Source organism: Zingiber officinale, chromosome 1A (genome assembly GCF_018446385.1).
Source record: "Zingiber officinale cultivar Zhangliang chromosome 1A, Zo_v1.1, whole genome shotgun sequence".
NCBI classification, from domain to species: domain Eukaryota; kingdom Viridiplantae; phylum Streptophyta; class Magnoliopsida; order Zingiberales; family Zingiberaceae; genus Zingiber; species Zingiber officinale.
In genome coordinates this window covers 138,903,549-138,964,496 of record NC_055987.1, presented here as the reverse complement: position 1 = coordinate 138,964,496, position 60,948 = coordinate 138,903,549, and the positions used below count along the sequence as shown (strand labels likewise).

Below are 60,948 nucleotides of genomic sequence, written 5' to 3'. Positions count from 1 at the left end.
AAATTATACCCTGTAAAATAAAGTTAGTACAATTAAATATAAGGGATTATTAATTATATCATGCCTTTTCAAGACTAGGATCTAGTCATGGTCTTAGTTTAGACTTCCAAAATGGACCTAAACTGGACCAACGACTATAGTCCTGTCGGGAATTATTCTCACTGGATCACTCTCCTCCAGTGACTCACTTCACTTACCATTTGCAGTCGTTTAACTTATCTTTTACCTAACTAGACTTCGTCCAGCTATTAGGTCCCGCAGACCCAACTAGACTTCCTGCCAGATATCATATCCTCCAGATTTATCTGGGCTTCCCACCAGCAGTCAGGTCCAATAGACCTAGCTGGATTTCAACTTGGTGTCAGGTTCTCCAGACCTGTCAAGTCCTGCACACTTGGTAAGAACATTAGATCACATAAAACCTAACTTTAACCATTTATCACTTATCAAAATATAAGTTTGACTATTGGTGTCAACTACACCAACAGTTCACTCTCGAGATCATGGTTTGTTCTTAAATCAACATAAATATATCCAAGATCTTATTGAGCTAGGCGGTTTAAAGGCTGCGAATGTTGTTGATATGCTATGGAGGTGAATGTGAAATAATGAAAAGATGAAGATGAGCTTTTGTCTAATCCTTTTTTATATAGACAACTTGTTGGTAGTCTTATCTACCTAATAATCATAAGGTTTAATATCTCATATGCTATCCATATAGTTAGCAAATTTATACAATCACCTTGACATCTTCATCTTACTGTAGTTCGTCACATTATTCGATACTTAATTGGGTCATCTACTCGTATGTTGTATTTTTCTACAAAATCTGCTCTTCATTTGACTATGTACAATAATGCAGATTGGGCTCGCTGCACGGATTCTAGGAAATCTACAATAGGCTGGTGCATTTTTCTTAGAGATGCTTTGATTTTCTGAAAGTGTAAGGAGCAAAATTGTGTTTCTAAATCTTAAAGTCATATATGCTGCTTGTTCTGAAATTGTATGGTTACGTGGTCTTCTTTCCAAACTTGGATTTCTTCCATCGAATTCTACTCCACTTCATGATGATAATCCTAGTGTCATTCAAATAGCTACAAACCCAATATATCCTGAACCCTCAAAACACATCGAGGTGGACAATCATTACATTAGGAAGGCCTTTATTTAAGCTATTATCACTTTTTCTTATTTGACTATTGATCTTCAAATAGTTAATGTCTTTACGAACCCTTTGAAAAGTCAATGATACAAATTTCTCAGTAATAAATTGATACTGATAGACTTATCCACATCAATTTTACAAAGAATGTCAATATATTTTTCAATTTCACAATATTATCAAATATATATATTTTATTGTTCTTTCGTTATTTTAGCTTTTTATAATTAAAAATCTTTTGATTATCTCTCTCATTATTGTATTTATTGTTATAATTTTTCATCAGATTTGATAATCCTTTGTGTCTATATATTATATTATAATTCTCTTAGTGAATGAGAGAGAATATTTTTTAAATATTCACTTCTATTTCTTTGTCATTTTCTTTGTCAATAGTCGACCATCATACTAGCATGAGAAGATTTGGGGAAGAGCTATCAATGTGTGATTTCATTAAAGAATTCCATGATTGCAACAATGAAATCTGCCCTAATTACATCCAAACATGTTTGAAAAACGTCCATCTGAACCGGACGCCTTTAGATCACCAAACAATGCCGTCTTGATTTCGTCAGAGGATTGGTAAACGGACGAGCCGAGCAGCCGGCCAAACTGGGTGATCTGCTGTGGTAGTGTTGTTCGGCTTGATGGGGTGCCCAACCGATCATGAAAATGCATGATGGTCTGTGCTACCTCCTCAAACGATGTCGTTAGACTCCCATCAGCCCTTTCTACAGCTGTGATTTCATTCCGCCGGTTGTTCCTCTTGACAAATGCATGAAAGAAGGAAGAATTTCTGTCAACTTGTTGTTTGAAGTAACCCACTTTTGCTCGGTGCAAAAGGAAGCTGTGTTCATGTGTTCAGCAGGCATTTAACCGGGCATGATTGGTTGGTTTTCCTGTTTGGTGACACAGCGTGCCGCTTCAAGCACACAAAATTAGGCAAGGCATCGAGTGAGCTGGTGGATCCAAGCCGGAACAGATCCGAATTCATCGTTAGGATCCGAGTTAAGAAAATGGATCGGTAGCTCTGCCGCTACACACATACATCCATACATATCCAAGTGGTAAACTTGCATCAATACATACATATGGAGATTTTAATGCTAAAAATGAAACTCTAAACTCTAAACCTCAAACCTTTGTGGGAATAAAAGCTAAGGTGATATATGTTGAATTCAGTATGGTTGTAGCAAGTGTTCCTTTATTTCATTCCTCATTGGATTGTGGACTGAATGCAGCAGCATGATCTGAATACCTGCCCATACAATCAGACCAAGTGCTTTGCCAATCTACCAATTCTTTCACCACTGATGCCGCCTCGTCGATGCTCACACAGATCTGCTCCTTGCTGTCCCCTTTCCTGGATCATCACACTATCGGCTGAATCAACAGTCACTGCAAATGGCACTCCAATCTCATCAGTCCAGGCATATCGCTTTCCAATAGATGTGCATGTAAAAGGAAGTTCAGAAACATGTAACGAACTCCACACTTCAAATAAAAGCACACACTCTAAAAGAAACCATCCATCTATAGAATTAATCAATACTAAAGGAACAGACATGGAGAAACATACCTGTGGTGTCAATATGAAAAATCCCAGCTGCAGTCAAAGATTTCGCTATGATTTGAGCCACATCATCGAATTCCTGGGTTTTAATTAAAGGGAAAATTGTGCACTTGATAGGAGCCACGAGAGGAGGAAAGCGGAAAACATTCAGCTGTACATCCTCTGATTTGCTCGGCTGTGTGTAGAAAGAATGCTCAAAAAGGCAATAGATTATTCGTCCAATGCCAAAAGATGGCTCATTAACAGAGGGAGGGAAAACCCTTTGGAGTTCCTTCTTTTCGGTGATGATTGCGGTCATTTTCTTCATTATGACAACAGTTTTCCCCAGTATGGACACATAGAATTCTACCTCACCTTTAGACTCCAAAGAAGCTTTCATTTCCGGTGCTTCCTTTTCACGCATGGCCTATCAAAGTGTAGCATGGAGAAACAACAAGATCAATAGGTGTCTAAGGACATTTTTAGTGGACAAGTTTACCTCCAATGCTTCAACCACCATCTTTTAATTGCCCTTAAACGAAGGACCAAGTTCTTTTTTTGATGGCACAATAACAAGTTTCTAAAATTAAAAGTAATCAGAAACAGACGATATCATTGAAAAGAAAAAGACAGGAAGCAAGAATAGATAAATAATAACAAATCATTCGTGGGCAAACGAAAAAATAAATAGGTGCTTACCTCTATCTCTCTAGGTTCTAATTTCACATGGGCAACCAAAGGGATGCCACTTTTTTCCTGTTAACCAACCACAGTCAATAAAGCTTTTAGACAAATGAGTACAAACTAGAGAAAACCAAAATATGGCTTGAAACAGTTTGAATAGATGCTTGCAAAACGGGGCACAAGCTGAAGGAAGAATAAGATAATTTACTTAGTTCTGCACAGATGAGTTAGGAAAACTAAATGTAAAAAAAAAACTTCTAAATAGTACAGGAAAGGTGTTTCTCTCATGGTTGATTGGAGAAGTTTTGCATCTTTAGTTACTTCCAGTGCCCTGCCTCTGAAATGCTTTTAGAGAACGTGAAGGATTTACAATAAAAGTACAGTATCTGAAAATGCAATTGGGATGATAAAAATTCCACATCTCAGTGAATGAGCCCATAAATCATATGGAGATCTATCAGTAATTCCAACACATTCAATCCAGCCATACGAACATTCAATCTCTGCATCCCAACAGTCAGCTGCATAGTGAGCCATCTCATTTGGCAAATGCTGCCTGAAACGTAAACGTTCTTTATCAATTACAAGGTGTGTCAAAAAGAGGTACACCATTCCAATAAAATAACCAAGTGTTTCATTGTTGACAATTTCCTAACAAGTATAACAATTTCCAAACAGATTCAATAGGCATAGCAGCAAAAGCGTAGAGAAGAACATTGGAGAGAAAATTGGCAAAGAACCAACCTTGGAAACTGTCTCACCAAGTATCACAGGTTTTGCCGATTCGCCTGTCATTTGCTCATTTCTAGGGAATGATCCTGTCTGGAAGCTGAGAAGACGAACCTGCCGGAATGACGTGTCTGGAGGGTTGACCGCATCCTCTTGACCCGGTGGTGATCTGTCCGCTGCGTTGACCAGATCGTCAGAAGTCCTCCTCCGGTCAACTGTACTATCCAGCGACCGGGTTCCCCCGGTCTCTGGTACCTCGGTGCTCGAGGCGAATCCCACAGACATATAAGTAACCGCATAATAGTATAGCAATAAAATGAACAGATACCGAGTACGAGAACTTACCCTGGCCGGGGGGCGCCCTTGGATGGATAGATAAGCTGATCGGGATACTGACCGAGTCGTCGCGACCCTGAATAGTAGGCGAATGTCCGCCTGGTGAGTAGCTAGCTCCAGTGGCTCGGAGTCGAACACGATATGGACCCGTAGGATGATGCACTATCCGACTACAACCTCGGCTCGCAGGCCGAAATACAACAACGGCACGAAAGGCCGGGCACTCTCTCGGCTCGCAGGCGGAATATAAGCATGATACGATACCTGAACCCTCGGACGGTGGCTGCTCGGAGGGCGATGACGGTTGCCCGGGTATGCTGGCCATCAAAGGCGGCTGCGACAGTGACTGCCCGAGGTGGTGGCGGTGAACGCCGGAGGCAGCGTCAGGAGGCGCTGGTTGTCGAAGGCAGCAGCGGTAGGCTCTGGTGACCGCTGTAGGGAGGTGACGACATCCACCGGAGACGGCGACTGCCAGCGGTGAACATGGTCGCAGGAGGGGGCAGCAGTGACTGCCAGCGCAAGAAAGTGGCTGCCGCATGCGGAGGCGGCTGGACGCAGCGACGGAGGCTGCTGGACGCGGTGGTGAGGGCGGCTGGATGCAGAGTCAGCGCACGCGGCGACGATGGAGGTGTGCGACCATCGCCGGCGACGTCGCTGGTCTCTCCATGGCGGCAGATCAGAGTTCGCCCGATGATGGCTTCGGCCGGAGGAGAAAAGAGAGCCCTAGCGGGGGGCCTCTGCCGGCGAGAGGAGAGGGGGAGAGGAGGGAGGCGGCTCGCCAGTAGCGAGGGAGAAGCAGTGCAGATCTGCTGGTGGTGGCTGCGTGGAGCCAAGGTCATGGCGGCGACCACGCCCACCTCCCAGACGAAGCCCCCTTGATTCCCATGAGCAGTGCCCACTATAAAGTCAAAAACCCTAACCATGAAAAGACCCTCTTGCCCCTCTCTTTTTCTCTAATTACCTCTTGAGCCTTCCAAACATATCCGTATCACAAGCCTTCCCTTCAAGTCTAGTCGAAGGAGGCGTGAGCCCGACTGACTGGACAGTCTATTGCAAAGAATTGAACCGCTCTCGATGTCAAAGCTAAATCACTGAACCAATAATATAATGTCGCTCGAGCGGTCGCTATAATAGTGGTGTCGTAGGAGATGGTAACGGTACCGAGCGGACCAAGTCTGTAATCGGACCAATGCCGAGTGCGCAGCCGCGAAAATACCGACCGGATGATCGAAGTGCTGTCGATCGGATGGATAGATGCTAGAGGGACGCTGTCGTGCGAGCGATCGAAATGATGCCGATCGGATGAATAGATGTTAGACGGACGCTGTCGTGCGAGCGATCGAAATGATGCCGATCGGATGAATAGATGTCGGGCGGATGATGCCGCGCGATACCGGTCGGACGGCTATGAAAGTGCTGACTGCGTAGCCCCAAAAATAGTCAACGGGCGATCGTAAGGTGCCACCCAGCAATCGAGTGAACTAAATGGAATGATGCCGAGTGACCGCATCACTCGTGAGTCGATCGGAAGTGTAACCCGTGAATCGAAGGCTCGTGGAGGTGAAAGTCACGAGCCGAACGGGCGCATAACCTATATTCTGGTTTGAAACCAGTGGAGATACTCCTTGTTCGCGACCATCGGAGATAGCTCGACCCCGATCGGGGGAGATAAGAAATATGATATGCTGATAAGCTGGCTCGAGGCCAGTGATAATCGCTCGACCCCGAACGGGGGAGATAGAATATCTGAAGCTGGTCCGAGACCAGTACCGACCGCTCGACCCCGAACGGGGGAGATAGAATATCTGAAGCTGGTCCGAGACCAGTGCCGACCGCTCGACCCCGAACGGGAGAGATAGAATATCTGAAGCTGGTCCTCGACCCCGAACGGGGGAGATGAAATAACTGATGCGCTCAACCCCGAACGGGGGAGATAGAATATCTGATAAACTAGTCCATGTAGCGGTCTTCAAGCCGGGGTTTTATAGTCGCCGGTTCGACTCTACGGTTTAACGTCTGGGCTAGACGGTCTTCAAGCCGGGGTTTTTATAGTCGCCGGTTCGACTCTACGGTTTAACGTCTGGGCTAGACCGTCTTCAAGCCGGGGTTTTTATAGTCGCCGGTTCGACTCTACGATTTAACGTCTGGGCTAGATGGTCTTCAAGCCGGGATTTTTATAGTCGCCGGTTCGACTCTACGGTTTAACGTCTGGGCTAGACGGTCTTCAAGCCGGGGTTTTTATAGTCGCCGGTTCGACTCTACGGTTTAACGTCTGGGCTAGACGGTCTTCAAGCCGGGGTTTTTATAGTCGCCGGTTCGACTCTACAGTTTAACATCTGGGCTAGACGACCCTGAGGGCTAATTCAAACCCGGCCGATCGGCTCGGGGGTCTTCGCCATCGAGCCCGTGGCAGCCACGGGCTCGTATATAATCCTCCCGGCCGATCGGCTCGGGGGTCTTCCCCATCGAGTCCGTGGCAGCCACGGGCTCGTATATAATCCTCCCGGCCGATTGGCTCGGGGGGTCTTCTCCATCGAGCGTGTGGCTCGTATATAATCCGCCCGGCCGATCGGCTCGGGGATCTTTGCCATCGAACGTGTGGCTCGTATATAATCCGCCCGGCCGATCGGCTCGGGGGTCTTCGCCATCGAGCCTGCAGCTCGGATATAATCCTCCCGGCCGATCGGCTCGGGGGTCTTCGTCATCGAGCCTGCAGCTCGGATATAATCCTCCCGGCCGATCGGCTCGGGGGTCTTCGTCATCGAGCCTGCAGCTCGGATATAATCCTCCCGGCCGATCGGCTCGGGGGTCTTCATCATCAAGCCTGCAGCTCGGATATAATCCTCCCGGCCGATCGGCTCAGGGGTCTTCATCATCGAGCCTGCAGCTCGGATATAATCCTCCCGGCCGATCGGCTCTGGGGTCTTCTACATCGAGCGTGTGGCTCGGATATAATCCTCTAGGCAGATCGGCTCGGGGGTCTTCTACATCGAGCGTGTGGCTCGTATATAATCCGCCCGGCCGATCGGCTCGGGGGTCTTCTACACCGAGCCTGTGGCTCGTATATAATCCGCCCGGCCGATCGGCTCGGGGGTCTTCGCCCGAGGAACTAATGCAAATCATATAACTGACAGAATAAATAACGGGAAAACTGACCGGGGTCATGAGAATGGCAGAACTCTCCGGCATCGTCCATCTTCACGTTCCAGATCAGGCGCGTTCCCACAGACGGCGCCAATTTGATCCTGTCTGGAAGCTGAGAAGACGAACCTGCCGGAATGACGTGTCTGGAGGGTTGACCGCATCCTCTTGACCCGGTGGTGATCTGTCCGCTGCGTTGACCAGATCGTCAGAAGTCCTCCTCCGGTCAACTGTACCTGTATCCAGCGACCGGGTTCCCCCGGTCTCTGGTACCTCGGTGCTCGAGGCGAATCCCACAGACATATAAGTAACCGCATAATAGTATAACAATAAAATGAACAGATACCGAGTACGAGAACTTACCCTGGCCCAGGGGGCGCCCTCGGATGGATAGATAAGCTGATCGGGATACTGACCGAGTCGTCGCGACCCTGAATAGTAGGCGAACGTCCTCCTGGTGAGTAGCTAGCTCCAGTGGCTCGGAGCCGAACACGATATGGACCCGTAGGATGATGCACTATCCGACTACAACCTCGGCTCGCAGGCCGAAATACAACAACGGCACGAAAGGCGAACACTCTACCGGCTCGCAGACCGGGATACAACAACGGCACGAAGGCCGGGCACTCTCTCGGCTCGCAGGCCGGAATATAAGCATGATACGATACCTGAACCCTCGGACGGTGGCTGCTCGGAGGGCGATGACGGTTGCCCAGAGGTGTCGACGGCGCTGGCCACCAAAGGCGGCTGTGGCAGTCGAAGGTGACGGCGCTAGATACCGGGTATGCTGGCCATCGAAGGCGGCTGTGACAGTGACTGCCCGAGGTGGTGGCGGTGAACGCCGGAGGCAGTGTCAGGAGGCGCTGGCTGTCGAAGGCAGCAGCGGGAGGCTCTGGTGACCGCTATAGGGAGGTGACGACATCCACCGGAGACGGCGACTGCCAGCGGTGAACATGGCCGCAGAAGGGGGCAGCAGTGACTGCCAGCGCAAGAAAGTGGCTGCCGCATGCGGAGGCGGCTGGACGCGGCGACGGAGGCTGCTGGACGCGGTGGTGAGGGCGGCTGGATGCAGAGCCAGCGCACGAGGCGACGATGGAGGTGTGCGACCATCGCCGGCGACGTCGCTGGTCTCTCCATGGCGGCAGATCAGAGTTCGCCCGATGATGGCTTCGGCCGGAGGAGAAAAGAGAGCCCTAGCGGGGGGCCTCTGCCGGTGAGAGGAGAGGGGGAGAGGAGGGAGGCGGCTCGCCAGTAGCGAGGGAAAAGCAGTGCAGATCTGTTGGTGGCGGCTGCGTGGAGCCAAGGTCATGGCGGCGACCACGCCCACCTCCCAGACGAAGCCCCTTGATTCCCATAAGCAGTGCCCACTATAAAGTCAAAAACCCTAACCATGAAAAGACCCTCTTGCCCCTCTCTTTTTCTCTAATTACCTCTTGAGCCTTCCAAACATACCCGTATCAGGGAACATCAAAAACTCCAAGTTGGCAACATCAATGAATTTTGGATGACAAGTGTCTTCAGGATCCACAAAGTGCTCAATCTCTGCTAATGTAAATTTGCGGACCTTAAGAATACCTTGCTGAGGTGAAATCTGCAATGTGGAAAAATGGTTCACGGTGGTACTTTTTAATGGAAACACCTTGCTGTAAAATTGACAATCAATGTATTAGTTTTTCCCACTAGCTTTCAGAATAACATTTTGTGCTTGCCTTTTCATTCTCTTTCTTGAGTATCTTATTAGACTCATTTTTCTATTTATCAGATTTTTCTATATTGTGGAGCATGTTGGACAAGCAATTTCTATGATCAACTTTAGAGGAGTATTAGAATATAGAGGTTGGTCATTTAATCAATAGTTATTATGTTGGAGTCAAATAATTTCTCACTTTTTCATTGAATGATATGATTATATTCTTCTTAACTGCCTCATTATGAAGGATTTAAAAACTATTATACAGAAAAAGCAACATATATCCAGTCATGATCCTCATTTTCATTTATGATTTCATTTAATGCTTATAAAGTCTCTCCATTATCCTTGTTTCCCCAAGTGTCATGTGACAATTATAATCTGATTGAACAGTATCATGAATCTACATGGGAAATGTTGGATTACATTAAAGCAACATGCATTTTAAAAGAAATCTAAAGAATGGTTCATCCGGATCATCATTTTCTAGACTTACTCTTCTTAATGATGATATTTTCATTGGGGGTCAGAAAGTAGCTTGCATTCCTGATCGTAGTTAGTCGAACCGGGTGTCAATGTCTCAATTTTCAGATTAGTTCTTCTATAATGAGGAAAACAACTATATGATTGAAGCAAACAAGGCTATATTTCCAACATCAATCATTTCAACTGTGGATAAAGCCAGAATCTCTAACACTAAAATTAACAGAACCTATATGAAAACCCAGTTCGCAATTCATTTCAAAATTCCAGATGTTGATCTAAACTATCACAAATTGTTGCCTTCAACAAGACCATAATCAGTAATAAGTTAATATTTTGAATAAACTTCCTATATCCAGACTGAAAGGAAAACAATGTAATAATATCAAACCTCATTTCTAAATGCTTGTCCAATCTGTGCTTCTGAAAATGGGAGTTTCCTACCATTATAATAGTACAAGTCCTTGAAGTTCACAAAGATCCCTTGAGCAGTTGGTGGCCTCATATATCTATAAGATCCGAATATGCATTAGTACAATACTAAAAAGTACTAACCTTAATCAAATATTAATAGATAAAGATTTTTGACTCATCTAACCCAGGCAATAGGTCAGATGGGCCAATTGAAGTCTGAACATGAGATTGAAGAGGTAAAGATCAGACAGTGTGTTTTTTGTGGTAGGAGCTGTGATCCCATAATCTTTAATCTTCGCACCTATTTCCTTTCAGGAGAAATCATCTAACATCACTAGAACATGCTTGAGCTATGCAGCCTTCTCAGCTGATAATGTGAGATCCTTCTGAAGCTTCACTTTGCAGTAGTCCTTGAGCAAGTGATCCTGTTTTCTCGTCGTTTACCATCAGATCAGTGAACTTATCGATATGTCATGATGCCTTGAGAACAACTTTGGGCGTGACACAGGAGCAGTCGACATCCAGCATATTCTCCTCTAAAACAAAATGCTGCAATGAAAATAATAAAGAAACAAGGTAAATTTAGAGAATGCTGAAGCATGAACTTATAAAGATCGAATAGAACAGCAGTTCTACTAAGATTCCTTTTGAAATTTCAGCCGTACGACCATAATTCTACATGTTAGATACTCGATCAACGTATATTTGCCTAAAGATAGGCAGATAACGTATGTAACTACGTGTAATAGAACTAATTACGCTAATACAGTAATCTATAATTGCACCAATAAATGACGAGCATGCAATAAACGTTAATAACAGTAAGGGTTAAGAAATTGTGTATCTCCGGTCGAAGCGTCGGACGTGCCAACTGTCTTTAGAGAATTTATTGCCGCCCACGGTGCAGAGGCTCTCCGGCAAAATCCTCCCAAAATCCGACAACCGCTCGCGTCGCTCGTAGGTGCACTCCAAAACGAGCACCGCACTCGGACTCAACCTCAGATCGCGAACCAAGCCTCAGAACAACTCGAAAAGAAGGAAGAAGAAGTAGAAAGCAAGGAAGAAGGAATGTTTTGCTTTCTGGAGTGAGTTGAGAAGTGTATTTATACACTTGAAGCAGTGCAGAGAAAGAGACGCACACTTTGCTTATGCTTCCTCTTCTCATGCGTGGATGCGCTGCTTCGCATCCTCACGCGGACCAAACCTGGTGTGAACCAAACCGACTAACAAAAACGAACCAGGTGAACCAAATCGGGCCGCCCGTAAGCGCGAGGCCCACGAGCACGAGCTGGGGATTTGCACCCCCCTTGCGCGCGATGATCGCATGAGTTGCGCCCACTTTATGGATTTCCGATTCGAACCCCTTAAAATCACCTGATTTAGGCTTAGTCCGCGCATGCATATAGGTCCTCCTTAACTTGACTAAGTTAGCATGGAAGCCTTCCATATATAAAGGCTTCTAAGCTTCTTTAGTTTAGCAATGTGGGACTAAAGGGAATTGAATTAAAAATCCCAATAAGTACGAACGATTGTTTACCAGCCGCCAGAAGGCGAACACGTTAGACTTGACGGCGCAGCCAGGACGGTCATAGTCATAAAGCCCAGCGACGCCTCCATAGATCTTAAAGGAAGGGATGTAAAAGAGGCGCCTTTTGAGCGTGTTGACAACAGCCGGGCGGAACGCCTCCCTGCTACCTTCGGCGGACCCATTGCCGCTGCTGCTAACAGCGGCCTGGAGGCATCAGGCGGCGCCGCCGGCCTCCACCTTGAGGGCTTTGAGGGTCTCGACGGCGGCGTCAATTTCGGGCTTGGCAGCGCCAGGGCGGCCCTTGAGGACCCGTACGGCCTCGGCCTGGGCATCGACGGCGGCCTGCTTCTCAGCGAGGACTCGTCGGAGCGATTCTTCGGGGAAAGCCATGGGCGAGGAAGATGCGTCGGAAAGGTGATTGGAGCGGCCGAGGGTTTTGAATGGGCTGACGGATTTAGGCGACGATGGAGAGGCGACTAATGCGAAACGCACGGAGAAGGGAAGCAGAAACAGCAAATGAAGCTCACTGTCGGTTCGAGGCATCTGCCTAGGGCCCAGTTGATTGGGGCGCTAATCTTTTTTATATATATATTATTTATATTTATTTTTTTTAAAAAAATATTATATTCACTTTAATTTTAGATTAATTTTTAAAACGATCTATTTTAATTTTATTTGTTAATTATATATTTTATTTTAAAATTTAGTGTACCGTGTCTGCTGTATTGATCTGTTTCAGTAATTCACTTGTCTAAGTGCCCCCACTAATTTATTCCTAAGCCAATATAAAGAAGGTTGATTCTGTTTGAAAATCAAGAAGATGGCTGGTTGGGTATGTGATTACTATGTTGACGAGATGTAAACTCCGCTTCATTGTACAATACAAGAAACGTCAATGTCGAGTCAGGGAAGGGGTCCTTGGTGTTGACCATCTGACATTCACGTCAGTCATCAGAAAGAGGAAAAAGACGAAGCAATAATAGACACAGGTATAAATAGTGAATAACGTGTACCTCTATCAGTACATGGACCCCCTTTATATAGCGCCCGAGCGGGCGACGTACATACTCCTCGAGGCAATCAGCATGTTCTCAAATTTATCCTACGAAAGGACTTGTCAGGAAAATACTTCTGACATCATATCTTAACAGGGCATGTATATCCCTAACAGGACAGTAGAAGCTTTCGTCGTATGATCCGTCTGTTGACCATACTTTATGTCAACAACACTATCTCCCAGAAGGATATTAAGAGATATGTCAATGATCCCTCTACTCAGCCGAGTGAGATAGTCGCTCGGCTGGGACTCCTCCACCCGGTCGGCCTCGACTGTTCTTCCTTATGATAACTGGGTATAGTAGCTTGTCTCCTTCCGCTCGTACAAGCACTTTGATGACCTTAGCATTCTGCCGATCCGCACTGAGCGTCTGGTAATTTTACCCTATTGTTCTGAGCTGGATGGGGGTCAACTCGGACAAGCCTCTTGCCGATTAGACATTGCCTGCACCGATCGACCATTGTAGTCGATCTCCACTCAGCTATCATGGGTGAGCCCTTTGACATCATGACGTTGACCACCTTGACTTTGACCTCCACGTCGCCTGCTATCTCCGTCCTTTAACCCGCACTTAGTGGGCCCTCCTTTATCACCGCATCATAGGTAAATTATGGATAATTACTTATCATTAGCACATAAAAAAAGATATATTCAAACATATCAAATTTTAACTTTAAAATCTCATATGACAATATCTCATATTTTAATCACCACATCACTTTGAGAGGATAATTATTTCGTTAAAAGTGTCTCATGCATATTAGAAGAGAGGTAACTTAGCAAGGAGAGACAAATTAGGAAAGAAACAATATGTTGATAATTTAAACATCAAATTATTTTTTTATTTTATATATATATATATATATATATTTAGCCTGTTTGAATCACATTTTTTAATATAAAATATTATTTAATATTAATGATTTAGATTTATTTTTAAAATTATTTTAAAATAATAATAAATTCAAAATTAAATAATTTTATAAAAAATAATTTTTAATTAAAATTAATACAGTTTTTAATAATGTTTAAATATTAAATAATTTATATTTTATTAATTTAAAAAAATTATTATTAAAACTTGAATATATAACTTTGTTGGTAATTTTACTTCAAAAAATAGAAAATCTTTTTTTTTAAATAAATAATATTTATTTAAAAATAAATAAATAGTTTTTTTTTTAAACAAAATAAGAGTTTAGACGGCCTGGTGAAGACGAAAAGTCAAACTGCGGTAAAATTTCAGACCCCAACAGCAAAAACAGAGTCACTTACATAATTTACTATTTAAATGATAGAGTTTATTAAAATAGACCCATTCATAAAATGAATGATTCTCTATCCGCAGATATGTGCTCAGATCTTCTGACAAAAAGTCAAACTACGGTGCGTTGGCTGGCAAACTAAAATCTCACACACGAGTAAATTTAGACTCCTCAAGTCTCCAATTTGTCTCAGAATGAGCCTGTAATCTAAAATATGTGGTGAAGGCTTAGTTCTTGCCGATTTGCAGTCATTAATCCCAGAATCAGTGAAATGAAATAAACTTCGGTCGCATTGGAACAATAGCTTGTACTCGTGTGACTAGGAATATTTGTTACTAGAAGTGAAAATTAATTCCTATCACTGTTCCGAGATTTAGATTGTTGAATAATCTAAACATAACATTATAAAACTACTCTATATTAATTTTAATGTGATCAACTAATTTAAATTAAATCATGTTGTGTTTAATTCTTATGTCTAAATGTATAAAAACTTAGAAAAAAAAATCGAACAAAAAACACAGCTAACAAGAAAAATAGCACGGGAATAGAGTAGACAAGCTCGGTGTATCCGAAGGACGAGGTACTGCAGAAGAGTACATTGATGGATAAAAAGAAAATGCATGACACATCCGAGGTACGACAAATCGAGGAGGAAATCTGCTTGAGGAGAAAGTCAAAATTAAATTCGGATGAGTTCAACTCTAAACGACATAATGATCACCCAAGCGAGCGTAAGGAAGAGATAACCTTTTAAAGATTAACTAGATGGACTTAGAGGCGCCCTCTCGCATGACTGAGGACGCCCTCGTGCCTCTTGTTGGAGGTGCCTTCGACAAAGCTGAAGGCACCCTAGAGCGAATAGTAGTCATTGGCTACCGTTGAGAAGAGGATAAACTTTCTCCTATTGAAGGCACCTCTAAGCAACAAAAACCAACGGTAACATACAGAAGGCTATAAAAAATCCCCTACAACTAGGAATTAGAATAAGAGAGCATTGTATTTCCTTACTCATATGTAAACTTTTCAAGTATAAGAAAAAACTTCTCAACCTTTCAGGAAAGAGATTATTAAGAGCTTTCACTCGTCTTAAATTAACAATCATCTAATTGTTTCTTTTATGTTGTCGATTAATTTACTTATAAATATTTAATTATTTATCCTTGCTAAAGATCGAAAAAAAAAAAAAATTAACTCTAATTTAAGACTATTCACCCCCTCCTCCCGCTAGTCGGACACACACGGACCAACACTATACAAATTATTGTGACAAAAAACGATTTGCTCACCCTCAATGCCTCCGCCAACCCACCCCTAGGCCAACACGAAGGAGGTAAATCACAGGAGCTACTAGCCCAGACAATGACTAGTGCATAGGAGAGGGCAGGAACCTGACTACTAGTCAGGATTTGACCCCCAAATTTCATTGTGACAACACCCCATACACTAACCACTAGTCCATCCCGAGGGGACAACACTATGCAGATTATGATGATACAGATGTGAATTAACATAATTGCATACGATAGACAAGGAATCAACACCAGTTAATTATATTCGAGCACGTTACAATGAACTATTACATTTCAACTCTACCGTTAATAATACTCAAATTACTATTTTACTCAAACGTCCAATCATGCTCGAGTTTTACTAAGTCTCAAATTCTAAGCATAAAAATGCCAAAAGTCACTGGTGCCGAAGGACTAAACTCCTACCATTGTTCATTCATAACAAACTATTCAAATACCTGCAGAAGATATTAGGTCTCCCTTCCAATGTTTGCAATTTCAAACATATTTTGGAACCTTGCTAGTGTTCGAACAAGAACTTTTCATGGAGGGCGAACTTACTGGGTTGGTTCCTTGTGAATTTAACTGATAACATTGCCTCCTAATCGTCATCTGTTCCAAAGTACCTATCTCCAAATTCTCCCATTCCCGGAATGACACGGAAGTCTTCGTTTAAACCAAAATCTATCTCAGATGTTACTATCTTGATTCTTGGAAATTTTTTGCAGACAACATGCACTCCTTGAGGAGCCTAGCAACATCAATGAAATTATAACGATAACGATAGATTTTCTTATCAGCATCATACCAGTCTTTTAAGGGATAAAAGGAATGTGGGCAATATGCAATAGGAATAAGTAGGATTTAGAAGAATAGCCGAGACTTACAGAAATGAGATTGAGGAATATTATGTTGCTTTCTTGTACTCCGTTCTTTAACAACAAGGAAATAGCTTGGACAGCCGAGTTCCCTGTAAAGGAAAATAATCATTTTGAAACACAGTCTTATTTATTTGTACCGGAGAAATGAAGAATAAATCATTCTCACAGAATGTGAAAAGTTAGCAAAGATGCCCTAAGATTAGTGTCAATGTATATTTGGAGCTATTCCAGCCTAGACAACAGTGAGCAGCATAAAAGGTGTTGGATATTCCAAATCCCTCTTGTTTTATACCACAAAGGCACATGGATAGTTATTATCCACCTAAATCAATCCAGCTTACACTGATCAGTCTATAAATTGTTTGATATGGCATGTCCCTCTTGTTTCACTTGTTTTATACCGAGAGGACATATAGGGTAGATATTTTATCAGTGCTGACCTATTCCAGCCAACACTTGTCAGTATAATTTGTGAACCAAAAACAGACCAAACAAACCATGGACTTGAAAATTACAAATGAAAAATTGGTCAACTCAACTAAGCTAATAGGGATTTGTGTAACTGAAAATTAGAAATAATATTAATTTATATATGCAATATATCATATCTATATCATATCTACATCACATAAACCAACCTGTGCCTAGTATGGGATCAAGAAGAAGCACATTCCTATCTGCAACATCTTTTGGGAGATTGTGATAAATTAACTAAAAAAAGGCACATAGTTAAAACATCAGTCAGAAAATAACCACTAGAGGATAGAGAAGTTCTGTGCAAACCTGCTGACCATTATCACCTTCCCTGGGAATAAGGATTTTTCCGATCTTGATCCCTTTACAACAAGCCCGCAGTGCATTCTCCATGCTTTCACCACTGAAAATGATTATCAATCAGCATTTTTACCATCTATGTAGCAACAAAGAAACAAGCAATTCAAACACTAGTGGGGATTGGTTGGGTTTGAAGGCAATCATTTTGACCAAGGTTTAAAATTCTCATTCTCAGTTAAAGTTTGGATACCACTACAGAACAAGCCAATTGCAATGTCATACTGGCATGTTGAGACATGGTGCCGATGGCACCACTCACATGTCACTGGAACAAAGAGGAGAGATTATCTCATCGATCAGAATAGAAACCACGTTCAGGAATAATGATAGGGACAAGAAAATTAAGGCTTCATTGGTTCATGCCTCGCAGGTTCACAGGTTGACTAGCAACAATGAGCAGCAGCATGGTTGAGGATCTGAGGTAAGACTCACCCATGTCGATTCTATTTTGGTTTCACTCTACATGTAGCACAATGTGTTTTGGCCGTGCCATACTAAAAGGAACAGTAGTTAAATCCTGGACATCCACACATAACTAAAACAACAAAGAAGCAGAACTCTTATATATTGTTTGGTTCGGGTAAATTTCAATTTTTCATATTTTTCAAAAATAGGCTTTAAAAATAAAAAATTAGAAATAATATCTATAATTAACTTTTTGAGACTTGAATTTATTATTAATGATCAATATTTTTTTCAATATTCAAATTTTATTTGGTGAAAAATGAAAAGTAAAAATGGACAATTTTCAAGAACCAAACACATGTTGTATAACAGCATGCTAACTAAAATTTAAACATAAAATACAACCATTTAGAACAATTAGCATGTTATTGTCTGTAGCAACAAATTATGTAAGCTTTGAAGAGGAAAGACAACTGTTGAGGACTATATGTATGTTATTGTCAAAAGCAATAAAAGAAAATGTTGAAAAGCAGTATGTTGAACTATGATTTTGATTCTAGTAAAATGATCCTAGCATGTGGATGGACATGTGTCCAAGATCACATGAAAAAAAAAGGACAACAAAAACACCAAAAATAAATTTTTAGAACAACAAAAGGTCATGATTATGTTTGCCAGACAGACAAATTCACAAAAATATAAAATATTATTTTCAATCTATGCACTAAAAAAACTAAAAAGCCTTCCTACGCTTTTGATTGGAAATTGTACCAAAATACTTTTGTATTTTATATTGCTAGATTCTTTTAAAAAGAACAGTCCTCTGGACTGACGTATACACCTCTTTACACATCGTGGAGCTCTATTCAATGGCAAGGCTAAATCATTATTTTCCCTCTCCCCATTTCGTATCAAAGCAACCTAATCCCACCTATTTCACTGGCTCACCACCCCTTTTCATGTGTTGCATAACCATAGTAGTGGATTCCACAACCTAACTTTGTAATGAAGACCATGCTGCTCGATGTCAGCCCCCTCAAATGTGAACTTGAGAGGGAGCTTCTGAATGTGGAGGTCCTTGGACTGAGATATCTCATGCATCTTTTCGTATTTGATACATTCATTCATTCATGTGTTCCTGTCTTATTGATATACTCCACTATTCATATGCTTCTGATTTGCAGTGTATTCAATATGCTTGATTATTTGTAAGTTTCCAGTTTACCGTGTGATTTGATGTATGTTTGATTCTATGCTTCCTTTGCAGTTCAGAAATATGATTATACATTGTGAAATAAAGCAACAATCTGCACTTGTAGCAACCTTGTCTTTCATCAGTGCATTAGCGTATAGAGATTTGATTATCATATACCAATGTGTTGATAGCCATAGTAAGCCTCTACTTGGTGCATAAAGTTACATAATAAGTTGAAAATAATTGATATCTTCACTCTGTAACTTTAGGAAAATGTTAGACTAGTTTTACACTTATGCTGATATAGCCTAAAAAGGCAGCCTGGTACACGAAGCTCCCACCACTGCGGGTCCCGGAGAAGAGCGGTCCACATTGGATTTATTATATGCAGCATTATCCTCCGTGACTCAAACCCGTTACACTTATAATGATAGACTATTTTAAATAAATTATTGATGTGATGTGCACTATACCTCCACTTAATAAGGTCTTTATGTGATAGGGGCTAAGCCATTATTCCCTCTCCTATCTCAAATACTATCCACAACAATGATTAGATAATTAAAACATAGAAGCAACAAACTATGTTGTGAACAAAATGTTTATAGCAATTTGTTACAGGCAGAAGAGAAATTATACCTTCTCACAATGGAAATACCACATAATCTTTTACAGAATTCAACCCCTGTATAAACAGATCCTGCAGAAACAGCATTATGAGCCAATTGTTCCACACAGGCACACAAGATAAAAATAAAAAATAAAATAAAATTTTGAAAAAAAAAACTATTTGTAAAGACATTGATTCAATCTATCACTGAGTAACCAGTGCAAGGATTAAGGCATCTATTATTCATCAATGTTTCCATGAGAAGAAAACCAGAAATGAAATGAAAGGATTTCCTCCAGAAAAGAGTGGAAATAAAAAAGGCATATCCAAACATTCAAAAAGCTATAGATTTTACAGTTAATGCCTTTGTCAATCAACACCAGTTGATCGAAAGAGATTGAATGATGCATTATGCTTTGGCAATTAGTACAAGTATATATCAAAATCATTCATGAGTGAATCAAAGTGTCGTCACAAACATATGCTTATGCAAGATTGTGCAGTAAATTTGACCTAAAGTGATCTATAAGCACCGTATATGGTCCAAATATGGAAAGATTCCAGAAGTATTGCGGAGTAAAGTGGGAGGTGAATTAGTAACACCTTCTTCTATATTCCCACAGACCTACAATAAGAAATCACAAGTTTGTCCAATATCATTACTTTGTATTGATGCGCCTAGGAGGGTATAAAATCATTATTTTACATTTTTTTACATACACAAGGATTTGCTCATATATTTCTTAAAGAAACGCCAAAGTATTTCAGTCTAACCACAGTTATCATTGGGGCTTCAGAAGAAAATATATTGATCCAGTAATAAAGTTATCAAGATCTAGTTCACTTGAGGATACAAAACGTAATTGCAGAGAACAAGAGAATGGCTACGATTAGGAATTCAGTCGAACCATTTTGATATTAGATGCATCCAACAATAACTCTTTAAAAAAAAATCAAATAAAATAGAACAGCAATCATATAGCATTCCAAGTAATGTCTCAAGGTCATTTAGATCCTAAACTAAAAATGTTCATGCTAGGCTCCTAACACCTGAAGAAAACAGTTACCTGTTGGTGTAATCACTTGCTTTTCTTTAAATGGGAGATGGCCTAAACCATATTCAACAACCTAATGCAATGGAAGAATAGACTATTCAGAATAGATGAAGGAAAAATGAACAGATAACCGAGATATTCTTTACCTACCAAGCGAATCAGCCGATCAGAATAAAATATGAAGTCATGTGTGGTTGTTTTGGCATCACGAATGAGCGTATGCATACCTCGGATCTGCAGAGTATTTGCAGAATTGCTTTTCATGTGTATAACTATTTAGAACTTGGAAGGGTCGAATCTGACCAATTCAAGAGAAAATTGGTGGATGACATAACTAAACTTTATTTGAATTACCTGGAATGTTGACTGGATGACATCCAGGTTTGGATATATTTTACAGAGATTATGTTGACCGAGTTTTGTACGGATATGCTCCACAATTAAGTCAATTGCGACATGATTATCTCCACCACGAGGAATGATAATATCAGCGTACTTTTTTGTGGGGAGTATGAAGTCATCGAATGCAGGTTTAACAAATTTTGAGTACTGCATCAATGAACTACAAATTTAGCTGATATAAGATAGGTAAAAAACAATAACTACTATGCAGAAAAATTATCCATATACTGAATCTTACAAAAACATACTATACAGATATAGATATTTATTATTTTCAAATACAATAGTTATCATTTTTTCTTCAATATTTTGTTTTTCAATATAATAAAAACTATTTTAATTATTAAATGTATTATTATTATTTAGTATGATGTTAATATCAAATTATTTTATTTTATTATAATTATATTATATCCACTTGGCTCAAGAATATTTCTTCAAAAGGGAAACTCATTTCACCTAAGATATGTTTTTAACTCTGACAAAAACTATTTGTTCCCCAAAACTGGATGCACTTTCAGTCTTCCACTGAAACAAAGGAATACATTGAGACAGATGAAGTTTGAATAAGAATTCATACGAGGGTGTTCATGTATTAGCCAGTATCTAGACGGTAACTAGGCACTCAGTCTTAGAAAAACTCAGATATAATTCATGATTGTCATTGCAACTCATTACCATTTTCCAAAGTATCTGTGCAGTAGGACAAAGCTTTAGAAATTTCTAACCTGATCCAAAACTGTCTTGAGATCTCTTCCATTCTCAACAGTATCACGTCCTATCCTCCTTGCTAACCTTACGTCGGCATCTAAAATAGATTTTCCACATGTAAGGATGGTCAAGATGCATAGAAACACATTAAATGAACAAATATATAAGCTATTGCCACTTTAAAGATTTTAATCTATTTATAGAAAGAATTTAACCTGTATCAACAAATATCTTCATGTTCAGCATTTTTCGAACTCGTGGATCATGGAATATTAAAATTCCTTCCAAAATTATAACAACAGAAGGATTAACCTGAAAAAGATTTATTTAAGGCCGGGTTTAATGTGCTAATAAGTGTAACCTTCTTTGTAAAAAAAAATAGAAAAAAAAAGAAGCAAAGATATCGTCATATAAAAATGAAAAGGAAGAGTAGGTAAAGAAAACTAGACTGCATCAATATTATAACTACATTTAAATTACAAGATATCAGATCTTATAGCATCATAATTAAATGTATTATACTTCAGGAAATAAAACTAATGAAAGTAATTTAAAGGGCTCTTATATAGCTCAATTTTTTTAACTGCATGAAAATTCTGGCAATGATTCAAGCTTCTTGGAATTTTGAATTGCAATTACTTTACCTGCGATATATATATATATATATATATATATATAGGAATGCCATTATACATGTTCACTACATTATTTGTACCTTTCTTGCTGGCAATTTTCTTTTATGAGATTTGAAATCATAGTTTGGGACATCAACAGAAAGCCCTTGCCTTAACTTCTCCATACAGCAAAGTAGATTTTCAGTATCAAAGGCATCTGAACCAAGAAGAAATAAATTAATAGAACATAAGGAATAGTATTGAGGAGAAATAGGAAGTTCCTTAGCATGCAAAACTATACTAGCTCTCAAAGAGTATTCTTCTATGCATGGATCTTAGAGGTAAAACCTTATGAGGGAAGAAACATGCTTATCTATGAAACATTCACAATAAAAACTAATAATATGGCTCAAAATCTTCTGCCAGGCTCATGTTAAACTGTAACAGCAATTAACCTGCTGCCTGCATATTTTACAGTTAAAAAGAAAAACAAATTGCTGCACTGTTGATGTTGCAAATCTTCTTAGCCTATTGATATGTGGTTTATTTTTACAGCTAAACCAATGTGATGCTCAATAACATATTATTTTGTCAGTTCTAAAAAGTAGAAGTCATACAACTCTGAATAAGCTTAATTCTGTCATACAACTCTGAATGAGCTTAATTCTCTATCCTCAATGACATAATCTGGAAACAAATAATTGAAGCTCCAAAATGGTGCTATAAAATCTAAGAAGTGAGTCGTAATAATAGAGAACTTCAAGGATTTTATGTGATCATCATTTACTAATGTAACACTAGGTTAAAACAAATTTTGCATAAAACAATTGTATAACTATGTGTGTTATTGTCCAATTACTTTTGTCCCCTCGGGATGGACAGTTGGCTAATGTATGGAATGTTATCACCATGAGGTATGGAGGTCAATTCCTGGCTAGTAGTCAGGTTCCTGCCCTCCCCCATACACCAGTCATTGCCTGGGCTAGTAGCCAACCATGATTTACCTCCCGTCACATAACCTGGGGATGGGCTGTGAGGAGTGTCTGGGGTGAGAGTTATCACCTTAATGTCACCATGTGTGTTATTGTCCAACCAATGTTGATATCATATTAAAAGTATAATTAGATGAAATAAATCAGTTGAAATTAATCCGAAGATTCAAAGAAAATTGAATTAAAAAACTAATAACCTTGGTATTATTAAAATATAGCTAAATGATGAAAGAAGGTCAAAAGGGTTGGAATTTATTTGCGGTTGTTCTTTGGTGTAGTTGCATTATATAATGTTTTGTTTTTTTTAGTTTGGCAGAAAAAAAACACCATGAATAACTATCGTGCTGTATCCATTTCAGGTATCTATAAGCCTAAAGTCATCATATTCAAGACTAGCAACCAATATGTATCTAATACTAATATGGGCTGATACCAAATAAAGAATAATTAATAGTACCATAAGTACTTAACAAATTCATAGAAGGATAAAACAATGATTTATATCAAACATGCAAACTAGAATACTGGAATAGAACCAATGACAACAAAACAAATTTAATTGTGGTTAGCTACAGACCTATCAGGTACTAAATCTTGCCAGATATATAGTTTATTGTTGCTAAAAACATATCTAAATAGAATATGATAGCAAAAACTTGTTCAACATCAAACTCGGAGTTTATTACATCAGTTCACAGATAAAAGAACATAAGAAATTCAAAACAAGTAGAGGCCAGAAGACGTTAATTAAAGCATCAGCTTGAGGAGCTGTAATACTAAGTAATCTATTGCAGTGAATCCATGTTCAAGTAAAAAGGATGATAAAAGTGACTGACTACAAGAATGTAATGGGCATGGAACTAATGTTTACAAGACAAGAAGTTCGAAGAATTCTTCCTCCAAATTCCAAAATTCACAAACTAAAAAAAGTCTCTTTGCATTCATGAGATGAAATTTTGGTAGAAAAAAATAAAATCTATAATCATACTCATGCTACAAACCAGACCAATCAAAATATCCTCCATGAAATTCAGTCAACAAATAAACTCAACTGTTAGTTATCAATGAGCCAATTAAAAATTTGCAAAATCAGAAATGTTTGTGTAACTAACACAACCATACTTTCAAACAGTTCAAACAAGATTGTTTTACCTGGATGGTCAAAGTTATACTCGTGTACATGATTCAACTCCTCTTCTGTCAAATCAAAATAGAATGATTCCTGCCATATTGTACCCACTTACAAAATTAATTTCGGTAGCTGCCAGAGAATACATAGGTCTTACTTTGTCCTCACATAGAAACATCTAGATGACATAAAACGTGCAATCAACTCTTAAACAATCACTAGATGATTTCAAGATACATATTTGTTTTTCTACTCAAGGATACCAGGTTAACCTCATAGACATTAACCATTTGAAAGGAAATGAAGAAAAAAAATTAATAAGTCCCCCTCCCAAAACTAATAGTTGTAATTTATGGAACAAAATTTTTACTTACCTACATGATTTTCACTTTCCATGGAACAAATTCAAGATTATCTGATCTACTAAATAAATTTTTTTTCGCCAGTAACAGAAAATTATCTAAGAGATTCATCACTCGTAGTCATTAAGATCATCTCTGCTAAGAGATAAAAGCAGAAAGAGCTAGATTGATGTAGAACCAAAAGCAAAAGAGATCCTTCTACTCCTAATGAGGTAAACATTGATGGAAGAACCAAATTGAAATCGAGTATTAGTCCCACCAAAAGAAAGCCCGTTAATTTGAGGTTTGGTGGGTAGAGAAGCATCGTTGTTGCTTGATGAAGGAATCTTGATATGTGCTAGGATGGAAGACTGAGAATCTGAAGAAGGAAACATTTACAAGTTTGGCTAGTGCTAATTTTCGCACCTATGGCAAAAGCAAGAAGGCAGATGAGGATGCACAAAACAGCTCCATGGCAAAACTGTAATTCGCTGAGGAACAATCATGCCCACTAAATCAAACACACTGCCTCTCCTCTAACAAAATTTGAAGAATTATGACAGAATTAGAAGAAAGAAAAAATCTTCTTTCGTGCCAAGTTGTGGGAAGGAATAATTGCATTTGCTTAAGTAAATAACTACAGCCATATATGTGAAACCATATTATGAATACATGGTTATTAATAAGGTATCCAAAGTGGGATAGACACAAAGCTATTAAAAGAGTAGGCAAAAATCCAGTTAGAATTATGTCTACCTGATTAACAAGGACAACTCGTTGATCATGAAGTTGTTGTATGATCATATCACAAACTGCAGTCTTTCCAGAAGCCGCACCACCAGCAACACCTGTGTTTGGAAAAGCATATAACAAGTTTAGTTTTATAACTATGGCAAATCTGAAAACTGAAACTTCATATAAAAGAACCCAAAAAAACAATGTGGTATATCATTTTGTTAAATGAAAAAAAAATAACTTGGATGAATCTATCCTTAAAATATATCATTGTCAAAACTCATAAGAAAGTGGTGTGGCAAAAGGACATGTAAGAACATTGTGTCGGTGAAAGATCACAGAAAATCAGCAGAATTGAGAATGTGCGACTGTAGCTCATTGAATATTGCAATCAAAAATACAATGGTCAAATTTCCATGGCAATCAATACAATGTTAAATTATTTGTGAATGTTAGAAATTTTACTGTCAATTAAAATTCTAAATGTATTATCTCTATTGGGCTTAAACCTTAGACTAACCATAATACTTCCAATTAATCACCTCAGAGCTCTAAACTAAAACTGAGCTATTAGAAGTTTATCTTGTCCACACTGAAATAGTTACTAGTTTGGTAATCCCGGTGCAGCCTAGAAATTGTGTCCACACTGACAGAAATCTAGGAAAAAAGGATATGCAAAATGTACACTTTGAGTACGTTAAGGGAACTTGTCATGAATTGTAGAACTCAGCAGGTATGATGTCCAACCTCCACAACTAACTCATCATAGCAAACATGAAGATATCTTGCATTCACTAACCCATCCTAAACGTGCCAAGTCTTAACTCACGTAGCAAATAAAAACATTCTCACACATATAGATACATTTTTTAGGAAACGAAGGAGCATGTGAAATAAAATGATCAATATATATCACACACAACAAGGCAATCGATTTCAGAATTATTCAGAAAAAGTAACGAGTAAATTTTATATAAACTAACCTATTACAAATGGTTCTTTGTATCCATTCTCAGTTGCAGAAGCAGCATCAAACTTTTCTTCGGAAATTCTTCTTTTTGAATCATCCACGTGGAATCCAGAAAAATGCACCCCTGTTGAATTTTGTAGCAGTTCCTCCACTGACTTAGAACCCATAACAGGCTTTATAGACTATATTTCACAAAATTAAGAAAAATATATATGTCACTATAAGGTGTTGTAAAAAAGTATTGATGCAGCACCAAATCTAAATAAAAATTGAACTCACGCAGGGAATTGATATCAAAATTCATGAAGCAAGGTGGATAAATATCACATACAGAGTAGAAGGATCTCACACAAAGATAAAACAAAAAGGAATTTTATTACTTGAAAGAAGAAAAGGGCATTAGCATCTCTTTTATACACTTCACCCTAAACAAAATTGAAAATAAATTTAAAACAAGGATGGCAGTAATTCTATTCCTAAAAGGACTCAACCAAATTAGCTAATAAATCTAACAACAAAATAGGAAATAAACCAAACTAATTAACCTTCTAGAAAAACACTCCTACCGTCCTAAATAGGACAATTACCAATTTGGAATCCACCTTTGAGACATTCTCCTAAAGAATAGATCTTACCAAAATAAACTTCTAAAAATCTAAAACTTTTGAACTTCAACTCCTTGTTTGCATTAAGTACTCAAAAGACCTTAAAAATGTTCAGCCCAGAAGCAACATCAACTCTAAGATTATCTAGACAGAGACAAGCTTAAAAGACTGACGTGCATATGTGCATTGTTAATGCAAATTACAAGACTATGAGACAAACAGAATGTGTGATTATGACCCGACGAGTACATAAGCATTGGTTACTATACTAATAAAAAAAAGGAATATAAGGGAATAAAGAATACAGCAAATGGTTGAAAAAATTCTGAGATGCTCAAGACAAACAAAATCTTTATTCACGTTTAAGGGAGAAATTGCGTTACTGGATTTTTTTATGAGAGAAACTTCGCGTTGCTCCCTGGTAAAAAAAATAACTTTCCGTTGTTAATGAGGTCGAGGCCTCGTCGTCTTTGTAAACTACCTCACTCCTTTTTATTCTGGTCTAATATGCAGATTACGCAAAATATGAGATGCATCAATCAGTTCACCGGGAATATCAATCAAACGTCTATGGTACTTAAAAAGTTCCGAATGGAAACGAGGGCATCTTGATGAAACTTAGACCATGGGCCGTCTCCCAAAAAAAACAAAACCAACTTCAGTTTTTTCCTTGCATCAAACTGGTAAGAAATCAAAATAAGGGATTTATACAGAGGAAAAAACCTACAAGCAGAAGCACTCGCCGGAACTTGCTCGCGTCAAGCGTACGCGGCGAAGTTTCGATCCAATGCGAACGATTAGGGACGGCAAAGAAAGGAACCTGGTGAAGAGCCTATGCTCCCTCGCCAGCAAGCTCTAGATCCAAGCACTGGAGCTTCGATTTTTCACCATAAACTTTACCTTCAGCCAAAGATTGCAGGAGAAGAAGAGAGATTTGGCCAGCTAAGAAAGATTGAGAGAGAGATTACGACGGAAGACCTGAAAGAGAGAGCGACCTAAGAACTTTCCAACGTGCGCCCTAGCAACTTAGCAAGCCGCCATGCGAGAGCTATCGTGCTTCTCTCTTTGTACAGCGCTCTTCCAATACGATTGAAATACCGCCAGCTGTCCCGCGATGAATCATCTCACGGAGGTCATTGACGCCTTCAAGTCATCAAACGATATTTTAAGTGAGAACTTGCAAGAGTGCTTGGACTGCTACACTCCAATGTGCACAGGAAGCCTGGTTGAGAGTCGACCGGGACGACGGACGCAGAAAGCGGTATGGGCCGGGCCGGCTCCTCGCCTGCGCTTAACTTTTTGAGACCGTTCGTAAACGCCGTTCGGGTGTGTGGAAAGGAAGTAACGCACGGCGCGCGGGCGAGATGCAACCGTCGGAGGCGGCGGTGAGGTGGAAAGCAGATCGGTGGGTCCCGAGGATATCGAGGAGCTGAGTCACGAAAGCGTGGCTGAGGACATTGAGGATAACCATCTGCCGCTCAAACTGTGCTCTGTGTTCTTGAGCGAATTAAGGGGACATTTGCTTATTTCCGAGGAATATAAATTGTAATAAGAATTATTATATTGTGAAATGGAAATAAATATCGGGTATTTTTAAAAATAATGTGATCCGGTGGTAAGAGTTCGGGACTCCCTAACGAGGGGTCAATGCCACTTGGAGGTCAGAGGGTCAGGTGGTCCGTCGGAGAAGGGTGAGCCGACCGGACGTATGACAAAAGGGCGGGCCGATCGGCCTGCCCGTACACGTCTGATAGTGAAAGACGCCCTGACAGGGGTCGGGGTTCCGACGCTCAATGAAGTAGTAAATGACCGAGCGGAAGGCCTAAGAGAAGGCAGGACATAATGGGCGCGCCGGCCGGCTGGCGCCGGGAATTAAGGCCGTCCGGACGACGCTCTTCGCGCCGGCAGGCCAGACGGACGTCCTGGCCGGGCGGTGGGCGAAGGATAGGAACATCTTCTGACAGCCGTCAAGTCCTATGGCTAGGCCATACTCTAAGTCTGACAACAAGGTGTTCTGTTGTCCCATTGAAGACGTGATTGAACTATAGCAGTATGGTGTCAGGTAAGCTCTCTGACAGGTACATACCGGGGTATGGGCTGCGGACACGTAGGCGCCTCGGTGGACGTGCATTAATTCTTTCACCGCTCTATATAAAGAGCATCTTCCTTCGTCGGAGGTAGGCGTTCTTGGATATTCGGAGCCACCTTTTGCTGTCCGCTTACTTGACTTGAGCGTCGGAGAGGCGCCGCCGGGAACCCCTTCCCGGCCCGACTTCTGTGCAGGTTCGCCGGAGATTCGTGCGACCAGACGGAGGCCTACACCATCGACTAGGAGTGCGCCACGTGCCCAACGTCCTTTGGTTCGGCGATTCGGACAGGATCATAATGTTTAATTAGTTACATATTTTTTATGGGAATAAATTAAAATTTTTTTTTTACCCTCGAAGGAAAATAAGAGAAAAAATTAGATGTGAGAGAAAGATGAATGGAAGAGAAAAATATGATGAAAGAAATGATGAGGGAGAAAATGTGATGAGAAAAAATGAAGAGAGAGAAAGTGTGATGAAAAATAATGAAGAGAGAGAAAGTGTGATAGGAGAGAGCATGATGAGAGAAGATGATAGAGAAAATATGATGTGAAAGAAAGTATGATGGGAGAGGATGAATAGAGAGAAAATGTAATAAGAAAAAAATGAGGAGAGAGTGTGTGATGAGAGAGATTGAGGAGAGATAAAGTATGGTGAGAGAGAAAGTATGATGAGAGAGAAGATGTGATGAGAAAAAAAGAGAATAGTGAATGTGATGGGAGGGATTAAGGAGAGAGAAAGTATGATGAGAGAGAAAGTGTGTTGAGGAAAAAAAAGGAGGGAGTGCGACAAAAGAGATTGAGAAGAGAGAAAGTGGGATGAGAGTGAAAGTGTGATGAGAAAAAAAAAGAAAAAAGAAAGTGTGATGGGAGAGATTGAGGAGAGAGAAAATATGATGAGAAAAAAATAAGAGAGTGCGATGGAAGAGATTGAGGAGAGAGAAAGTATGATGAGAGAAAAAGTGTAATGAGAGAAAAAAATAGAAAAGAGAGTGTGATAAGAGAGATTAAGGAGAAAGAAAGTGTGTGATAAAATAATGAGAGAGAAAATATGATGAGAGAGACCAAGGAAAGAAAAGTGATATAAAAGAAAAAATAAATAAATATATTTTGATATTTGATATTAAAGAAGAAAATTTTAATTTTAGGTCAAGGGTATTTTTAAAATAAAGGAATATTTTTATTGATGAAAATAGGGTAATGACTCATTGAAGAGGAGGTACATGAGAATAAGTTATTACCCAATTTCAAGGATTTATTCCCTTATTTGTATTCCTATTCTTATAATCCAAACATTAACAATGACAATCAATGATTCCTGATCCTGTCCGAATGTTGAGTCGATGAGCACTGGGGATGTGACGCTCCTGTTGACTGGTCGAAGACTCCAAAGATGTAGATCCTTTGCCGCCGCAAACCTGCAAACACAATGCCGAGCCGAGGAGGGGTTCCCCGGCGATGATCCTCCGACGCTCAAGTCAAATTTCCGGCAGAAAGAAGTAGAGCGAAGAAAGAATGAGAATTGTAGTTACAGTAAAGATGTAAGCATACCTCCATCGAAGTTTGAGGGTCCTTATATAGGGCGCCTCAGGGGCGCGTGCACGATTCCCTAGGCGTGCACACTCCTCAAAGCATACCTGCGATGAACGTGTCAGAAAAACATGTCTGGCACCCTACCCTAATAGCACGAGCATATCTCTGATGTGACAGTGGAAGTTTCCACCATACGATTCTCTGTCTGACCAGGCCGCCGACCATGCCTCTTGTCGGCGACACTAGTTCCTAAGAAGATCTCACTACCTGCTCCGTCTGTCCCTTACCGGGCTGAGCGGAGGAACCGTTCGACTGGCCCCTGTCCTAGGCCGAGCGGGGGCTGTTAGAATGTATACTAAAAGTCTAGCTTTTTGTAAACATTTATTTTGAAATAAAGAATCACATTGGTCAAATGTCTACATTTATATGCTAAGTGTAGTTATTCAATTAATTTATATTGTAGATAACATGGTGTGTAGTGTCACACACAGAAGATTATGTTATCAATTCCTTATAAATTATAAATAGCAGCTCACGACTAAGATGGATAGGAACAAATCATTGGAATAGTCGTAGTGTAATTTGGTATTAGTTTATCTTGACTATAAAATTACACTAGTACACTCTGAGTGTATTGAACAGAACCATTTAAGATAAGTTCTTTTTATACTGACTGCATAAAAGAACAATACCTTTATTATTATAGAAGTGTGTGCTCTTAATCATGATATAATAACAAACACATATACTCAATATTCATTTCTTTAATTTATCAAAGGGTGCGATTTAGTTCGATAAATCAATAGACCCGATAAGTTGGGAAATGATGGTATTTATATGGTATGTTGTTGATTATAAAATGAAATTGTGTCCTAGTAATTTAGGTTGATGATGTCCCCTTGAGGAGCTTATAAGAATTGTCATGTAAACCCTGCAGGTGGACTTAGTCCGACATGATGATAAGGTTGAGTGGTATTACTCTTGGAGCTATATATTAATTAAACGAGTTGTCAGTAACTCATTTAATTAGTGGGCATTCTATATCTTAAACACAGGAAGATTAACACACTCATGATAAGAAGGAGCTCATATAGTAATATGGGATGGTGTGGTAGTTCAATAATAACTCTTTAGTGGAATGAGATATTATTGATGAACTCGAGTTGGGTGTTCGGGGCGAACACGGGAAGCTCAAGTTCATCGTGAGACCAAAACCAATTCCTCCTCTCGGTCTCTGTCGTAGCCTCTTAATTATAAAGTGTTATACTCACTCATATCCACCTTCTTACCAACCTTAAGGTGGTCGGCCAAGCTTAGCTTGGAGCCCAAGCTAGGGCCGACCAAACCAAGGTTAGATGGGTCAAGTAGGTGGCCGACCCTAGCTTAAACCCAAGCTTAGGTGGTTGGCCACAATAAATTAAAAGGATTTTATTTTTTAAAATATTTCCTTATGTGGAAGCCGTTTTAAAAGAGACTTTAAAATTTAAATCTTTCCTTTTATAGTTTTCTATAAAAGATTAAGAGAAAGGTTTGGTATCTTTCCTTATTTGTAGTTAAAATGAAGATTTTAATTTGTGATAAAACTTTCCTTTTTTATAACCATCCTCATGGTTTTAAAAGAGAGTTTAAAATGTAAATCCTTCCTATTATAGCTTTCTACAAAAGATTAAGAGAAATGTTTGATATCTTGCCTTATTTGTAGTTAAAAGGAATATTTTAATTTTTGATAAAACTTTCCTTTTTTGTTACCATCCTCATGATTTTTGATCCGGCAGTAAGAATGGGGGACCCCATTTAGTAGAGTCAACGCCGCGAGGAGGGCCAAAGGCCTTGGCCGAGCGGATAAGGAGGGCGACGACCAGCTGAGGCTTCCGAGCGGAAGCAATATACCCCGCCGGAGGCGGGGTTCCGACGCTCATGATGAACAGTAGGAAAGGCCGAGCAGAGGACCTGCTCGGCCGAAGGAATAAAACATCAACGCTGCGAACAGTCCAGAGCACATGACCCGGAAGCTCCCGCGCGGATCAGAACATCCGATCGGCCGGACGCGAGGAAACGGCCGACCGGTCGGACGATTGACGGGGAGTAAGGAGGCAAGGATGGGAACATCTTCTGACAGCAGATGATATGCAGGATCCTAGGACATGGGCTCACTGTCCCATCAAGGACATGGGCTCACTGTCCCATCAAAGACAGGCTCACTGTCCCATCAAGGACATGGGCTCACTGTCCCATCAAAGACGTGCTCGTACTGTAGCAGTAAGGAGTCAGGCAAGTTCCTCTGACAAGCCCATACTGGGTATGGGTTGAGGACACGTGTGTGTGCCTCGGTATATGTACATCAGCCTCCTCAGAAGTCTATATAAGGCCTCCACTTCTTCAACCGGAGGTACACGAGTCTTCATCTTTGAGCCACTTCCTTCATCTATTCCTTCGCCTGACTTGAGCGTCGGAGGGCCGTCGCTGGGACACCCCTCCTGGCTCGGTTTTGTTGCAGGTTCGCCGGAGCACTCGAGGATTCAGCAGGGAGCGCCACGTCCCCAGCGTTCGTTGACCCCTGGTTCGGACAGGATCAAATTGGCGCCGTCTGTGGGAACGCACCTGCATCCGAAAGGGAACAATGGACGAGGCTGGACGACAACACACGGTGACGCTTTCGACGGAAGAACTCGACGCTCTGGTCGAGATGAGGGCCGCCAAACTTATGGAGCTAAAACAGAAAGCAGCCGCCGAGCGGCCGGAGCAACAAGCAACATCTGCATCGTGTGGCCGAGTGGAAGCACCTCAAGCCACCGTTGCATTCCATCGGGCCTTATTCCGCACCCCTGAAGCCGTACCAGCTCGGAGAGATAGAGGATCTTCTTCCGACGAAATGCCTAGACGAGACGCCAGAAAGGGGAAAGCTCCCCGAGCGGACTTATCTCCCGAGCGGATCAATCACCAATTTTCGGAGGCTATTCTACGAGACCCTCTGCCTAAACATTACGCGCCCCCGGCGATCGGCGAGTACAATGGAACAACAGACCCGGATGATCATCTGGGTAAGTTCGATAACACAGCTACGCTCCATCAATATACAGATGGAGTAAAGTGCCGAGTCTTTCTTACCACTCTCTCGGGATCGGCTCAACGGTGGTTTCGGAGGCTGCCGGACGGATCCATCACTAGCTTCAAGGACTTCTGAACAGCTTTCCTCCACCACTTCGCCAGCAGTCGGCGTTATCAGAAGACAAGCGTCAGCTTGTTCGCCATCAAGCAAGAGCCAAGAGAATCGCTTCGAGCTTACATCCAGCGGTTCAACCAAGTGGCGATGGATATTCCAACGGCCACATCGGAGACGATGATGAATGCCTTCACGCAAGGCCTTGTGGACGGGGACTTCTTCCGGTCGCTCATCCGAAAGCCGCCCCAAGATTATGATCATATGCTGCACCGGGCCAATGAATATATCAACGTGGAGGAAGCGCAGGCAGCCAGGAAGAAAGAAACACCAACCGAACGGGCTCCTCCTGCCGAGCGGAGACCCTTGGCCGCTCATCAACCGCCAAGAGGACCGAGGGCTGAAACAGTCCGATCCCCCCATGCCAGATCACACGTACAAGAGGTAGCTGCCGCTCGGCCCAAGCCAAAGAAGAGATGGACTCCTTCCACCGGACGGATACGCACAACACGAGGGATTGTCGAAGTCTTCCTTTCATGGCTAATCCCGTTCCCAGGAATGCCGAACGGCGGTCTCCTCCCATCGACAGGAGACAAAGGACCCATGAAGCCGACCGGACACGCACCGAGAGGCGTCATCAACAGACGCCCGATCGGCACCGATCTCCAAGACAGGAGAATCGACGGGCGTCTAGAGAACGGTCCCGACCGTCCGCTCGGGAAGAGGAGAATAGAAGCAATATTGCCCGAGGCGAGATCAACGTTATTGTTGGTGGACCGACTGGAGGAGACTCCAACCGAGCCAGAAAGGCAGGCGTCCGGCAGCTACAGATCCACGCAGTTGGTTGTAGCCAAGAGCGGGTAAGTGGACCGGAAATCACTTTCGGGCCCGGAGATTTAGAAGGAATAGAAGTGCCCCACGATGACGCTCTGCTCATTAAAGCGGTAATAGCAAATTATACTATTCACCGCATATTTGTTGACACAGGGAGCTCGGTCAACATTATATTCAAGAAGGCGTTCGATCAACTGTAAATCGATCGAGCCGAGCTGCTGCCCATGACTACGTTGCTCTATGGGTTCACGGGTAACGAAGTACAGCCAGTCGGACAAATACGACTGGCTATCTCACTGGGAGAAGAGCCGCTCAGGAGGACGCGAACAGCAAACTTCGTGGTGGTGGACTCTCCCTCATCATACAACGTCATTTTGGGACGACCGGCGCTCAGCGAGTTCCGGGCGGTCGTCTCCACCTTCCACCAGAAGATCAAATTCCCCGTGGAGGATAGAGTAGGAGAAGTACGTGGAGATCAGCTAGCAGCTCGGCGGTGCTATATAGAGATGATCCGAGCATAAGCCTGTTCCGCTCGGAAGGCGCCCCGGATCGAGGTGCACGCCATAACCGAAAAACCTCCTGCTTTAATTTATGATGAAAAGGAGGAAGTTCAGATCCATCCGACCCGATCGGAGAACACGACTTTTATTGCCTCTGATCTGGAGGAGGAGCAGAAGGAGGAGCTGATCCAATGCCTCCAACGAAATTATGATGTCTTCGTCTGGTCGACACATGAGGAGCTGATCCAATGCCTCGGCGTCTTCGACCATATTTCTTGGCTCACACCATCATTGTCCGGACGAACAGCCCGCTAGGAAGGGTGCTGTTAAATCTAGAAGCGTCCGGACGGCTCATCAAATGGACGACAGAACTAAGTGAATTTGACATCCAATACCAGCCTCGCTCGGCGATCAAAGCACAATCCTTGGCTGACTTTGTGACCGAAGTGCAAAAGCCAGAGCCGGAAGCTCTGTGGAGAATATATGTGGATGGGTCTTCCACTCGGCTTGGAAGTGGGATTGGAATATTGCTGCTCTCGCCTCAAGAAGAAAAGATGCACTTATCCGTCCGGCTGGATTATAAAGCTACCAACAATGAAGCAGAGTATGAGGCCCTCATAGCTGGATTACAGGCAGCACGGCATGTGGGAGCCGGTCGGGTGACACTTTATTCAGATTCACAGTTGGCCGCTCAGCAACTATCTGGCACCTTTGAAATCAACAGCGCTCGGCTTAAACTCTATGCTGAGGCCTTTGAAAAACTCAAAGCTAATTTCCGTGAGGTTCTTATCCAGAAGATTCCCCGAACGGAGAACCAGGCAGCCGATGAGTTGGCCAAACTAGCAAGTTCTATGACGCCGGTCATTATCCCGAAGCCAATTGAACAAGTATCTTTGGTAGCACATGTTGACCGGATGAAAGGCCTCAGATTTCCGGACGACTGGAGGACACCCATCATAGAGTTTTTGCGCTCGGGCACCACTTCTGCCGATCGGGAAGAAGCCCAGCTGCTCAGGAGGAGGGCCGATCGGTTCATACTCCCGCGGACCATTGGGCTTTCTCCAACAGTGTGTGAGCTCGGAAGACTCGGCTTACATCCTCCAAGAGGTACATCAAGGATCGTGTGGAGGACATCCGGGCGGACGATCACTAGCCAAGAAGATTTTGCTAGCTGGATATTTTTGGCCAACCTTACAAATGGACGCCGCTCGGACAGTATCTACGTGCCTCTCATGCCAGAAGTATCACAACTTCTCGCACCGACTGGCAGAGGAGATGAAGACATCAGCCGTTTCATGTCCGTTCGATCAATGGGGAATGAATATTGTGGGTCCATTCCTGATGGCGACCGGGCAAAGGAAATTTTTGCTGGTGGCGGTCGATTATTTTTCCAAGTGGGTGGAGGCCGAGCCACTAGCCAGGATCACCGAGCAGATGGTCAAAAAATTCATCTGGCAACACATCATCTGTAGGTTCGGTATCCCTCGCCGGTTGGTTTCCGACAATGGGCGGCAATTCACAGGGAAGGTGCTAGAAGATTGGTGCAAAAGCCACGGCATCGAGCAACACTTCACGTCCGTGGCATACCCCCAAAGCAACGGTCAAGCCGAAGTAGCCAACCGGAAAATTCTCCGTATTCTACGCACTCGGCTCGACCACGTGGGGGGGAGTTGGTCGGATGAAGTGCCAGGCGTTTTATGGGCCATCCGGACGACTCCTAAGGAAGCAACGGGCGTCACACCTTTTCATCTGGTGTACGGCGGCGAAGCAGTCATTCCAGTTGAAGTCGGCGTCGAGTCCGTCCGGGTCCAATTGTACGATGAAGGCAACGCCGATCGGAGGAACATGGAGCTGGATTTGATTGACGAGGAGCGAGCCAAGGCATCCGTTCGGCTGATGGCATACCGTCAACGAATGAAGCAAAACTACAACCGCCGCGTCATTCCCCGATCATTCCAGGTCGGCGACCTTGTCTGGAAAAAAGTCAAACCGGTCGGCGACGTCGGCAAGCTTGAAGCTCCGTGGGCAGGTCCCTTCAAAATCACCGAAAAACTCCGGTCGGGTGCGTATTATTTGGAGGATGAAGACGGTCGGCAGTTGGATAGGCCGTGGAGCGCGAACCACCTCCAGCCTTATCGGGCGGGATGAAAGGTGTACCACTGTAAATCATCCTGTGTACTTTTTTCGACCGAATACTGGAAATGCAGAAATGAAGAATCAAGAGAACAAATATATGGCACCGTCACCGATGAACGAAGGCCCCGAGCCGCTTGGCCGGAGGTAAATGGGTCGAGCCAAGCGCTCGAGGATCGAAGACCCAGTACCTTCCGGACGGAGGTAAATTATCCGAGCCAAAATGCTCGACGAAGCAGACCCTGAGCCGTTTAGCCAGGAGTACGTTCTCCAAGCTGGGTGAAAGGGGCATATGGATTATCCGAGCCAAGCGCCCGAATAGTGAAGGCCTCCCAGCCGATTGGATGCGCAAGCAAATGACCCGTGCCGTTCGGCCGGGCACAAAGACTGTTCAAGCGCTAGATAAGTTATGAAGGCCAAGGTCGCTCGACCTGGTAAGGAGTTAGCCTTGAAGGCCGTCTAGCCCAGACGTTAAACCGTAGAGCCGCGCCGACCGGCTATAAATATCCGCGCCGACGAGCCCCGTCGTTAAACATCGAGAGCCGCGCCGACCGACTATAAATATCCGCGCCGACGAGCTCCGTCGTTAAAGATCGAGAGACGAGCCGGCGTCTATAAACCCTCCGAGCGGGATACCGACGAGCCCCGTCGTTAAACATCGAGAGCCGCGCCGATCGGCTATAAATATCCGCGCCGACGAGCTCCGTCGTTAAATATCGAGAGACAAGCCGGTGTCTATAAACCCTCCGAGCGGGAGGCCGACGAGCCCCGTCATTAAACATCGAGAGCCGCGCCGACCGGCTATAAATATCCGCGCCGACGAGCTCCGTCGTTAAAGATCGAGAGACGAGCCGGCGTCTATAAACCCTCCGAGCGGGAGACCGACGAGCCCCGTCGTTAAACATCGAGAGCCGCGCCGACCGGCTATAAATATCCGCGCCGACGAGCTCCGTCGTTAAAGATCGAGAGACGAGCCGACGTCTATAAACCCTCCGAGCGGGATACCGACGAGCCCCGTCGTTAAACATCGAGAGCCGCGCCGACCGGCTATAAATATCCGCGCCGACGAGCTCCGTCGTTAAAGATCGAGAGACGAGCCGCGTCTATAAAAATCGAGCGGAAAGCCGACGAGCACCATCGTTAAAAATCGAGAGTCGGTCCGGCGACTATAAATACCCCGGGCGGACGAACGAATATCAGAGGATAAGAAACCGCGGAAACTACCGCCGACGAGCTTCGTCGTTAAATATCGAGAGACGAGCCGGCGTCTATAAACCCTCCGAGCGGGAGACCGACGAGCCCCGTCGTTAAACATCGAGAGCCGCGCCGACCGGCTATAAATATCCGCGCCGACGAGCTCCGTCGTTAAACATCGAGAGCCGCGCCGACCGGCTATAAATATCCGCGCCGACGAGCTCCGTCGTTAAATATCGAGAGACGAGCCGGCGTCTATAAATACCCGAGCGGAAGACCGACGAGCTCCGTCGTTAAAAATCGAGAGCCGCGCCGACTGTCTATAAACATCCGCGCAACGAGCATTCGCAAAAACTAAATTGTTTAAGTCCGATCGGCCGTCGGTTTGTTAATACTTCGCATTCACTGAATGCAAACAGTATAGCCAAGCGCTAAACGATTTCGAGGAAAACGAGTTAATTGATTAACCTGATCGGTTGTCTAGTGGGAGACACGTATAGCTTAACTGACTCTACAAATGAGCACCAAACAGACAGAAGAGGGCAATAAAGGACCGACAAAAATGGAAGCAAAGGAATACAATTAGGCCGAACGGCACGTACAAAAATTTTACATCCGCCGAGCGGATGAAATATAGTAAGTACTTGGAAGAACTCGCCTCACTCCGGGTCCTCAAAATTGAAAAAGGCATCCGGGATATCGTCAATCATGGCCGCCAGGTCGGAGGCGGGAATGTGCATTCCCGCAGGAAGGTGGCCACCCTTCTTTAAGTACGCCACGGTGACCTTGACCGCCTCGGCGAAGGTTGATGAGACGTTGCCGCCGAATTTTGCGCCGAATCGTTCCGAGCGGAGGTAGTCTTGGCGCGCTGCTACTAGGCGGCTCGGCTCTCCCTCCTTATATTTTCTGAGTACCGCCCGGGAAGCAGTTAAGGAATCTTGGACTGCCTTCAAGTCCATTTCAGCCTTTGTGCGTTCTCTCGTTCGGCGTTCAGCTGGGCCTCCAGATCCTTGGATCGCTGATCTAGCGCACGGACATCTACTTTCATCTTGTCCAGATCAGCTATCGCTCGCTTCTTCCGGGCAGTAGCGCGTTTGGCATCCGCTTCGCGCTTCTTGATTTGGCCCTCTAGCCGAGCCACCTCTGTAGACAGGTCGGCGGCCTTCTTCTGTTCGGCCTCGCGGGCTTGTTTCTCCCGCTCGGTCGATGGACCCCCCGACACTTGGAGTTTCTCCAGGAGATCCTCCAACTCGGCTAGCCGATGGCTAGTGGCGATTTGCTCAGCCCAGCGCTGTAAGGAAAATAATAAAATGAGCCGGACAGTAGCATGGCACAGAAAGAAAAATGAATTCACCTGAGTGGCCTGCTGCATGTTGTTATCGCCGAGCTGCTTAGGCGTCATGAGGGCCACTTGAATCTGGGCATCCTCGAAGAGCTTGGCGAGCGGACCCGTCAGGGTTATTTCATGTACGGGGCTTGAGGGCCGATCGGCGGACAGCAAATATTCCTCCGATGGAAATCGGAGGGTAGTCTTGATGGTCGGGTGGCCGGACGGCGTTTCCTCGGCCGCACTCGCCTTGCCCGAGGACTCCCCTATGGTAGAGGTTTCGCCCAACCGTCGTAAGCGACGGCGAGTTCGTGGAGGAGAACCAGAGGGCTGTGCGGTGGGCGAGGCCACTGGAGTCCCGATCTGCGACGGCGTGCGATCTGGCGAAGCTACCCCGATCGGCGCCTGTGGTCCGCCCTCTTGGGTCGGAGGAAGGCTGGAGTCTCTTTGACGTTTTCGCCGAACTTCCAGTGGGGGATCCCCGACCTGGGGGACCCCCAGCTCGGCTGGGGCAGAGGAAACAGGGTCCGCCTCAACTTCCGTTGAAGCGGACTGCGTCCCCCCCTCTCCGGTAGCTGCCGGGCGGCTGGGAATAAGACCCCGCTCGGCGAGTTCTTTTTTAGTCGCCGCCTCAATTTCCACGGCCTTCAACTTCAGATGATCGGTGGCCTTGGAGCGCCACATGACTTCAGCTGCAAGGGAAGAAATTAAAATCAGTTAGACAAAAAAGGTAAAGAGAGTAAAAAGTCCTTACTCATGCGGTAGGGGAGATTTGCCCGAACGGGAGATAATCCGAAAATGTATAACACCCCCTTGAGAAGCAACTGGTCGATTTTGTACCGCTGACTAGACAACCAGTTCGTCGCATGAAGGTAGGCCGGATTGCTTCTGAATTTGCCGAGCTCCGGCTGGGTCGGCACAGCGGTATGCCATTTGGTTCTGAATGCTGGCCGCTCAGGAAGTCGGATATAGAAGAAAAACTCCTTCCAGTGCTTGTTGGAAGTCGGCATATTATCAAAAAATTTAAAGCCTATTCTACTTTGGAAAATGAAAGTGCCCAGCTCGGATTGTTTGGGGTAGAAGAAGAAGTGGAATATTTTGGGGTCAAGTGGGATACTGTGCAGCTTAAAGAGGACAACCATCCCGCTCAGCAACCTAAAGGAGTTCAGCACAAGTTGGCCGAGCGGGATGCGGAAATAATTACAAACCTCCAAAATAAAGGGATGGGTAGGAAATCTAAGGCCGCCCTGAAATTGGTCCAGAAAAAAACAAATGGTACCGATTGGCGGGTTATGGGGCCGATCGGCCGGGTCGGCTATAATTATTTCATGGTCATCAGGGATCCCATACGTCCGAGCAAGACGCCGAGCACCCTCTTCATCAAACCGACTCTCCATGGTCATATACCAAGGGCCATGAACATCCACAGTGGGTACGGAAGTACTTGCCATGACTGAAGTATCAAGAAAAAGAAAGAAGGAAGCCGAAGGAAACTCGGAAACGGAGGACAGACAAGAGTTCGCAAGCAGGGGAACGAAAGGAGTTCCACGCGAAAAGGAAAGGCCGAACGAAAGGAAGGGAGAAGCTTACTGAGGAAAGGTGAACGGAGAAGATCACCAGAAAGCCGAAAACCACCAAGAGGCGAAAGCTAGGACAACCGGAGTGAAGCAGCCGCGGGCACCTTCGACGGAGGACGAGCGATGAAACAGAGAAATGCGGCGTAAGGGTGGAGACGAAGGCTTTATGAGAACGAGGCTGATCGACCTCGTCCGTCGGATGCAGGTCACGAGAGACGAGGTTATCATCTAACCATCCATTTCAAAGTAATCGCGTCCCATCGTACGGATCATCACCGCCACGCGAGAAGAGCCATGTGGCACTCTGTCACCAGGCGCAATTAATGCGCCCATACCGCGCATGCTTCGACTTAATGGAAAAGATTTGCGTGATTTTTGAGAAGATTTAGACAAGCAAACATCCACGCTGGAGGCCAAGACATTCAGAACGAAGAGCCGAGTGGATGATGAGTTATGAGGGCCGAACGGCTCTAGGTATATCATAAGCGGCGGTAAAATGACGACCGCCCGTTCGGACACATAGTCCAGTCAGTCGGACTCACTGCCTCCTTCGACTAGACTTGAAGAGGAGACAAGTGATCCGGCAGTAAGAATGGGGGACCCCATTTAGTAGAGTCAACGCCGCGAGGAGGGCCAAAGGCCTTGGCCGAGCGGATAAGGAGGGCGACGACCAGCTGAGGCTTTCGAGCGGAAGCAATATACCCCGCCGGAGGCGGGGTTCCGACGCTCATGATGAACAGTAGGAAAGGCCGAGCAGAGGGCCTGCTCGGCCGAAGGAATAAAACATCAACGCTGCGAACAGTCCAGAGCACATGACCCGGAAGCTCCCGCGCGGATTAGAACATCCGATCGGCCGGACGCGAGGAAACGGCCGACCGGTCGGACGATTGACGGGGAGTAAGGAGGCAAGGATGGGAACATCTTCTGACAGCAGATGATATGCAGGATCCTAGGACATGGGCTCACTGTCCCATCAAGGACATGGGCTCACTGTCCCATCAAAGACAGGCTCACTGTCCCATCAAGGACATGGGCTCACTGTCCCATCAAAGACGTGCTCGTACTGTAGCAGTAAGGAGTCAGGCAAGTTCCTCTGACAAGCCCATACTGGGTATGGGTTGAGGACACGTGTGTGTGCCTCGGTATATGTACATCAGCCTCCTCAGAAGTCTATATAAGGCCTCCACTTCTTCAACCGGAGGTACACGAGTCTTCATCTTTGAGCCACTTCCTTCATCTATTCCTTCGCCTGACTTGAGCGTCGGAGGGCCGTCGCCGGGACACCCCTCCCGGCTCGGTTTTGTTGCAGGTTCGCCGGAGCACTCGAGGATTCAGCAGGGAGCGCCACGTCCCCAGCGTTCGTTGACCCCTGGTTCGGACAGGATCAATTTTAAAAGAGAGTTTTAAAATTAAATCTTTCATTTTATAGTTGTCTACAAAAGATTAAGAGAAAGATTTGATATCTTTCCTTATTTGTAGTTAAAAGGAAGATTTTAATTTTAGATATTTTTTTTAAATCATCCATATATTTTAATAGAGAGATTTTTATTTATAAAAGTTTCATTTTATAACCAACCATGAAGGGAATTTTTAAAAGAAAAATTTTTATTTTAAAATTTCCGGAAACAAATTAGGAAGTTTTAATTTTGTGTTTAAAACTTTCCTTGGAGGATTTGATATGGTCGACCACATTAATAAATTAAAGGAATTTTTAATTAAATTTTCCTTTTAATTGACAACGAAAAATAAGGAAGTTTTTATTAAAACTTTCCTCATTTGCCAAGGTCAAGGAATATAAAAGAGAGGGTAGAGGTGCCTCACCTGATAACAATCTATCTTCTATTATTCCTCTCTTCCTTGTGGTGGTTGGCCCTCTCTTCTTTCTCTTCCCCTATTCTTCTTCTTAAGTGGTCGGCGGCATCATCTTCTTGGAGAGATCTTGGTGGTCGAATCTTGCTTGGAGAAGAAGAAGAGATAGGAGGCGTTGTTTCTTTGCATCCCTTGGAGCTTGGTTGGTGGTCGAAGTTCTTCATCTCAAGAAGTTTGTTGATTGGCCGAAAATTGCTTGAAGAAGAAGGAAGCTTGGGTGGATTCTTGTCTCGGTAGATCATCGCCCACACAACATCCGAGATAAGAAGAGGAATACGACAGAAGATTGTGAGGTTTATAAGCTATAAAAGGTATAACTAGTTATTAGTTTTCGCATCATAATTAGTTCATCTTTTTATTTAGATCTTGAAATACCAAACATAAGAGGCTAATGAATCTAGGTAATCAAATTTTTATTTTCGATTTTGTGTTTCTTTTGTTTTTCAAACTTGTGATTCGATTGTTCTTTTTGGTTAAACCTAGGATTACTATAAGGAAATTAAATATTAAATTTTGTTGAAAGACTTTGTCTAGGAAATGGTGGATGCTCCCATACCCAAGAAGGTCTAGTGCCTCGTCATATTTAACCTGGAAGCCGATCTCTGAAATTAATATTTAATTAAACTTGTAACATAAGTGGATTTGGATCAATAATGTTAAGCATCGTTTGTGATCCAAGTCTTAACCACTAAGAATAGATAAGTTGAATTTGGAATCAATAATGTTAAGTTCTGTTTACGATTCCAAATTTAATTTTTAAGGAACACAATAGGTCATTAGGAATGGTTCAGGAGTTGTACAAAATTTATGTACAGGGGAACCGGTATGATATTCCCAGTAGCAACCAACAGGGCCCACGTCGGCTAACGCCCTCCAGGCAGATGCCCGCTCGGTCGGATACCGTGTCTACTGTCAGCCGAGCAAGATGGTCGCTCGACCCCCGTTTCTTCCCGCTTTGCCTTATGAGCGTCGAAAACTCGGCGTCAGGCCGAGCTGTCGAGATGTCGGGTCGGCTAATCCTCATACTGATAAGGAAGGTAACCTGCCTGATCGAACATCTGCCGGGTGTTGACCAATTTGACCTTCCGCCGGGCAGACCCCCTCTTCTTACCACCGAATCACATGTCTTCCCTTCAAGTATAGTCGAAGGAGGTTGAAAGTTCGACTGACTGGAGAAATAGCCTGGTGAGTGGTTGGTCGGTCGGCTATTAGCTGAGTGGGATCCCGCTCGGTCTCCACAGGACTGATCTTTCTCCTCCAGTCAGCGATTTGTGCCTTTGCACTTGGCTATTTTGAATACTTTTCCTCACCGCCTTCGAAGGGGTGTGGGTTGATCAACTAATGCTGACGCCATCCAAATCTCCTTGTGATACGTGCAAATCCCCTCCATTAAGGCCGAGCACACACCCATTAAATGTCATCCTGTGGGATGACGCCACGTGTCGTTGGCGTAGTCGCCGCACGTCCGAGGTGACAACTGCTGATGTGATGTTTCACGGTTCTAATTCAACAGTCGGATGTGTGCTCCGATTCCTGTAACCTAGATCGGACGGCCCCGATCGGCCGCACCCATCTTAATAAAGCTTCAGCGTCGCCGCTTCTTCCTTCGCGTTCTGTTTCTGCTCTCCGATCCTTTGCTCCAGCGACTCTGCTTGCTTCCAGCGTTCCGTTCCAACGTTCCGATGACTCCCCGCTTTCTCCTCCGGCAACCCATTTTCCTTTAAGCTATAACTTCTGTTTCCTTGTCTTTTCTCCTGGCCTTTACCGTTTTCTGGTGTTCCGTCGTCCCGTTTAGCGAGCCCTCTGTCGATCCTTTTTTGATTTTCCATTGACCCCCTTAGCAAATCCTTCTGTTTCTCTGTTTTCCGACTATAGCCAGTTCCTCCCAGCCAGTCGACCCGACCCCTGGTCCCTGGTACACCACCATGGAGACCAGGTACGATGCGAGCGACGCGACACATCTCATCAATGCTTTTGACCTCCCACCCGACCACGAGATTGTCCTGGCCGGACTGCTCGATCGGCCGTATAACCCGTCGACTGGCACTATTTGCTTCTTTCGGGACCAGTTCGTGGTCGATCTCCGATTTCCTATTCATCCGTTCATAACCGAAGTTTGTAATTTTTCCGCATCCCGCTCGCCCAGCTCGTCCAAAATTCCTTCCGCTTGTTATGTGGTGTAGTTGTGCTATTCAAAGTGCACAGCATCCCGCTGACCCCGTGGGTCTTCCACTATTTCTACTACCCAAAACAATCCGAGCTGGGCACTAATTTATTTCAATCTCGCATCGGCCTAGTCTTTTTCGACAAGATGCCTTCCTCCAACATGTTGGAATGTATACTGAAAGCCTAAGCTTTTGTAAACATTTATTTTGAATAAAGAATCACATTTGGTCAAATTGTCTACATTTAGTTGTAGTTGTTCAATTAATTTATATTGTAGATAACATAGTATGTGGTGCTACATACAGAAGATGATATTATCAGTACCTTATAAATTATAAACAGTAGCTCACGATCAAAATGGAAAGGAACAAACCATTGGAAGGTCGTAGTGTAATTAGAATTTAGTTTATCTTGACTATATAATTACACTAGTACACTTAGAGTGTATTGAGTAGAACCATTTGAGGTTGTTTCTTTTATACTGACTTTATAAAGGAACAATTACCTCAGTTATTATGGAAGTGTGTGCTCTTAATCCTAATATAATAACAAGCACATATATTTGATATTTATTTCTTTAATTTATCAATGGGTGAGATTTAGTTCGATAAATCAATAAGCTCGATAAGTTGGGAAATGATATTACTTATAGTGTGTGTTGTTGATTATAGAAGGAAACTGTGTCCTAGTAATCTAGGTTGATAATGTCCCCAAGATGAGCTCATAAAGATTGTCATGTTAAACCCTGCAGGTGGACTTAGTCCGACATGACGATGAGGTTGAGTGGTACTATTCTTGGATAAAGATATTAATTAAATGAGTTGTCAGTAACTCACTTAATTAGTGGACATTTGACATCTTAAACACAGGGAGACTAACACACTCATAATAAGAAGGAGCCCAAAAATATAATCTGGGATTGGTGCGGTAGTTCAATAATAGTTCTCTAGTGGAATGAATTATTATTGATAAAATTAAGTTGTGTGTTCGGGGCGAACACGGGATGCTTAATTTTATCGGGAGACCAAAACTAATTCCTCCTCTCGGTCCCTATCGTAGCCTCTTATTTATAGAGTATTATACCCACCTATACCCACCTTCTATACCCACCTAGAGGGGGTCGGCCAAGCTAGCTTGAGAATCAAGCTAGGGTCGGCCTAAGCTTGGTTTATGGGTGGCCGGCCCTAGCTTGAACCCAAGCTAGAGGGGGCCGACCATAATAAAATTAAAAAGAATTTTAATTTTAATTTTTATTATGTGGAAGATATAATTTATTAAAGAGAATTAAAATTAAAATATCTCTCTTAAAAGGGTCTACAAAAGATTAAAGAAAGAGATTAGATCTCTTTCCTTATTTGTAGATTGGAAAGATATTTTATTTTCTCTTTGAAAATTATTCACATGTTAAAAAATTAAAATTATAGAAATTTCTTTTTATCAACCATGAAGGGATTTTTGAAGAGAAATTTTATTTTTAAAATTTCCGGAAACAAATAAGGAAGTTTCAATTTGTTGATTGAAACTTGTCTAATTTGTCTCTCTATGATGTGGCCGGCCATTATAAGTTTAATTGGGAAATTTTATTTTATTTTTCTCAATTAATTCATGTCAAGGAAAATTAAGAAAATTTTATTGTAATTAAATTTCCTAATTTACCAAAGCCAAGGAATATAAAAGAAGGGGTGGGGGTGCCTTCAAGGGTGACAACCTCTATTATTCTCTCTCTCTTTTCCTTGCTGTTGTGGCCGACCAACCTCTCTCCCTCTCTTTCTCTTTGTGGTGGCCGAATCCTTCCTCTTGCTTGGAGCTCTTGTGGTGGCCGGATACTACTTGGAGAAGAAGAAGAAGAAGAAGGAGAGAAAGCTTGTATCCCTTGGAGCTTGGTTGGTGTTTTTTTTCCTTCATCCTTGGTGAAGCTCTTTTGTTTTGGCCGAACCTAGCTAGGAGGAGAAGAAGGTACATTGGTGGTTTCTCATCTCGGAAGATCGTTGCCCACACAACGTCCGAGGTTAGAAGAGGAATACGGTAGAAGATCAAGAGGTCTTTCTAGAAGGTATAACTAGTAATTTTTCCTTTCCGCATCATACTAGTTATTTTTGGAAATAATACCAAATACAAGAGGCTTACGATTCTAGTATTTCGAATTTATTTTCGATGTAGTGTTCTTATGTTTATTTCTTTTCCTTGTGATTTGATTGTTCCTTTCGGTTAACCTAAAGTTATTTTAGGAAATTAAATATTAGCTTTCCATAAAAGGTTTTGTCTAGCCGGTGGTGGTTGCTCCCATATCCAAGAAGGTCATGTGTCTCGCCACGTCAGTACTGGGAACCAATTATGGAAATTAATATTTAATGGAATTAATAACTTAGGTGATTTGGATCAAACGTGTTAAGTTCCGCAGGAAATCCAAGTCTAAACCTAAAAGAACAAATAAATTAAGTTTTGGATCAAACGTGTTAAGTTCCGCAGGCGATCCAAAATTTAATTTAAAAGAACACATGGTAGCTAGGAAAAGGTTCAGACCTTTGTACAAAATTTTTGTACAGTGGAACCTCTAGGTTTTTCGAGTAGCAACCAACAATTGGTATCAGAGCTAGGGTTTTGCCTCTGTGTATTTGGTATTAGTTTAAATTATGCACATGTCATACATAATTTGGGCAGGTTAATAGTAGGATGTGCTAACTTTGTGGATGCAGGATCCAACTATTATGGCTTATAGTTTTTATGTATGTGATTGGACCCTTGGACATGTCAAGGGCAATTATATGTGTGTGCATGATTGTATTATAAAATACAGCAGGAGCTGTATTTAGTTTTATTAGGATTTTATTTTTGATCTACTTACATGTACATTCCTTTTATGGAATATAGGATCGATGGATGTAAATTTTTTATTTTATGTTCGATCTAGTTTACATGTACATTCCTTCGAGGAATATAGGATCGAAAAATATAAAATTCTATTTATGTCGCAGATCGAATCTTGCAAGGCGTGGAACCTTTTGAGGACCAGAGGTGCAGCGGAACAAGGAGCAAGATGGATGCGACATCTAGACCCGGTGGCGGTGGCCAAATATGGCAGCAGCTTGGGATGACAACACACGGAGGACAACCATAGATAAAAACCATAATAGTTGAAAATTAGATTTTCTATTTATTGCTTTTATATTGTGCTATGTGTGTATGTTAGTATACAGTTTTAGTAGGCTAGCATAGTTAAAATTCCTCATTTATAAATAACTAAGTGGAAGAGGGATTTTAAATAAATTCCACGGTCTCCATTACTGGTTTGTAAGTGATGCAAACAAGTTTGCGCGTTGGCTCTGAGTGCCTTCCTCCATATCAGATGAGCTTGTTTGTGGATCACTAGAACAAACTTCCATTTTGGATGACTATAGGAAGTTAATTAAGAGCGTGTGATCTTCCCCATCGGAAGGGGCACAATTTTATTAATGGACTTAGTGTCAAGTAATGGTATACACTTAGGCACGTTTAATAATATCCTCTCCATCGGAGTCACTGTTATTATTCGTGTGACCAAAGGATACCAACTATTAATTTTATTTGTCAAAAAGTTAGGTTGACAAGATAATAAAATTAATGGGTTAAACCCCTCCTTTTACAAATGTTGAATTTGTATACGTCCACACTATCGTGGTATACAAAATTCACGGTGTTTCGAGGTGTTGGTTAATTTAAAATAGTATTGTTTGAGGAATCAATATTATTCTAAATTTAGAGTTCTGACCAAAAGTTATTTGTGATTCTTAGGATGACTTTCAACCCACTGTCCATCATACTACAACAGAATAGACTTACTGGTCCTAACTATATAGATTTGAAAAGGAACCTGGACATTGTTCTTACTGTTGAAAGCTATAAGTTTGTACTGACTGAGCCTTGTCCTGATGCACTCACTGGTGAATCTACCCAAGAGGAGATTGAGTATTATAGGAAATGGGTAAAAGCAGATGAGATGGCGCGGTGTTACATTTTGGCTTCAATGTCAAATGTATTGCAACATCAGCATCAAGATTTACCAACAGCTTATGATATTATGAACAATCTCAAGGAACTCTTTGGTCATCAGGATCGGGCTTCTAGGCAAGAAGCCATGAGAAAGATAATGACAGCCACCATGCAAGAGGGTACTCCTGTGAGGGATCATATCCTAAAGATGATGGCTTATCTGAACGAAATACAGATCCTTGGAGGAGAAATTGATGGGGAAACCCAGATCGATATGATCCTCCAAACACTACCTAGAAGTTTTGAGCAATTCCGCCTGAATTACAATATGAACAAAAGGGTATATTCATTGGCAGAACTTCAGGCAGCAGAAGGTTTGTTTCGTGACAATTCTCATATTCACTATGCTTAAAATGGTTCTACTTCTAAACCGAAAGGAAAGAAGAAGAAGAAACAAGTTGGTTCAACAAAGAAAGTGAATAAATCTCAGAGTACGGGACCTAAAGCTGGAGTGAAGAAGCCGAAGGGCAAGTGCTTCATCTGCAAGCAGTCAAGGCATTGGAAGGCGGACTGTCCTCGTAGGAATCAGAACAACAAAGGTATATCTCATGCTCTAGGTGTTGAAACATGCTTAGCGGTGTTATCTACCAGCACCTGGTGTGTAGATACGGGAGCCACTGATCATGTCTGCAATTCCTTGCAGGGGTTCCAGGAAACCCGACGACTATCTGAAGGAGAAATTACCGTCTACATGGGCAATGCTACTAAGGTGGCGGCTGTTGCAGTGGGAGACGTCTACTTATCTTTTAATAGAAATAGAAATTTGGTTTTAAGAAATTGTCTTTATGTACCCAGTTTTAGAAAGAATTTAATTTCAGTTTCTAAACTGTTTTTTAGATGGATATTCAGTTTCCTTTAGTAACGATGTAGTTATTAAGAGAAATAAAGTGATTATCTATTCTGGTGCATTAGTTGGCAATTTGTATACTTTAAATCCAATTTCTCCCACAAAGCAAAACATGAAAATTTATAACTCATCTTCTAACTTTAATAAGAGAAAAGAACCTTCGGAAATGAACCAAGCATATCTTTGGCATCTAAGGCTTGGTCATATTAACTTAAGTAGGATTCTGAGGCTTATGACCGATGGACTTTTGGGTTCATTAGAGTTGGAAAATTTTCCAACTTGTGAATCTTGCTTAGAAGGTAAAATGACCAAGAGGCCTTTTAAGGCCAAGGGGTATAGAGCCAAAGAAGTGTTAGAATTGGTTCACTCTGATTTGTGTGGTCCTATGTCTGTCCAGACAAGAGGAGGTTTTGAATATTTTGTCTCTTTCATAGACGATTATTCAAGATATGGATACATTTACTTAATGCGCCGCAAGTCCGAGTGCTTTGATAAGTTCAAAGAATACAAGGCTGATGTGGAGAAACGACTAGGTAAAAGTATCAAGACACTACGGTCTGATTGTGGTGGCGAATACCTCTTAGGAGAGTTTAGGAATTACTTGTCAGAGGCCGGGATTCAATCCCAACTGTCTACACCCGGTACACCCCAACAGAATGGTGTGGCAGAACGAAGGAATAGGACTCTTATGGAGATGGTTAGATCGATGATGAGTTACTCAAAATTACCAAATTTATTTTGGGGATACGCTCTGGAAACAGCAGTGTACATTCTGAACTTAGTACATTCTAAATCAGTTTCTTCTACTCCCACAGAATTGTGGAATGGGCGAAAGCCCAGTCTAAGACATATTCGGATTTGGGGTAGTCCAGCACATGTGCTGAAACCAGATGCTGATAAGTTAGAATCTCGTACAGAAGTTCGCGTGTTTGTAGGGTATCCCAAAGGAACGAAAGGTGGTTTATTTTATAGTCCTAAAGATCAGAAGGTCATTGTTAGCACCAATGCCCAGTTTTTAGAAGAAGACTATATAATGGATCACAAGCCCAGTAGCAAAGTTGTTTTAGAAGAACTTAGAGAGGATACGTCTACTTCAGTACCAACAGTATAAGATAAAGTACCACAAGAGACTACAACACGTGTCACACATGATACACAACCACAAACAGTGCCTCGTCGTAGTGGGAGGGTTGTAAGGCAACATGAAAAATTCATGTTTTTGGGAGAGTCTTCGGACTTGATCCCGGGTAAACATGAACCAGATCCCCGAACATATGACGAAGCACTCCAAGATATAGATGCAGCATCTTGGCAAAAGGCAATGAATTCTGAAATAGAGTCTATGTACTCTAATAAGGTCTGGGAGCTTGTAGAACCACCTGATGGTGTAAAAGCCGTTGGATGCAAGTGGATCTACAAAAGGAAAAGAGGGACAGACGGGAAGGTAGAAACCTTCAAAGCTAGGCTTGTTGTGAAAGGGTACACTTAGAAAGAGGGAATCGACTATGAGGAGACCTTTTCACCGGTAGTCATGCTTAAGTCTATCCGGATACTCTTATCCATTGCTGCTCATATGGATTATAAGATTTGGCAAATGGATGTCAAGACAGCTTTCCTTAATGGAAGTCTTGAAGAGAACATCCATATGAAGCAACCAGAAGGGTTTATTGAAAAAGGCAAAGAGCATCTAGTGTGGAAGCTCAATCGGTCCATTTATGGACTAAAGCAAGCTTCAAGGTCTTGGAACATCCGGTTTAATGAAGTAATCCAGTCATATGGATTTATTCAGTGTCCGGATGAGTCTTGTGTATACAAGAAGTGTAACGGAAACGTGGTTATATTTCTTGTACTATACGTAGATGATATTTTGTTAATTGGTAACAATGTCAATGTATTATCGGACGTAAGGGTATGGTTGTCCAAACAATTTGATATGAAGGACTTAGGAGATTGTGCACACATTCTTGGGATCAAAGTTATAAGGGATCGCAAGAAAAGAATGTTGTGTTTGTCTCAAGCTTCATATATAGATACAATTCTTGCTCGTTTTAGCATGCAGGATTCCAAGAAAGGTTTCTTACATTTCAGGCATGGAATAGCTCTATCTAAAGAGATGTCTCCGAAGACATCAAAGGAGATAGAGGACATGAAAACAGTTCCTTATGCTTCGGCTGTAGGAAGCCTAATGTATGCAATGCTATGTATGAGACCTGATATCTATTTTGCCATGGGCATGGTTAGCAGATATCAGAGTAACCCTGGACAAGGACATTGGACTGCAGTAAAGCATATATTAAAGTACCTGAGAAGGACTAGAGATTATATGCTAGTTTACCAAGCAGACGATTTGCTCTCTGTGGGTTACACGGATTCAGATTTCCAATCAGATAGGGACAATAGTAAGTCTACATCAAGCTATGTGTTTACTTTAGGAGGTGGAGCCATTGCATGGAGGAGTGTTAAACAGAAATACGTTTCGGACTCAACCATGGAAGCAGAGTATGTAGCAGCCTCTGAGGTGGCTAAAGAAGCAGTATGGCTCAGGAACTTTCTGATGGACTTAGATGTGATTCCTGGTTTGCCCAAAATCATCACAATTTATTGTGATAATAGCGGTGCAGTTGCAAACTCGAAGGAACCACGAGCCCATAAAGCAAGTAAACATATAGAGCGCAAGTACCACCTGATACGAGATATCGTGAAGCGAGGAGAAGTTGTCATCGCCAAGATTGCATCAGCAGATAACCTGCAGATCCTTTCACTAAGGCCCTTCCGGCGAAAGTTTTCGATCGGCATGTGGAGGGAATGGGAATCAGATGTATGGCAGAAGATATGTCAGCTTAGTCATTAGTATAAGTGGGAGATTGTTGGAATGTATACTGAAAGCCTAAGCTTTTGTAAACATTTATTTTGAATAAAGAATCACATTTGGTCAAATTGTCTACATTTTGTTGTAGTTGTTCAATTAATTTATATTGTAGATAACATAGTATGTGGTGCTACATACAGAAGATGATGTTATCAGTACCTTATAAATTATAAACAGTAGCTCACGATCAAAATGGAAAGGAGCAAACCATTGGAAGGTCATAGTGTAATTAGGATTTAGTTTTTCATGACTATATAATTACACTAGTACACTTAGAGTGTATTGAGTAGAACCATTTGATGTTGTTTCTTTTATACTGACTTTATAAAGGAACAAATACCTCAGTTATTATGGAAGTGTGTGCTCTTAATCCTAATATAATAACAAGCACATATATTTGATATTTATTTCTTTAATTTATCAATGGGTGAGATTTAGTTCGATAAATCAATAAGCTCGATAAGTTGGGAAATGATATTACTTATAGTGTGTGTTGTTGATTATAGAAGGAAACTGTGTCCTAGTAATCTAGGTTGATAATATCCCCAAGATGAGCTCATAAAGATTGTCATGTTAAACCCTGCAGGTGGACTTAGTCCGACATGACGATGAGGTTGAGTGGTACTATTCTTGGATAAAGATATTAATTAAATGAGTTGTCAGTAACTCACTTAATTAGTGGACATTTGACATCTTAAACACAGAGAGACTAACACACTCATAATAAGAAGGAGCCAAAAAATGTAATTTGGGATTGGTGTTGTAGTTCAATAATAGTTCTCTAGTGGAATGAATTATTATTGATAAAATTAAGTTGTGTGTTCGGGGCGAACACGGGATGCTTAATTTTATCGGGAAACCAAAACCAATTCATCCTCCCGGTCCCTATCGTAGCCTCTTATTTATAGAGTACTATACCCACCTATACCCACCTTCTATACCCAACTAGAGGGGGCCGGCCAAGCTAGCTTGGGAATCAAGCTAGGGCCGGCTTAAGCTTGGTTTATGGGTGGCCGGCCCTAGCTTGAACCCAAGCTAGAGGGGGCCGACCATAATAAAATTAAAAAGAATTTTAATTTTAAGTTTTATTATGTGGAAAATATAATTTATTAAAGAGAATTAAAATTAAAATATCTCTCTTAAAAGGGTCTACAAAAGATTAAAGAAAGAGATTAGATCTCTTTCCTTATTTGTAGATTGGAAAGATATTTTATTTTCTCTTTGAAAATTATTCACATGTTAAAAAATTAAAATTATAGAAATTTCTTTTTATCAACCATGAAGGGATTTTTGAAGAGAAATTTTATTTTTAAAATTTCTGGAAACAAATAAGGAAGTTTTAATTTGTTGATTGAAACTTGTCTAATTTGTCTCTCTATGATGTGGCCGGCCATTATAAGTTTAATTGGGAAATTTTATTTTATTTTTCTCAATTAATTCATGTCAAGGAAAATTAAGAAAATTTTATTGTAATTAAATTTCCTAATTTACCAAAGTCAAGGAATATAAAAGAAGGGGTGGGGGTGCCTTCAAGGGTGATAACCTCTATTATTCTCTCTCTCTTTTCCTTGGTGTTGTGGCCGGCCAACCTCTCTCCCTCTCTTTCTCTTTGTGGTGGCCGAATCTTTCCTCTTACTTGGAGCTCTTGTGGTGGCCGGATACTACTTGGAGAAGAAGAAGAAGAAGGAGAGAAAGCTTGTATCCCTTGGAGCTTGGTTGGTGTTTTTTTTTTCCTTCATCCTTAGTGAAGCTCTTTTGTTTTGGCCGAACCTAGCTAGGAGGAGAAGAAGGTGCATTGGTGGTTTCTCATCTCGGAAGATCGTTGCCCACACAATGTCCGAGGTTAGAAGAGGAATACGGTAGAAGATCAAGAGGTCTTTCTAGAAGGTATAACTAGTAATTTTTCCTTTCCGCATCATACTAGTTATTTTTGGAAATAATACCAAATACAAGAGGCTTACGATTCTAGTATTTCGAATTTATTTTCGATGTAGTGTTCTTATGTTTATTTCTTTTCCTTGTGATTTGATTGTTCCTTTTGGTTAACCTAAAGTTATTTTAGGAAATTAAATATTAGCTTTCCATAAAAGGTTTTGTCTAGTCGGTGGTGGTTGCTCCCATATCCAAGAAAGTCATGTGCCTCGCTACGTCAGTACTGGGAACCAATTATGGAAATTAATATTTAATGGAATTAATAACTTAGGTGATTTGGATCAAACGTGTTAAGTTCCGCAGGAAATCCAAGTCTAAACCTAAAAGAACAAATAAATTAAGTTTTGGATCAAACGTGTTAAGTTCCGCAGGCGATCCAAAATTTAATTTAAAAGAACACATGGTAGATAGGAAAAGGTTCAGACCTTTGTACAAAATTTTTGTACAGTGGAACCTTTAGGTTTTCCGAGTAGCAACTAACACAACAAACACTGGAAGGATCACTTTTTTTATCTGAGACTCCTCGAGCTGCCGTCTTTCCGAACCAAGTGGCAAGTCGGACTCCCAACCCCTCCCGAATTGAAGAGATACAAGATCCAGCCAGAGTACCTCCATGCGGCCAATATGCTAGCCGGCCTAAAGCTCGACATCAACAAGTTGTTATCGGAGGGCGTGCTGTACATGTTCGGGTTGAGTCTGACCCGAACATATCTCCCGAACGGCATAGGTGAGAAATTGCCTTAGGCTTTTTTCCTTTGGGTCTAACTGATTTTCCCTCCTTTTTCCTTCAGCTAACACAATGATGAAGTCGGTGGCGCTTGGGTTGCTGAAACTCAAGGCTGCCGAGGCCGAGGCAGCTGCTATTAAGGAGATGGAGAGGCTTGGGCTTACGCCGGTCGGCTCTCATGAGGGCGAGGACGAAGAGGCTTAAACTGTTGCTGGAGAATTCGTCGCCGGACCGCCACTATTGAGGCTGCGGGAGAGACTGCTCCAACCAGCGCGCAACCCGTCATTCAGTCCAAGAGAACCGAGTCCTCTGGTAACGGAGTTCCTCTAAACAAGCGCAAACGACGCCGAACGGGCACACCCACCCGTTTGGCCACATCGGCGATGCGAGTGTTCGAGGAGATGGGCGTTCCTCCTGTTGGTCCTAATACCGTGGAGGCCATATCCTCCGATCGGACGCCTTCGTAGTGCGACCTCCCATCTGATCCGGTCGTCGTTCAGCCAGCCAGCATCTTGCTCCCCACCCGCAAGAAGATTTTTCGGTCAGCGATTCACTCTACTCCGACCGACCCCTCCTCTGGCCCGACGATATCTGCTCTATCAACCCAAAGCGGTCGGCAATCAATAAAGGCGACTTTGCACCTCCCGACAGAGGAGCTTCTGGCGGTTGTCGATCAGTCAACTTCTCCTGAACATCAGATAATTATCCGGGGGTCATTGGCCAAGATTTGGGAGGAAGCCCGAGCCTGAGTTGCGACCATGCCCCCTGGGATGCTCGACAATAGTCACATATCCCACGCCACAGGGGTAAGTTTTATACAACCCGAATTAATTTAGCTTTACCGTCGCTCAATCTCTGACATTTCCCCGCTCAGCTGCAGTACTGGGTGGAGAGCGTTGCGATAACCAACCGCCTAGCGATGTTGGAGGAGGAGCTTAAAAAGCTCAAGATTTCTGGTGGAGCTCCTTCTCAGGGTCCCACATATGTCAGGCTGCAAGCGAACTTGGCTAAGACCCAGAAGTTATTGGAGGATGAGCGAAGGAACTCCTCTGGCCTGCAGACCATGGTGGGTCGGCACGAGACCCAGGTCAAGTCGACCAGAAGATCGATCTAGCCACCACCAGGAATAATAGGGTTGTCTTCGACCTAGAGGCGAAGAACGTGGAGGCCCGAGCCTTGGAGCAAAGGGTCAAGGAGTTGGCGGACCTCCTGACCGCTGAGAAGATTGGCCGCTCGGCGGATGTTACTGCTCTTCGGGAGGAATTGAAGACTTTGCAAGATAACCTCGACGCCTCTCGCCTAGCTATGAAAGAATATCAAGATGCCGAGCCAAGTCATTTTGCTATCCTGAGGCAAAACTATATCTGCTCGGACGATTTTGTTACCAAGACATGCAAGCGGCTCATCAGCGCATTCAAGTTGGCCATTACTGCGGCGGTCAAACATTTGAAAGCTAAAGGCCAGCTCCCTGAGGATGCGACCATCCCCATTGCGGATCACACCGGGCTCCTCGCCACTATCCCTGATGAGATCTTTAATTACCTGGAGTGAGGAGTGATTCTATAGGGTTTTGGATGTACGCTGGCTGCTCGGCGGCCTCTAACTAAGTATTAATGAAATGTTTCTCATATTTCTATGTTTGTTGATTTTGCTGCCCATATTTGATTGTGTAGACCCGAGCTGGCTACTGGAATTTCGCGTACCGCTATATTTTTAAGGGTTGTCTCTCAACCCTAGGGATGTCGTTCGGCTCTAACCTTGTATTTTCGCACGGGATTTTTATAGTCGCCGCGTCGAATCTAGGATTTAACGTCGCCGCTCGATGGTCTTCAAGGCGGGGTTTTTATAGTCGCCGCTCTGACTCTAGGGTTTAACGTCACCGCTCGACGGTCTTCAAGGCGGAGTATTTATAGTCGCCACCCCTACTCTAGGGTTTAACGTCACCGCTAGACGGTCTTCAAGGAGGGGTACTTATAGTCGCCGCTCCGACTCTAGGGTTTAACGTCGCCGCTCGACGGTCTTCAAGGCGGGGGTTTTATAATCGCCGCTCCGACTCTGGGTTTAACGTCGCCGCTCGACGGTTTTCAAGGTGGGGTATTTATAGTCGTCACTCCGACTCTAGGGTTTAATGTCGCCGCTCGACGATATAGTCGCCGCATCGAATCTAGGGTTTAACGTCGCCGCTCGACGGTCTTCAAGGCTGGGTTTTTATAGTCGCCGCTCCGACTCTAGGGTTTAACGTCGCTGCTCAACGGTCTTCAAGGTGGGGTATTTATAGTCACCGTTCCGACTCTAGGGTTTAACGTCGCCGCTCGATGGTCTTCAAGGCGGGGGTTTTATAGTCGCCGCTCAGATTCTAGGGTTTAACGTCGTCGAGCTTCAAGGCGGGGGTTTTATAGTCGTCGCTTCGACTCTAGGGTTTAACATCGCCGCTCGACGGTCTTCAAGGCAGGGTTTTTATAGTCGCCGCTCCGACTCTAGGGTTTAACGTCGCCTCTCGACGGTCTTCAAGGAGGGGTTTTTATAGTCGCCGCCCTGACTCTAGGGTTTAACGTCACCGCTCGACGGTCTTCAAGGCAGAGTTTTTATAGTCGCCGCTCCGACTCTAGGGTTTAACGTTGTCGCTCGACGATCTTCAAGGCGGGATATTTATAGTCGCCGCTCCGACTCTGGGGTTTAACATCGCTGCTCGACAGTCTTCAAGGCGGGGTATTTATAGTCACCGCTCCGACTCTAGGATTTAACGTCGCCGATCGACGGTCTTCAAGGCGGGATTTTTATAGTCGCCTCTCCAACTCTAGGGTTTAACGTCGTCGCTCGACGATCTTCAAGGCAAGATTTTTATAGTCGCCACTTCGACTCTGTGGTTTAGCGTCACTGCTCGACGGTCTTCAAGGCGGGCCAGCCGCTCGGCGATAATTTTGTAAACCTTTGCTTCAGATTTTAATCCTGCAGCCGAAAGACACAAAAGAAACGAAGATTACATGGTATAAATTACATCAGCGCACCTTTCACCTACCTCGGTACGGCTGGAGGTGGTTTGCACTCCATGGACGTTCGAGCCTCTGCCCCTCTTCGTCCTCTAGGTAATAAGCACCCGACCGGAGTTTTCCCACGACCTTGAAGAGTCCAGCCTAAGGAGCCTCCAACTTGGTGACATCCCCGACAGGCTTCACCTTCTTCCATACGAAGTCACCTACCTGGAAAGATCTAGGTATTGCCCGCCTATTGTAGTTCTACCGCATCCTTTGTCGGTAGGCCGTCAGCCGGACGGCTGCTTTGGCGCGTGCTTCGTCCATTAAGTCCATCTCCAGGAATCTCCGCTCGGCATTCCCCTCGCTATATTGCCACAGATGATCAGACTCAATTCCGACTTCAACAGGGGTGACTGCTTCGCCTCCATAAACCAAGTGGAATGGCGTCACTCCCGTCCCTTCCTTTGACGTCGTGCGGATTGCCCATAACACGCTTGGAAGCTCGTCTGCCCAGCTACCTCCGACGTGGTCGAGCTGAACTCGAAGAATTCGCAGAATTTCCCGATTGGCGACTTCAACTTGCCCATTGCTTTGGGGATAAGCTATGGAGGTGAAGGCCTGCTGGATCCCGTAACCTTCGCACCATTCTCTGAGATGCTGTCCGGCGAATTGCCTTCCATTGTCGGAGACGAGCAGACGCGAAATTCCGAACCGGCATATGATGTGTTGTCATATGAATTTTTGAACCATCTGTTTGGTTATTTTTGCTAGTGGCTTGGCCTCAACCTATTTGGAGAAGTAATCTACTGCGACGAGTAGGAACTTTCGCTGGCCGGTCGCCATGGGGAAGAGCCCCACTATATCCATGCCCCACTGATCGAACAGACAGGATACTGTGGACGCTGTCTTTTCCTCTGTGGGTCGGTGTGAGAGGTTGTGGTACTTCTGGCAGGACAAGCAGGTAGATACTGTCTGAGCGGCGTCTGCTTGGAGGGTTGGCCAAAAATATCCAGCCAGCAGTATCTTTCTACCCAATGACCGACCGCCTAGATGTCCTCCGCAAGATCCTTGATGCACCTCCTGTAGGATGTAACCGGTGTCTTCTGGTTCGACGCATTTGAGTAGGAGTCGAGAGAAAGTTTTCTTGTACAGCTGATCCCCAATCATCATGAATCTTCCCACTCTCCTTCTCAACAGGTGGGCTTCCTCCCGATCGGTCGGTGTAACTCCCGACCGTAGGAACTCTATCAATGCTGTCCTCCAATCATTCGGGAAGGTGAGCCCTTCCATCTAATCGACGTGTGCCACTAGAGATACTTACTCGATCAGCTGCGAGATATCAATCGACGATATAGAGCTAGCTAGCTTAGCCAGCTTGTTCGCAACTTGATTTTTCACTCGGGGTATCTTCTGAATAACTACCTCCCGGAAGTTGGCTTTTAGCTTTTCAAAGGCTTTGGCGTAGAGCTTGAGTGGAGTGTTGCTTATCTCAAATGCCCCAGTGAGTTACTGGGCGGCTAGCTGGGAGTCCGAGTGAATCAAGACCCTGATCACTCTGACATGCCGAGCGGCTTACATGCCAGCTATGAGCGCTTCGTATTCGGCCTCGTTATTAGTCACCCGATATTCTAGCCGAATGGATAGATGCATCCGTTCTTCCTGAGGGGAGACCAGTAGTACACCGACTCCGCTTCCTTACCGAGCGGATGACCCGTCCACATATATCCTCCAAGTTTCCTCTGGCTTGTGATTCTGGACTTCGGTGACAAAGTCCGCCAAGGACTGCGCCTTGATGGTCGTTCGGGGTTGATACTGTATGTCAAATTCACTGAACTCCGTTGTCCATTTAATCAGCCGCCCGGATGCCTCTGGATTGAGAAGGACTCTGCCTAGAGGGTTGTTGGTCATTACTATGATCGTATGCGCCAGGAAGTATGGTCGAAGCCTCCGAGTGGCGAGCACCAACGTGAAGGCAAGCTTCTAGAGACCAGTGTAGCGAGATTCAGCATCTTTTAAGATATGACTCAAGAAGTACACTGGTTGCTCTTCGTCGGTTGACCGTACCAGCGCCGAGCTGACATCGTGCTTGGTCGAGGATAAATACACGTGAAGCGGCTCGCTTGCAGCTGGCTTAGCCAATACAAGCAGAGAATTCAGATATGCTTTTAACTCTTCAAGCGCCTTGTCGCATTCTTCGTCCCATTGGAACTTGGTGGCTCGGCGCAATATCTTGAAGAAAGGGAGGCTCCGATCGACAGATTTGGAGATGAATCGAGATAAGGCAGTTATCCGACCGGTGAGGCACTGAACTTCCTTCAAATTCCTTGGTGGCGACATATCTTGAAGCGCTTTCGACTTACTAGGGTTCGCCTCGATGC

At 43.2% G+C, this 60,948-nt stretch overlaps 1 protein-coding gene and 1 pseudogene across 2 annotated transcripts; both read right to left on the bottom strand.

The window, feature by feature from the left end:
• Positions 1 to 1,584: 1,584 nt before the first annotated feature.
• On the bottom strand, positions 1,585 to 12,283 carry LOC122035269 (annotated as a pseudogene).
• Positions 12,284 to 15,544: 3,261 nt separating this feature from the next.
• On the bottom strand, positions 15,545 to 27,935 carry LOC122035256 (uridine kinase-like protein 4). Of its 2 annotated transcripts, none has more exons than XM_042594680.1 (15): positions 27,633 to 27,935; positions 26,221 to 26,389; positions 25,259 to 25,350; positions 24,185 to 24,254; positions 22,142 to 22,257; positions 21,642 to 21,738; positions 21,444 to 21,523; positions 20,668 to 20,862; positions 20,464 to 20,547; positions 20,326 to 20,386; positions 19,288 to 19,348; positions 16,998 to 17,091; positions 16,853 to 16,925; positions 16,221 to 16,303; positions 15,545 to 16,084 (listed from the first exon to the last, which is right to left on the bottom strand). In XM_042594680.1, exons 2-15 carry the CDS (start codon positions 26,372 to 26,374, stop codon positions 15,935 to 15,937), a joined length of 1,410 nt encoding a protein of 469 aa, XP_042450614.1. In that variant the 5' UTR covers positions 26,375 to 26,389; positions 27,633 to 27,935; the 3' UTR covers positions 15,545 to 15,934. The 2 variants fall into 2 exon arrangements, with proteins under 2 accessions (XP_042450614.1, XP_042450607.1); XM_042594673.1 differs by having other exon boundaries at positions 27,540 to 27,932.
• Positions 27,936 to 60,948: the final 33,013 nt, after the last annotated feature.

Coding starts and splice junctions, on each gene's coding strand:
- LOC122035256 (XM_042594680.1), bottom strand. CDS start 26,374: ATGGGTTCTAAGTCAGTGGAGGAACTGCTACAAAATTCAACAGGGGTG. Junction 20,863..21,443: donor TCAAGACAGTTTTGGATCAG/GTTAGAAATTTC, acceptor TCATTGATGCAG/TACTCAAAATTTGTTAAACC. Junction 16,085..16,220: donor TATTCCTCAATCTCATTTCT/GTAAGTCTCGGC, acceptor TGATGTTGCTAG/GCTCCTCAAGGAGTGCATGT.